The sequence below is a fragment of the Clytia hemisphaerica genome, unplaced genomic scaffold (assembly GCF_902728285.1).
Source record: "Clytia hemisphaerica strain Z4C2 unplaced genomic scaffold, Clytia hemisphaerica genome assembly, whole genome shotgun sequence".
Lineage (NCBI taxonomy): Eukaryota > Metazoa > Cnidaria > Hydrozoa > Leptothecata > Clytiidae > Clytia > Clytia hemisphaerica.
In genome coordinates, this window is record NW_027104377.1 from 701842 (window position 1) to 763201 (window position 61360).

At 35.3% G+C, this 61360-nt stretch overlaps 6 protein-coding genes across 6 annotated transcripts; 2 read left to right on the forward strand and 4 right to left on the reverse strand.

Annotated features, from left to right (window-relative positions):
- Positions 1 to 1104: 1104 nt before the first annotated feature.
- LOC136818900 (phospholipase DDHD1-like) lies at positions 1105 to 34410 on the reverse strand. The gene is made up of 13 exons (XM_067075139.1): positions 34117 to 34410; positions 33842 to 33981; positions 32879 to 33003; positions 32292 to 32343; positions 18709 to 18822; positions 16191 to 16332; positions 15702 to 15814; positions 15060 to 15166; positions 13610 to 13824; positions 12882 to 13092; positions 12316 to 12462; positions 2530 to 2785; positions 1105 to 2189 (listed from the first exon to the last, which is right to left on the reverse strand). Exons 1-13 carry the CDS (start codon positions 34329 to 34331, stop codon positions 1996 to 1998), a joined length of 2031 nt encoding a protein of 676 aa, XP_066931240.1. The 5' UTR covers positions 34332 to 34410; the 3' UTR covers positions 1105 to 1995.
- LOC136818899 (extracellular calcium-sensing receptor-like) lies at positions 19498 to 22521 on the forward strand. The gene has a single exon (XM_067075138.1). It carries the CDS (start codon positions 19551 to 19553, stop codon positions 22197 to 22199), a length of 2649 nt encoding a protein of 882 aa, XP_066931239.1. The 5' UTR covers positions 19498 to 19550; the 3' UTR covers positions 22200 to 22521.
- Positions 34411 to 34671: 261 nt separating the features above from the next.
- LOC136818877 (ATP synthase F(0) complex subunit B1, mitochondrial-like) lies at positions 34672 to 35491 on the reverse strand. Its single transcript, XM_067075105.1, has one exon. It carries the CDS (start codon positions 35449 to 35451, stop codon positions 34747 to 34749), a length of 705 nt encoding a protein of 234 aa, XP_066931206.1. The 5' UTR covers positions 35452 to 35491; the 3' UTR covers positions 34672 to 34746.
- Positions 35492 to 39756: 4265 nt separating this feature from the next.
- Positions 39757 to 42536, reverse strand: LOC136818908 (uncharacterized). The gene is made up of 4 exons (XM_067075148.1): positions 41624 to 42536; positions 40637 to 41340; positions 40172 to 40360; positions 39757 to 39813 (listed from the first exon to the last, which is right to left on the reverse strand). Exons 1-4 carry the CDS (start codon positions 42534 to 42536, stop codon positions 39757 to 39759), a joined length of 1863 nt encoding a protein of 620 aa, XP_066931249.1.
- Positions 42537 to 46715: 4179 nt separating this feature from the next.
- Positions 46716 to 55940, forward strand: LOC136818920 (follicle-stimulating hormone receptor-like). Its single transcript, XM_067075163.1, has 10 exons — positions 46716 to 47236; positions 48886 to 48957; positions 49341 to 49415; positions 50251 to 50337; positions 50605 to 50673; positions 52501 to 52572; positions 52735 to 52806; positions 52963 to 53034; positions 53278 to 53739; positions 54209 to 55940. The coding sequence occupies exons 1-10, from the start codon at positions 47025 to 47027 to the stop codon at positions 55773 to 55775; spliced, it is 2760 nt and encodes a 919-aa protein (XP_066931264.1). The 5' UTR covers positions 46716 to 47024; the 3' UTR covers positions 55776 to 55940.
- A 1124-nt stretch (positions 55941 to 57064) lies between these two features.
- On the reverse strand, positions 57065 to 58433 carry LOC136818909 (tol-Pal system protein TolA-like). Its single transcript, XM_067075150.1, has one exon. The coding sequence runs from the start codon at positions 58431 to 58433 to the stop codon at positions 57243 to 57245; it is 1191 nt and encodes a 396-aa protein (XP_066931251.1). The 3' UTR covers positions 57065 to 57242.
- Between the last annotated feature and the right edge of the window lie 2927 nt (positions 58434 to 61360).

Consider the following 61360-nt stretch of genomic DNA (forward strand, 5'->3'; position numbering starts at 1 on the left):
GGGTTTCGAATTAAATTTTTGCTTAGCTTTAGCTTTGATCCTATGTAAATTTGCACGAAAAATATCAAGTTAACAGAACGAAAATTGGCCGTGTATCAAGCAATTTTAGCTCAATTTTCCATTTTGACAGACTTTATGGGTCATTATGAAAACAAAAAACATTAAAATAAAAAGTCAATCGTTTAATCATATTTTTTTTATTGAATTTAAAATAGAAAAACATCTTTTGAATGAACACCTGGCTTCAAAGAGAAGAAAGGAAATCTATCAACCTTTTATAAGGCATTTCCCCTTATCGCTCCTTTTATTTACTTGATTTTTTCTCTCGCGCCAGATTTAATTCGAAACCCGTGTATTATGCTACATCGCTGAGGAGCGAAATACCCGGGGGGGGGGGCAGCTGGGCAAAAGGACCAACGGGTATGTGCGGGTCCTAAGAAGGATACCTTTTCCAATATGTTTAAAATGCACTGTAAGGGTCGGAAAAACTAGAGATGCACTGTAAGGGTAGAAATTTCAGAAAATTCTTGAAAATTCTAGATATTTTGACCAAAAATACTAGAATTTTGACCATTTTTTGCACGAAAGGGATCGAAAATTTGTAGGGAAATGCTTTCTAAGGGTATGATTTTCACTGATTTTTGCTGCACTGTTAGGGTGCAATTTTAAAAGCCAATTTTTGGCCCGCACATACCGTCAGTTCGCAAACCCAGTGCCCCCCCCCCCCGGGGGCGAAATACGACCCGTGAAGACGAATCACAACTTTATACAGCATAATAGAAGGAAGACTTGGTCGAGGGAAAAGTGACCACCCAAATAACAGAGCAGTACACACCCGAACAACAATTTTTATACTTGAGGAACTACAGAAAAAATATTCGAAATTTACAATAGAAATTATGTTTTTCGTTAACAGGAGGCTGCAAACATTTTTTGGCCAATAAAAAACGGGTAAGTAATGAGCATCCTGCTTGTTTGATTGGTCACCTTATGGACCAACTCACCATGGTTTAGACAAGAATACTTTAAAAGCTAAAGCTTTAGCTTTTAAAGTATTCTTGGTTTAGAGAATTTGTACCAAAAAGAAAATTTGACTGTCTATGATTGAAAAATGAATAGTTACCATGATAAATTTTTTTCTCATAAAATTCATACTGTACACATAAATTTATAACTTCTCAAACATACGAAAAAAACTGAACAAATTTACGTAGATGCGTTATAAAAATCTAATTTTTAGTTCCATTAAATTAATTAACATCAGCGCTTTGAATTTCTAGCAAGGTAAAACATGCGCAAAATAAATAATTCCCAAATAAAGAATTAATTAATCAATTAATAAGATTAACTGCTGTACATAGGTACATGTCATACGAAAACAAGAATTCTGGATTCCTTGAAAGCGCAAAATTAGGGCTCAAAATGGCTATACATATGTTATTGTATCCTTGAATTAGAGCCAAGTTTGAAGATATGTTATGTGATTGTTGGACTTTACGGCTGAGTGCTTACTGGAAAACGTAGGGTTGTCCCAAATTTATTCATCGCTTATTTTGGACATTAAATTTACGAAATACAAAAATTTCGCCTTGAAAAAGGCTGAGAACAAAAGGTGAAAAATGTTCAACGTTTAAAAATTTAAATAGTTGAACGATCACTCTATAAAGCTACCATGTGAAGACGGTTACGTACCCAGTTTTGTCGTAAAAATCTTAATCTAAATTACAAGAGAAGAATAGACGATATCGCGTTTAGATAAATGCAATGCATTCTGGTTTCTCGGGGACTCTCAAAGGAATTATAATGTTCGATTATATAATGATCTGGAATAGATTATAATTTCCTTGAGGGTCCCCGAGAAACCAGAATGCATTGCATTTATCTAAACGCGATATCGTCTATTCCCGACAGACATCTGTCGCCCAATAAAAATGTCCTTCTCTTTATATTAACGATTGATAAATTAAACCTTTTATCGATCTACCGACTCCGCACTCAGTCGAGGTCAGTTGAGCTGACAATGGTTGGCAGACTGTTACTGGTCGATGATTGGTTCTCCATACCGTACACGTGGTATAATACGAATTTCGCCAGATCGAGGCTATGCCAATATGCCTGGTGAGAAGTGATAGCAGAGAAATATTCGACCATCGATTGCTCTAACACGTAATCTAGTCGATTGTCCAGAACTGGAAGAAACAAGAAGATAAAAATGAGATTGATTGTGAAATGGAATAACTATTCTTTTGGCAGAAAATTACAACTAGCGAAAAAATTGCTTATTGACGAAATGTTTTACCAAAGGAGATAATATATGCCATAATAAGACCTCTAGAAAAAGAAATGTGGCGAATCTGGTCTCTTTAAATAACACATAAAACAGATATAAACAGAAAAGCAAAAATGTTGTTTGTGGGTTCCGTTGAGTTTGGGGGCCTTAACTTAATTAAGTTTTTTAATAAAATCCTAATCAAACCTTTCGTTAAAGTAAATAAACAGGAATCTCAATATGTTGAAAAAAGTCCAAACCTTTCTTGTCTTTTAAGACTTCTTCAGTTTTTTCGACTTCATGTTTAGGTAATTCTACAACTTCAGACTCATCCTTTTTATATTCGATGACGTCAGCTTTACTAGTGCTCGTTTTACTAGCGAAGAAACCTCTCAGCCAGCTCCCCGTTGATTTGGTAGTGGAAGGTGTTTCGTTGTCTTTACAACCCACTTGCGATACCCGAACAGGCGGCACTTCCGAATAATAATCGTAAATCAGCGGCTCCAATCGATAAGCCTGGAAAAAGGAAATATTTTGGAGACAGTATGTATAATGCAGAAAGGAGCTTTCTTCCCTCCAGCTTCTATCAAGTTGGGGTAAAAAACCAATCTAAAGAGTTAATCATTTTCCGATTCTTCATTGACGCAAAAACATCAGGTGAAATCGAGAATAAGTGCTCACTTATTCTGTTTAAGAATAAAAAAATCGCGCCTTTTTTTGGGTATTTACGCATAAATGACGATTAGATGACGTTTTGAAAGCTAATTTAATAGTTATTAGTATTTATGGTAATGTTTTGCTTCTGTCAGCTTAAGACGGAAGCTTGGGTTTCGAGGAGAGGCCCATTCAACCGAATTAATTCTCTTGAACATGTAAACCTTGCACAAAGAACCATTTTATGCCTGATGTAGGCAATCACAAATGCACACATTGTGAAAAACGACTTTCAATCGATAATGATAAAGGAACACTTTGCATTGGCGTCATTTAGGTGTACACCACTATTATACTGACCGCTTTTTTATGGTTACTTTCATCATCGTTCCTTTTCAAAAACCAATCGAGAGAGAAATCTCACAATACATCACACTTCTGGTCAATACCGTGGTAATCATGCTTCTGCTTTACGGTCAGAAGGCTTACCGGATATTCTTCCATCTGGGACAAAACACACAAGCCTATTTCCGTAATCAAATTTTGAGGGGTATGCGACATACAGTTAATCATAGGATTGAAATGAAGCTATCTTAATTATGTTATGAGATTTAATTGTATTTTATCGATTTACCTGCTTAATAAAAACAGGGTCTGATAAAATGAATATAGAATGTTAAATAAAAGTGAAAAGCATAAACATAGAAAAAATTTTAGCTTGAGAAAACGGAGACCTGTTGTATATTTTTTGGAAAGAGCTTTCCAAAAATATATAACAGGTCTCCGTTTTCTCAGGCTAAAATTTTCATTAATTTTTCACCCTATAATTTTTGCCTGAGACCGTCGTATTTGTCCGAAAATCACACCAAAGTGTCCGAAAAAAAAATGGCACCCAAGTTAGTTTGATTCCCCTACCCCTTAGCTTTCCAAAAATGTATAACAAGTGCTTTGACTAAAAAAATTGAGCGATTTTACAAATTTCCCCCTACTAATTGTCATGGTTAGTCGCTAGTTTGTATTTTCTTCACTGCATATAACTTCACTATATTTCATCGATGGCGTAGGTTCCAAAGAAATCCTTCAACAGGATCTTTAAAAGTAACTCCTAAAATTTCGGATAAAAGTGTCATTCTTTTGAGAAAAACACAGTTTCCAGCAAATGTAATTAGTAACAAGTGATACTTTTATGGACCTACCTGGTTATGCATTTAACACATATATAATTGATATCTACATAAGCGTGACCATTAAACAATCATTCAGAACACAAATAGTGACGATCTATTAAAATTAGTCGTTTGTTTCTTATAAAAAAACACGTTTAGAAACCAAAATTTCATGCTCTTGAAATATTCTTTCATATTCAAGACTTCGAGAGCAAAAAAACATGTCTCATAAAAAAATTCAGTAATTTTAAGAACATTGATGTATGCTTATTAATAGTGATTCTCATAAATAAATATGCGTTTTTTGAGCTGAAAAATTCTTTTTTTACAAAAATCTGCTTGGGCCAACTTTTACCTACTTTCATGCAAAAAGTCAGAAAATAACAAGTCCAAAAAACCCTTTTTTTAGCCGTTTTTAGGTGAAATTTACACCAAAATTTTTTTTCCAAAAATCGAGCTCCGTCACATTCGAGGGTTTATAGTTATGCATCTTTGTGAAAAAATCATAAAGAATAAAAGAGCCAATCTCGAGAAAAGCTAATACCTAAGTAATTGATAGTGTGCTTATAAAAAAATATCGAATTTACACAGTTTTTCTATAAAAACAAGCCAAGCAACCAAACTTTCATGTCTAAACACATATATTCTTTAAAAGTAAGCCCTAATGAGCAAAAAAAACATCTATCTCATAAAAAAAATTGAGTAATTTGACTAAGAACATTGATGTATGCTTATTAATAGTGATTCTTATAGATAAACATGCGTCTTTTGAGCCAACAAATTTTTTTTGCAAAAATCTGCTTGAACCATCTTTTACCTATGATGGTACCTTACTTTCCTGCAAAAAATCAGAAAAAAGTCCAAAAAACCCATTTCTTAGCCGTTTTTGGCCCAAATTTGCCAAAAAATTTTTTTTTTTTTGAAAATCGGGCTCCGTCACATTCGAGGGTTTATAGTTATGCATCTTTGCGCAAAAAGTCAGAAAAAACTAACGAGCCAATCATGAGGAAAGCTAATAACGAACGAACGAACGACGGACGAACGGACAAAGGTTAATTTATTACGATTATCGTAGCGTAGTTCACTCTGTGCGCATTGTCTGTTTGATAAAAGTTTTCCCGTACGGAGACCTCTGTGATGAAGTATAATTTTGAAATAAAATGGCCGCCAAAGTACGACAATTGTAAACAAAGGGATGGGGTCCATTGAGGGTCACTTTCTAAGCATGTTTTGGCTGCTTTTTTTATGTTTTTGAGCCAAACTAAAAGCTGAAAAGTAACGAAGACATGTTCAAAATTGTCTAACAGAAAGTTTTTTCCAATTACCCTATTTATCCATGTAGTCCGCCAAAGAAAAATACAAACATTTTAATTACAAAAGTTATGCCAACAAAACAAACTTTACTGCCACTTTACATAGATCGACTGCTGTAAAAGTAATACTGAATTTGAACATAAAAACATGCAGAGATACTCTGAGTATATTCTTTTGCAAAGAACTGAAGTTAAAACCACTTTAAAAACAAGATTCCAATCAAACAACTTCTCTCTCATGTTCGTGAACTCAAAGATCCAAAATGTAAACAAAAAACATTCGATTTGTGCAAAAAGAGTTATTTTGCAATAGAATGCAATTATTAAAAAATAAAGAAGTCAGTTTTGTTATCAAGTGTTATGAAAACACTTCTTTTCGACAAACTTCTATACTTTCTGACAACTCTGACGGCCATTTTGTCTTATCGCCTCCGATTTCTCGCCAAACTCCAACAGCACTCCATCGTAGCGGTTGGTTTGAAAAATCTCAAACCAGAAAAGACAATGACAACAGACCCTCTACAGCAATGAATTTTGAAATTAGCCGTAGATATTGGGTTTGTGTACAGACAACGCTCAACATTGCTCTTAACTTTTTCTAATTATTTAGCACTTTTTGAGCCTCTTTATTCTTATGAAAAATTTCCAATAAAAAAAGTGTATTTCCCTTATTTTTCCATTTTGCCAGATAAACAACCAAAACTGGGGGATAAAGACAGAAGGTTAAGTCGTTAAAACACAATTCTTCATTCCCACGTCAACTCTTTTAATTATCTTTCAGTAAAAAGCTTTCAGAAAGGATTATATGGACTTACCTAAGGAGACCTAAAAGTTATATATAGATTACAACATTCAACATAGAGACATTAGTTTAGCTTTGAAAAAAAAAAATGCAAGAGATCGGTAGCAATTTTCTATTGCAAGCGCCGAATCGGAAAGTGGAATATTATTCTTATTGGAGAATTTCTAAGGTACTAGACAATCTTTTTTACTATTACTATTATTTTTTTATTTATTAATTGTATTTCAGGCACTTCCATATATCTCAATGGCTGTTCGTCCTATTCATAAGTAAACTAAATAAATAAATAAATTACTATGTAAAAAAAAAAATATTATATAATTTTTAATTTGCAAAAAATATACGTTCGACCAAGATCATCGATTGAAGCTTAGATAAATTGGTACAACTGTCCTATCTGGGCAAGTTGAATACAGAGCTATATATCTCTTCAGTGAGGCCTATTCACTTCTAAAAGATATAAGTCTGCAGGCCAAGGCTTGAAAACTTGGAGAAATTCTAAAATGGTGGAGACTATGGGGCGACTTGCCTTGCCAATAAACAGTTTTTCAGATACATTACATACATAATTAGAATCAATCTCTTCAAAATTACGTGCTGGTCTACCAGCAGCTCTCAGATGGAAGCCCTTTAGGTATGATGGGAAATCCTCCAGATGAATCGACTTGTGGGCAAGTTTTAAGAGTTCGAATTCAACCCGTTGTTGCATTGGTAACCAGCCAAGGTTTATTACGTCCTCAGTTGTTGAGTAATTTAGCGTTACAAAGGATGCAATTCGACATAGAAGCCTATCAAGCTTTTTGAATTGATATTGCAGAAGGTTCCAGAATAACGAGCAACAATAGTTGATCCTGAGTAACAATAGTGCGTCTGCGAGTTGCTTACGTAAGCGATACGATGCAGCGCGACGAAGGTATCGAAGAACATATAGCTTTGACAAATTTTGTTAACATGAGCCTCCCAGTTCAAATTTTCGTCGAACTGAACACCAAGCAGTTTATACACGATAACTCTTTCGATCAATTGGTTTGTGTGATGGATATGGAAAGTCGGATGGGTCGGGTTAGCGAGATCGTGCAGCTTTCCCATTCTAGAAGTCGATAAGAGCATGATCTTTGTCTTCTTGTTGTTGAACGCAATATTGTTTTCGGTCGACCAATCTTTGAGTTGATCTAGGCGTTGTTTCATTCTGATTTTGATTGCGTCTGGTAAGTTTTTAGGTCTACAATGCTCGTAATTTGTAGTATCGTCAGCATATTGGTTAGTACTACCACCTTGGACGTTGTCTAGTAAGTCCACGGTGTATAGATTAAACAAGATCAGTCCGAGGATGGAGCCTTGTGGGACACCAAACTGAACATTGCCTTGTTTAGACTGCTTGTCGTCGACCTGAATAAATTACTTGCGATCGCTGAGGTATGATAACATGAGCAACGCAGCCTTGTCGGAGAAGCCGATTTTCCGTAGTTTGGTTATAAGTGTCTTATAATCAACCGTGGCGAAGGCTTTCGAATAATCGAGAAATACTGCAAGTGTGATTTCCCCTTTGTTCATTGCACCAACGATATCATCTCGAATTTTCATAAGCAACATTTCGATCGAGTGACGTTTGCGAAAGCCAGATTGGGTTTGCTTATATATCTGATGTTGGTCGATGCAGTATACGATTTGTTTTGCCATTAAACGTTCAAAGAGTTGGAGAGTATGGGTAGCACGGTAACAGGTCTGAATTGATCTGGAGTGGTGGATTGTTCTGTTTTCGGAATAGGTGTTACTTTGCCGATTTTCCACTGTTGATGAAAGGTGTTTTCGGCGATACCTGTGTTGATTATATGCGTGAGTGGAGAAGCGAGATGATCAGCAATAGGTTTGACGAGTAAAACTAGAAGATTGTCGTACCCAGAAGAGCAGTCAGTTCGGAGTTTCTTGATTTCTTTGACTACTTGTTCATATGTGACGGGTTGGAATTTGAATTCATGCTCAACATCTGTAAATTATACAAATTATACTCCCGCCTAAAAGTTTCAATTTTAAGTCTAACAAAAGAAGCAGTTTTTTCTGTTAACCAAATACAAATGACTGTATTCTAATTAAATTCTGTGAAACTCACCCTAGAGGGTATTCTTACGATACGGCCAATTTTCACCTTGATATTCTTTCTTAGGAGAATCTTATTAAAAAAAGCGTGTAGTTAACCTCATCCCCACTTGAGGGAAAAGTTTCTACCAGCGCACTAGGACAGGAGTTCTTCTTCCAACGTAATCATAGTTAAATTGTTAAGTTAAGTTCGCACTCTAAACCAAAAATGTCACTTTTAAATTCAAAATCAAAATCCAAAAATTACCTTTTATTTTCCCCAAGGTGTTTCCTGATCAAACAATATTTTTGCTAACAACACTTTGTTTATCTAGATTTGAAAACAACTTGGAGATGGAACCAGTGAAGATCTTATGTATGGTTTACTTCATATGTTGTGCTGTCGGGACAACAGGCAATGTAGTAACAATCTACTGCATTGTCAAAGAGATGAGTTTCACACCAATCATCATGGTCGCTGATCAATTCTTATTATCACTTGCTATTGCAGATTTGTTGGTATCGCTTGTAGGTCAGCCTACTACGGCTGTTTATATGATTGTTAACGCTGATGGATACCTAAAAATATTCAGATTCGTGATCGGAACTTTAAGCGGGTTTTCGCTTAGTAGTCTTTGCTTGGTAACTGCAGAAAGATTGGTGAAGATTATCATCCCGAATAAACACAGATCATGGTTCAGGGAGGAAAGGATCAAACCCATTGTAGCTTTCTCCTGGTTAATTCAAATTCTCATACAAACGACATCGTTTTACAGCTCACATATTTTCCTCAGCTTCACGGTCATCAACAGTTTAGGAACCTTGGTATGTTTGGTTGCTAGCTATGTGATTATCTTTCGACAGCATAGAAAGTCCAGGAAAGATTTGTTACATTTTCTAGACAAGAGAGACAAAGAAGATGTGAATCAACCGTCCACAAGTAACAACTATGCCATTCAAAAGATCAGGGGAGAAAAAAAACTGTTAAAACGCGTATTGCTTCTCCTTACAGTCCATTTCCTCATATTCGGCTCAATACCAGTTTTAACACTCAAGTCTATGAAAGAAACTATAGAATATGCAACGTTAAACGATCTCATAGTGGCACTAGTGTTTTCCCTTAATTCAACCGCAAACCCACTGTTGTATGTAATCAGGGATAAAAAGTTCAGACGAAGAGCTCCTCAACTTTTCAAAAAATCACCGGAAATAAATAAAGCAAGGAATGGCAGCGAAAAGAAAAGATGTACAAGTAATGAAGTCATACCTCTCCAAAATACACCGAATGATACGCCGAATAATTATGCAAATAATGTCAAGCCAAAAATATCCCGAATAGTTTTGCCTCTACCGAAAAGAACGTCAAACGATAACACAATCAATATTGAGGAAAAAAGATCCCCAAACAAAATTATGTCTATAAAAAACACACCGAAGGAAAAAAATTGTTAAAGTGGAGGAAAAAGAATCACAAAAAAGTAAAATCGTGCCAATTCAAAATACATCGACTGATAACACAGGTTACAAGGAGCGAAAAAGACTCCGAAAAAAAGTCTTTCCTCTACAAACTCTCCTTGAAGAAGATGTCGTAGACATTTGTAGTTTTAGTCCGGGAGCCAAACCTGAAAAATGGCATTTTGCTTAACCCAAGATTCTACAGGATAAACATTTTTGGAATCCTCAACTATCCTAGTTTAAGAAATGGTCGGTCCCCAAAGCTAACTCCTGGTCAATTTTTCATATTGAGCCCGAGTTTAGGGGTACTTTTTACCCTTTGTAAGAATTTGTTAAGGGAAATATTTTCCATGTATGATATAATTTGCTATATGTCATGAATGAATTGACCAATTGCTTTGAAACTTTGCCAAAAGTTTCAAGATAGATTGGTGATCATCATTGGCAAAAAATTTTTGCGAAAAATTATTTTTGGGGGTTTACCTGGGGCAAAATAGGGAAAATTTGGGTATTTTCACTGAATTTTGACACTTTATAAGACTGGGACCTACCAAAACAACTTTTAATGAGGCACAAACTTTGTGTTATGATAAAATTTGATGCGATACACCCGAAAAATTTCTTGTCAACTGTATTTAGTTTCATTTTTGACGTTTCAGGGGGTGAAAATGCCCATTTTATTGAATTTTTACATAATTTGAGCAATTTTCGCTGCTTATCTTGCCTAAAATATCTTCGAAAATAGTTTTAACTTGATCTTTGTGTAATATACTCTGGAAAATTACAATTCTGACTTGAAACTATCACATTCAGAGTGCAACTGGACAAACCAGGTTGTAAAATTGTCCGTTTTAGTGGATATTTATTGATTTTTGGGCCCATTTGACCCATAAAAAAGTATTAAGGTGTACGAAACTTGATTTCTAACTACTGGAGACATTGATACTTTCTGATAGATAATAGAGGAAAGCAATCTGTGGTTTTCATTATCTGGCATCAGGGATACAGGTGTCAAATCAGGGGGTAAATATGCCAATATCTAGTTCGCAGTTGCCTGAGTTTGGATGTTTTTCTTGAGAAGTTTCCTCAAAAACCTAAATTTTTAGGATGGAAACCAGCTCTAACAAACTTTAAATTACCATTCCATCATTTCTTAGTCCGTTTAAAGACAACTACACAACATTTTCATGCTTTTAACTGAAGTTACGGCTGCATAGTTACAGTGATTTAGCGTTTTGTATTCCCAAATTACGTTTTATATGGCATTTTTAATTTCTCTAGGGAAATTAGGTTTTGTTTTGTTTTGTTTTTAACTGTAATTTTGTACATAGAAATCAGTTCAACACTGAGAGACGCGAGTGAGTGTCTTGTGTGTGAGAGGTGCGTTCTACTAAAATTTAATTTATTGTGCGTTGTCGTCTTATTTCGGTTCTTCATGGTTTTGTAGCATTTTAGATTTGTTTCAGTTCAAGAATGGTGTTTGCCTTTTACATTTTCAGTTGTCTGTTTTCTGTTTGGTTCCCTTAAGTTAGGTTCCTTTTTATCCATTAAAGCTGAGATATTTCGACCAGTCAAATTATTCAAAACATCTTCGTCCCCCACTCACAGAATCCCTTTTTATACAAAACAGGTTCATAGCTATCGCGGGGAGGGAGGGAGGGAGAAGCAAAGTGAAAATACCTCACAGGATCGCAATCACTAAATTTTTGAAATCTGAGAGCATTGACTTTTGATCATTTCCCGCTACTGTATAATAGGTGGACTTTAGAAAAAAATTTTGTTTCGACTGAGAGGGTCTACATTTTGTCTGAAGGGTCCTATTGCGTGAAACTGTTATCTGAAAGGGTCCATACTTTTTCAAATTCAACGACACGCTCCCATTAGCTGCAAAGGTCAATACTCCCCCTTGGTATGGCAATATGCTGATTCATTAGCATTCAATTATCATCACCTTCGTATATATTGATTGGGAAACTTTTAAACAGTGATTTAACAATAGAAAGATAACACGCACGAGGATAGTAAGTATTCCTTATTCACTTATCCTTCACTCATCATTTCCCTTCATATTTTGTTACAAGTATTTCGATGTTCCTGAATCCTTGTGATTTTTAATGGTTGTCATTATTTTCTTCCTTATCGACTTGATGAAAGATATTTTAAATTCAACCTTTAGTTGAAGCATCCTTACAGCTCAAGACAACAAAACAATGCTGTCAAATTCGGCAATTTTGCTGTTGTCGTATTCGAAAGCGCAGTAAAATTAATTTTACATTTCAAAATGAGATGTCAGATGTAGGAAACCTTCCTCTCTATCGTTGTCACTTTCAACGATTCGTTGTCCATCTTAAAATAAAAGAAGAAAACGCCGAAGAATTTTCTTCGTTTTTCTCTACTTTCTTGGAAAACTTGAAAAACTAAGTTAGTGGAAAATATATAAGCGCATTTAAATATCTTTCCAACGACACCAAACGTTTTATTATACGACAACTGGTTGAAAAGTGCACACCTTTTTGACACAGACTTTAATATGGGTGAACAACACCGGAAGAGACCAGCTGAAGAACGAAATAAACTTACGACAGGGTCTGTAGGGTCATAAATGTTGAATGTGCGCTTGCAAACAGAAGTGGGCATAATATGTTGTTCGATATCATCACGTGGTCTGATGCCCCTCATCACTAAGAATACACCAAGTGGTGACCCTATGTTGAACACGTTTTCAACCTAATATGGAGAAGTAATAATCACTTAACTTACATTCATTTTTCTAAAAGCCTTGTAAATTTTCCTACAAATCTACTGCAAATTCAAAACTTCAAATTACGATTGATTGTTGGTCTAAAAACTGTTTCAAACGAGTTTAAGACAGATATATTAAAAATTGTCGTTGAAAGCTCATGGCCCAAGCTTTCTTTGTGGCCTGTTGACGGAGTGCAGGAAAATGGTCTTTTTCTGTATATAGGTTAATTAAAAGTCTAATTTGTTCGTAATACGGAGAGATATCCATTGTATAGGGAGTTTAACGTGGGTTTCATATCTGAATAATAAAAGTTCGAACAAGCGAAAGACCACTGATAAATTTTTCCAAGAGTCACCCGTTAGTATCATAAAAAAGTCTAGAGGAAAACATACGATAAAATTACCTTGAATTCAAGTGAATAACAATCATTATTTTGCTTCCGGCACACGTCACCGGCAGCTTGTAGCGGTGGCCCTCCGGTCTTCATCTCAATTTTGGCCATCTTCATTCGAAGTTCGTGAAGTTGAGCATGCAATTCATCTTCAGAACACAAGGATATGGAGCTCGGTGCTTTCTGCTTTTCACGACCCCATCCCCAAAGCCATGAAACTGCCCTGAATTAAAACAAGCATATTATTAAGTTAAATCATGGAATTATTATCCACAACTGACTGGTTTTTTCCGATTTCTCATTTTCTAGCCTTGTCCGCAGTAATGACGTTATTGTTCACCCTCCTTCCACGCACCATCAAAATGATTCTTCATAGCATCTTATTTGCATTTTTCATCAAAATACACATCAAATACATCATCAAATACATCAGTTCTCCTCTGAGATTCAAATTACTAATTATACAACGTTATGAGGTTTGTAATTGCGAGAAAGATGCAAAAACATGCTATGTATAAGAAATTGAATATTGACACCAGAAATTTTCACTCTTCAACTGGAAAAACCATCACGTGCCACCAAAAGATTTTCATACCACAGTGGAGATATCCACCGTTTAATTCAATGTTTATCCAGAGTCAAATTCACTGTTGTGATTGCCGGAAAACCCTTTTTCTTTACATTCCTCTCAAATTCATAAATAAAGGAGACCCAAGCCATGAAAGTGTTATAAGAAATACCTTTCGTGGCTGTGAGAAGCAACATTGGTGTCAGCTATCTTCTTCTTTTCTTTCATAAGGTACGAATTCCACAGCGTCAAGACATCATGAATGATCACACTACCCAGTGAATGCGCAATAATTGACACTTTGCCGTTCCGCTCCTCAAATGACGGATTTCGCTCAATGAATTTCAAATAAACTGCGTTCATCTCACGGCGCAATGCTTGGATGATCTGCGAAAAAGTTCAAAAGTAAAAATTCATTTAATTACACCAAAGCACCTATTAAACCATCAAACCTTAGATTAACCCATAGTTTACCAGGTAGCATTGACGTCAAATCTCTGAAGTCATTGCATTGATATTCTCATTCCATCCAGGTAAACTTGGCTAAAGCCCTTTGCGACGTTTAGAGCTTATATAGGTGTATACTATATAAATATATATTGCGAGCAGCTTGGTATGACATTTTCAAAACTTTCAATGTTTTTGGCCTTCAAATATAGAGGATTTTTAAGTTTTTGTGGACGTGCAATGTATTTTTCATTGATTTCCGATACTTATTTGATTAACGGTAGGATGAATTTCCTTTTGTACTTTTCTATGGCATTTTGCAGTTGCAGCGTTTTAGTAAGGTGGAAAGAATGGTGTAATAAAATTTTTGAAGATTAAAAGCAATGATGTAATGAGCGGAGTCAAAACAAGACAAGCACATGCTATTAGTAACGGTGCTTTTCAAAGTTTACAGGAAGCTTTCAAAATTTTACAAAAATAATAATATATTCATAGTTTTCAAGATTCATTTTACAGGGGTTCAAGGTTTTCAGGTGCAAATACATAAACTCACTAATGAGTGATCCACCAGGGCGTGAAAAGTACATTTCACACCTTCGCCCACCTAGCAGAATCTCCTACACGTTCAAAGGCTTGAAATATACTTTTCAAACCCACGCGGTCGACTTGTTGTTATTTTACTCTTTTTGTAATTCCCCTTTTCCTAACGTTTTGAGATTTTTCTTTCGGGTCACACGCTTATTTTGTTATAAGAATACACTTTTTATAAGAATGTCCATGATGAACATGGCAAAAAATTAAGAATAATGCTAAGAATATCACCATCATGGAATTTGGCTACTCAAGCTAAGAATGCCATTTTTAGAGCATTTTCAATTCTGAATTGCCAATTACCCTCAAGTAAGGCCCACTACTTCACAAAAATGCCATTTTATGCTTGAGAGGTATGTACTAAATGTTAAATTTAGTCCGAATTAGGATCCTAACCTAAGAATGCTGTAAGAATATTTTACGATGATTTTCCCAAAAAAGTTAAGAACTCATATCAATGATATTATAAAAAAAAGCGTGTAGTTTCCTTATGGACTAATGTTCAACCATAGCGACCGTGTCTAAACAAAATATCTTCAAAAGTCTATTGACGAAATACAGAAAGAATATACTATCTTGATTACCTCTTCACGATAAAAAGGACTTGTGTAATAAAAGACATCTAAAGTTGTGTCGTTGATGACCTTTCGTAAACTTCCCAGATTTGAGGGTGTGATCTTTCCGATGATTCCTAAAATTAAAGGAGTTCAACCGAGAGTTTGTTAACGAGTTGTGTTTCGAATCATGTGTCACGTAAATCGATACCAGACATGGGTACAGAGAATTAGTAATGTTGAGCTTTTAAATAAAGCTTGTTTGAATTCGATTGATAGCTGTCTCTGTCAACGTCAAATGGCATGGACTGGCCATGTAATTCTAATTTCTAATGCCCTGGTTTCGTTTACCAAGAAAAATGATTTCTTGCTGGGTCCGCTCGAAGCGCCCTAAAAGAGGCTCCTCGCTATACGTTTGGTCGGTCTTTGTTTAAAACTTTCAAAAAATGTAACGTTGATAAGTCATGTTGGCATGTTCTTGTTTCTGATAGAATTCAATGTCAAAAGATCTCAATAATAATTTGAATTTATAGCTACACTTTATTTCTTCTAGGATTTTCTTATATATGACAACTTTCTGATAATTCTTTAGGAGTTTGCGCTTTGATTCTCTTGATTTTTTCTTCGGTTCTTCTTCTCTTCATAAAAAAAAAAACTAAAAATAAAAAAAACCTTCGTCCAGTTTCAATTTTGTTCGCCATTCGATTGGGAAAAATTCAATTCGTCCTTCACTCGTGTATTCCTTGAAGTATCGTCTTTCAGCCTTCTCCGCCGAACTTGAAAACCTGAACAAAAAATCAGCTAAGTTATCAAAGTCATAAATTTACTCTAATATTTTGACTCTAAAAAGCGGGAGCAAATCGACTTCCTTAAGCTGGAATATATTATATAAACATGATGAAACCTTGCTCGTTTACCCATTCCGAAAACTTTCAAATTAGACCACCGATTGATAGAAATTCTTATGAAACGACCACTCAGTAAAAGATCAAGTCAGAAAAAGGACTAAAAAGCTATCAAAATCATGTTTTCAAGTTTCCAAGTTGTTGCTATCTTTTTTCATCACCTTAAAAATAGCAAACTAATAAATTACGGTTTTCTAGTCCGTTTAATCAAAAATTCTAAAGCAACCACTTTGTTTTCAAAAGAATAAATTCTTACTTTTTGCGACTGTTGATGATTCCACCCTCTCCATGATAAAGTTGACCCATCCCATGAACGAGAAAGATGATATGCTCAATAGGAGCAAGATCATCATCCAGTTCACATTCCAACTCATAACCTCGATGAATTTCACTGGCACCTGTCAACGAAGTAAAAGCATTGATTTTGAGGCCGGCTTGAGTTTCTGTTATTACTTAGGCTAATAGTGATATGGGCAAAAACTTAGCTATCGTTGAAGAGGAGACTGGATACTGGAGTGTATTTTTGCCAAATTGCCGAATCTACATCAAACACTATGAATTCTCAATCGACATTTTCTGAGATTGGGGAGGAAGTTCCTTTCCACTTTTCCTTTTTCATGAAATTTCGTTGTCTGAAGAGGGATTGTAGAGAATTGAGGAAGAATTGATATAAAAGACATTCAAAAGAAATAAAAAAAATAAAAGGAGAATTTTTTGACATCTCTTTCGAGCAGTGTTGGAATTTCTACACGTCTTTTTTATAAGAGCATCCAAAAATTTTGAAGCCTTCGGATGTCCTTGGTGCTAAGTTTTTGAGTTTTAGGCCAAAAATTGCTCTTAAAGCAGTTCTTTTATCACCATTTTTAAGTAGTTTTCTAACCTTCTAAGAAAGCGGATGTTTTAGTCCTCAAAGCCTTAAAATGTTCTGATTGTTCTTAATATTTTGGCCATCGAGACTTTATCTTCTTATATAGTGTACTCTTATAAAAAATGTATTGAAATTTACATGTAAAAGATCATATGAATGGATATGGCAATTTTGTCTATCGATTATTTCATTCATCAGGACTCAATGTAATTCGACTTCTTCAATCATGAATTTAAATTGTGTAACTTTAAAGGAAACAACAAGATATTTATATCAGGAAATCGGTCAATAATTTATCATTGTTTGACGTTATCAAAAATCAAGAATGGAAAAGTTATTTTCATCTTATCAGTACCCAACAGTGTTTTAAACTACAGTCGCAGGGTACTAACCGGGTGGTGTCTAATTTGGAAGTTCAAAAAAATGAGTACTCCGAGTACCGACGGTACTAATTTAGGGTTGGGTACATCTCCCATTTTAAGCTAGTACCTGATACGAAATGAAGGGTGGGGTGGGTATTATTTTAATTGTTCGTTTAGTACCCAGGTCCTGAATATGGCACATTTGTTTAAGTTTTTTTGTCTTAAACTTTCAGAATTTTGATGAGAAAAGATTTCCTTGTTATGGCTTATGGTATGTCTGCTTGCAGCTGCTTGTGTTACTGAATTGAAAAGTTTCCTTTTTCCAATTCAAGGTATTCCCTACATTTTATACTTATATAGGGAAGTTTGGAGGTCGTTGGCTCCAATAGTTTTTGACAAAATTATAATTATAATTTGAAGAAATTAGCAATCTATTTAAGAAAATAATTAATAATGAAATCCATCTGTCCAAACCCATAAGCCTTCATGATATTCTTCTATTTTTCATGAACTTGATTTATTTTAAATTCCTCTGATAGATCATATATTTTCATTGCAGCTAGTATTTTAACTTACTTTTACCGAAGAATTTCCTGGTTTTAACTATTTTAGCATATTTTAGTGGAAAAAGTTGTGTTTAATTTAAAGAACTTTTAAGATGATCTGAATTAAAAACAGAGTATTACAAGTCATTGTTACAACAAAAAGTTGCTTTTGAAAAAGTAGGACCGTGATTGGTAAGTTTTAAGGGTGGTGTCTCCTATTTTCCTTGATAATTTAAAAGCCGGTACCGGGTTCTCCTTTTCCTCATGAAAAAGGTTAGTACCCGGTACTTAAAAGGGGGTGGTGGTATCTAAGACAATTTTTCCTAAAATTCAGGTTAGTACCCTGCGACTGTACCACCCCTTGTTTGAAAAGTAACATTACAATAAATACAGATTTTGTCAAAACATAGGGAGTAATCAGGAAGTGTTTCTTTCTCTGAGACGGGTACCGTTTGGGGAAAGGAGGGACTTGAAAGGTAATCATTTAAAGGTATCTCATTTGACAGGAGACAAATTAAGACATCTTTTAAAAGTACTGTGATAGGGTAAGGTTACAGCCAGGTGAGAAAATATGGAAAGAATTTTAGGAAAAGATTATTCAAATGGTTCAAGGTTTGGTGACGGATACGCAAACAAATGAATTGAGAGTAATCAGGATTTCGTTCTAATACCCCACTTCCCGCTGGTCAGACAGGGTCAGAGCAAAATCTTTTACTTTCATAGTAGGAGTCTGTAAGTCCCGACCACTGGGTACTTTTTGTTGATAATTGTTTATCATTTAACGATGTACTTAATTGAGTTTCGTCAGAACAAATTAAACGCCTACTTGTACACAACGCCAATCATAACATTTCCTCATGAAAGATAACTTAATATGTAGACGGGAAAATCCTGTATAGCGTGGGAGGGAATTCATATTTTCAAGTAAAAAATCTAAATTCTCATTTCCTTCTCCCAACCAACCAAACAGGGTAACATTCAGTGAATAACTAGACATACCACTCAATCCAATCTTTTGAGCAAGCCTTGAGCCAGTTGATTCACTGATGATGTAGATTTCTGATATATCATGCCATTCCACTCGATTTACTCCAATTTTAATACTGTGAATTGCTGCAAAAAGAAAGGAAGAAAAGTGTATATTAAGCAAATACTCCTAAGAGAAATATGGTAAATGTAAAACGAGGGTCGACCCGAATTTGATCGGGCAAAAATCTTGCAAATCATTCTGAATGAAATACAGATTTTTCAAATCGAGAACTAGAGCTGGAAGAAGTATCCCTTTTGCACTTTTCGTTTACGTGCCTGTTGTTAGTAGGGGCTAATCGAGGTCAAATATATAAGCAATCAGCTTGAATCAGATCACGAGCTTTAAGATTGATAATTTACTGATTGTCAAAATCAGCAGATGAATTTCCGCAGTAAGTTATATTTAAAAGCATGTCTATTCGTAATTAGATATCAAACTAATTAGACTAGTATTATCTTTTGGAGTATGGTGGAGGACATGCATGACGAGGAATAACCTTGTTTCGACAGAACACTTGCGGTTTCCGTTAAAGAAAAAGTTGTGTTAAATAGAGGAGAAGGCATTACTCTAGTTTGTTTGTTTGTTTGTGGTCTCTTCAAAAAGACGTTATTCACCAAGTTTCATGATTCATTCAATACTTCGCCTTTGATAAACTTGCAATGTCATGGTCAGGTCATGACAACATTTTTTACTCAAATAAATGCGCGTGAAGTCTTCAAAGTTTTGCTTGTTTTTCTTAAATCAAAACAGTGAAAGGGTGTTTGAATTTAATCTATGTGTGTATCTGTTTTTCATTTCATATTTAGAAAACATGAAAATAAACAGATTAACCAAACTCCTTGTAGGGCTCGTATCATCACTGGTTGGCTTCGGTGAAACACAACACTTATGCCGACCCAAAGATCTACCTTATCTATACCAGCAGATAACCACACCTTATATTGAAGATGTCAGTAGACCTATGTACCGTTTGCTTGCATTTGCACCAGCTAAAGTCACCAGCTCCTACAACAGAAGTGGCTTCGTATGGATTGAAGTTATGAAATATGCTTTCAAAAAACTGCTAGAAGCTCTACATAGAGAGGGGATTAATTTGAACTTACAGTTAAAAATTTACGATAGCTGCGACCAAATCGATATAGCAACTTTGGAATTATTAGAGATTTTGTTAGGACAGAAGGATGATAATGTTATCGGTATCATTGGACCAGCAAGCTCGACCATGACTGATCATTTTTTGAAATTTCTCTCATTTGAGATATATCCGATCATCAGTTATTCAGCCACAAGTGTCAGATTCAAAAACAGGGATCAATATCCAGGCTTCTTAAGAACAATACCACCAGACAACTTCCAAGCCAGACTTATCGTGGATATAGTAGAAAAATACAAATGGAGTTACATTTCCATTGTAGCTGAAGACAATGAGTATGGGAGAATGGGTCTAAGTGAACTGAAAAAGCTTTTCACCGATCACAACTCAACATGTATTGCTGTGGAGTTGATATTCAAAAGAAATGATACTGCAAACATACAAGGCGCTATTGATTCAATAGCAGCAGACAAGCAAGCGAAGGTTGTTATCATTTGGGCATCTGGCCCTGCAACCATTAATTTTCTGAAGGAAGCAGAAAGACGCAGAATTCATGAAAAGACGTTTATTCTCGGCGAATCGACAAATGTTAGCCCTAGAATTTTGAAGGATTTTTCACCGGATTTAATACAAGGTGTCCTCAGTATTGTTCCGTACAGTGGAATTTATAAAGATTTTGAGATGGAATTTGGAAAAATGAAATACAAGAAGTATAACCATGAGAATTTGTGGCTGAAATTTTTCTTTGAGAAATACACCGATCAAAGGAAACTGAACTCTAGTAAGATCTCCGACTATTGGAAGTTATTACCACAAACAAAGAACGGGAACGTCTTCAATGAAGTAGCTGCTTACATCCAATCCATTAAAGACTTTATACTAAAGAGTGGAAAATGCACGACCAATGATACATCGAAATGCCTCCAATATATCGTTCAAAATAGGGAAGCATTCTGCGTTGACTACCTCAAAAGAGTCGTCTTCACGAATCTGATCGGTGAGAAAGCTAGGTTTAATATTGATGGAGATATAAACGACTCCCAATACCACGTCGCCTCTGTGCAACAGAATAATGAGAATTTGACTTGGGTGACCGTGGCTAATTGGAACACCAAAGATGGACTTGTTCTAACCAAGAATTTCGAATGGTCAGGGGATCAAAAAGAAACACCAATATCAAATTGTGGTACTGACTGTAGACCAGGATTTACATATCAGAGTAGAACAAGACATTGTTGCTGGAATTGTATACCATGTACAGGAAACAAATTTAAGCCAAATATTGGTAACGAAAAATGCAGAGAATGCCCGAAGAAAACTTACGTAAACAAAGACCATACTGGATGTAAACCACTGACCCGAATCATGATCGAATTCGATAGCACTGCTGGTAGAGTGATCGTTTTATTTGCAAGTTTGAATATCTCTTTAGCTGTCATTATCATGGCTGTTTTCATTTCGTTTAGAAAAACACCTGTTGTGTTGTCATCTCAAATCACCATCTCTTTCATACAACTGACTTTCCTAATGGCGTTGAATATACCGACTTTTCTTATTTTCGGACAAATTTCGAACGAGAAATGCATAACTTCAGGCATTTTTATGCCCCTTTGCTTCGTTATGGCAATCACACCTACGTTAATCAAAACACAACGTTTGGTCAAAGTATTCAACTCTAAAACACCACAAAGCTTAAAACATGACAATAAAAACGATTTCTTAAAATTGACAAGTTTAGCAGCTGTTCAAGGGATAATTGTAGTTCTGTTCATCATTTTCAAAGGCACCGACCTGAAATCGAGAATTGTGAATCTTAAAAATTTTGAAGAAAGCTACAGTTGTGATGTAAGGGTTCTAATCTACATTGAGATTGCTTTAGCGTTCCTAATCTTCATCACAGTCAGTATCGCATCGTTTAAAGCACGCGAAATACCGACAAATTACAACGAAACTAGAGTTATTGCTTATGGGACATTTTTATGCACAGTCATCATAATTTCCCTGATATTTTTAAGTAAAAGTATAAGAAACGATATTAATCGAACAGTGGGTATCACCTTTACTTTTCTACTACTTGACTTTGTTCTTCTTGCATTCATGTACTGCCCGAAAATGTGGATCATTTTGTTTAGACCTCAACTAAACACACATCAACATTTCGCTTCGCAAAGAATCAAATCACTGGGAAAGCAATTTGAAATGATACTCCAAAGACAGCATGGAGATAATGATTCAGCTACATCGACACCGATTTGTGTTTGTAGAGCAGGAAAGATCAATTATATTGACATCAAATGTGAAGCATCGCCGATAACTGGCGGTAAAAGAGATAGTCACTGCGGGATTTCGATCGATTCAACAACATAGTGTTTGAAAGCGTGTACATATGTTTCAAGTGAACATTATTTTTAAAACATTTTTATTACTTTGAGTGAAAAGAACTAACGAAATCAATTTAAGTCGACATTGTAAATGATCCTAGGAAAGACGATAAGAAATGACGATCTTTTTTTTGGCCTTTCATAATAAACATAAGAACAAATCCCTTCTTAAGAACCTCAAAAGCAAGCTGTCTGGTTTGGCAAACGAGAAGATGTGTATGGATATTTCCAAAACGGTTTTGTGTTGATCTCTCTTGCAGATATTCAGTCGAACTTAATGCATGAACTTCTAAATAATGCATGAACTAAGAGGGCAGAAATCTCTGATTAGCGGTTAAAAATATTTAACTCGATTCTCCCTACATATAATTTTTTTTATAACCGTTAAGAGTCTATATGTATCAAAATTTCGCCCCCTAATTTTCTGATAATAAAGTTCAATGTTTTTCTGAAAGATCAAAAATACAATATTACGTGTTTCCAAAGCAAATTCGTAAGTTATAAAATATTGTACTTCACAAAAGCTTTTTTTAAGAAATATTGGATTTGTCTCTCCGAAACCAGGATCTCGAACGAAGTCACCTTTTCATCTCAGATTTTCTTTTTATTATAGCTTTGCATTTGTTAAAAATACTAGTACTAGATTACACAGTGTCCTCCTGGTTCAGTTCCCCAAGGAAGATATTATTGCCAGGTTTTGGCCCATGAAAATTAAAAAAAAAATCCTGTTTCAAAATTTCAAATTTTAGATTTCAAAGCGCTTTCATAGTATATCATATTTAATTTTTAACCTTGTATTAGTTTTATGACTAAATATATGGTCTAAGACTAAATAAATGTGGTCCATTTGTGTAAATAGAATAAAAAACAAAAGTTTAGGAAAAAGATCTTTCCCCCAATAAAGCCCCATTAGCAGAAAGTGGGGAGGAAAATATGGATTAGTTGTAATTACGTGTGATCAGTATTTTTATGGGAAAATTGTAAAAAAATGAAACAAGAATTTTTACATTTTAAAGAAAAATTCAATTGGCGTCCATCCTCTAAAATAATGAAACTTTTTGCATTTCTCGGCATAAATCCGAGAAAAAGTGCGAAAAAGTTGTTCATATATATGGAGGAAAATGTCTCCACTAAAATGAATGACTTTCCAGATGGAAAGTTCAATGACAACAATATTAGAAAAATGTGTCTCTTTTTGTTAAATTACTTCCTTTGGATAATATTCCGCTTGAGATAACCTTTTCAACAAGTTCAAATTCGAATTAATCAACATATTGGACCTTGTTTGTCATATCGAGAGAAAACTTTAGTGTATCTTATGAATTAAAGATTCCCGAGAGATAAAAAAAATTATCATTATACAAGGAAAATTCAAATTGTACGGCAATTAAAATAAGTTAATTTGTATTTCCTATGGAAAATCCAATGGCTGTTGTAAAACAATTTTCAAGTGACAAGAATAAACCACTATGCATTTTTCAAAGAAATATATTATTCTGAAAATTTGATGTAATTTGATAAAAGTGAAGTATAATGTGTTTTGAAAGAAAAACCAAAAGGCTTTTACATAGCAAAAGTATTTTGATAGGAAATTTCACCGCATTATTAACATTAAGGAAAATCCCAACAGGGTTGTCATTGACACAAGAATTAAACACAGAAATTGCATAGAAAATGAAACACTCTGTATTTACAAAGGAAAATTTAATAAATATCTCTATCAAAATGATTATTTTGTATTTCTCAAGGACAACCCAATAAAATTTAACAACATTGAAGCAGTATGTAGTGTCAGAAGGGGATACAAAGTATACTTGATTATATGCAAGTGTATTCTTATAGGTAATTTAAATCAGTCTACATGCCAATTTATAATCTGTATTTCTCAAGGAAAATTCCATTATCACTGTTATTGAATAAGAATAAAGTAATTATTAGTTTCATAGAAAATTAAAGCCATAAACAATTTTCATGTCATAAGAAAATTCAATAAAATGTCTTAATCAATAGGTTTTAGGCGGTCATCGAAAAATTGTTCTATTCGCGTCATCCGCCCGCATCAAATCTTCCGCTGATTTTCCGGTGCGGAGATATGGAAAAAAATCTGGGAAAAACAATTTGTTCTTTTAAAGTATAGCTTTTTTCTCAATTGCTCTGACGACCATCGAAAAATTGTTTTGCTCGCGTTACCACCCGCCTCTGAGTTACTGGCGTGTCCGCGCCCGTCCGCCCGCATGCATTTTTAACACCCGTTGCGACGCGAACAGAGCATTTTTTCGATGACCGCCTTACGTCGTATTTCTCCAGGAAAATCTTATATAATTTAAAAAATTGAAACAGTGTGTACTTCCAGGAGATCTGATTCAGATCCCATACTAAAAGGAGATTACTCACATTGCGGCTGTTATTCAACAAAAGTGAGGTTTTGCATTTTCCACAAGAAAACCAAATGGTTGTCACATAAAAAGATTTAAATATTATGTAAGAAACTTCATCTACCAAAAAGATATAATTTTGATTTTCATGGAAAACTTTGCCTGTTTTGTCCTAAAAATGACGCACTGTGTATTTTCATAGGGAAGTCTTCCTGCTTACATCTCATTAGGACTATCATTGGATCAGAACAAAGCAGTTCACGATTTCATGGAAAAAAAGTTAAGCATATTTTTATAGAAAATTATTTCTTTAATAAGTATCAACTAAAGTCCAATATAATTTAACAAAATTGAAGCAATGTCTTTTCAGTGGAACATCCAATCAACATCTTCTACCAAACGGAGATTATTCGTATTTCTGAAGGAAGATTTGGCTGCTATTCAACAAAAGTTAAGTATATGTATTTCCAAAGGAAAATACCATGGCTGACCCATAAAGAACTGGAGGTATCTTTTATTTTAAGGAACTTCAATTGGTGTCTCATCCAAGATGATATAGTTTGTACATTTCATGGAATAGCCAAGGGCTGTTTTAAACAAAAATTGAAGCATTGCGTATTTTCTTAGGAAGGCCGAGTCAGCCTCCCTTTATTTTATATTTCCCAAAGAAAACTCCATTATGGAACAAAACACTACAATAAATGTATTTCTCAAGGAAAATCCAATAAAAAACTTATCTAAATTGAAGTATGTCTTTTCAGTGGGAGGTCAAACCTCCAAATAGGAGAAAAATTTAGAGAATATTTGTATTTCTAAAGGAAAATTTGATTCAACATTAGTAAATGAGAACGAAAGTTAATTCATACAAAAATTGAGCTAATAAATATTTTCATGGAAAATCCAAATTACAGCTGTCGCTGAATGAGATCAAATCACCACATAATTTGATAGAAAAATTGACTAATACGTATTTTCCAAGGAAAATTCAATGGCTGCTGTCACATGAAAAGATTGAATTATCATGGAGTCTTAATTGGAAACTTAATTTGTTCCTGGATCAATAAGATATATTCCTACTTTTCATTGAAAATCCAATAACAGCTGTTGCTGCATGAGAACAAAGCACTACATAATTTCTTAGAAAAATTGAACTATACATTTTTTTGTAGGAAAATTCAAATGTCCCTTAACGAAATTATTCATTGCGTATTTAAAAAGGAAAATCAAATGCCTGCTCTCACGTCACATTAAAAGGTTGAAGTATGATATGTCTTAATTGGAAAATTCAAATGGTGTACATTTCCAATAAGATATATCTAGTTCTTACATAGATAATCAAAGCATGACTGTTTCTGAATAAGACAAAGGACTACATAATTACAAGGAAGAATTGACCTAATGCGTATTTTAATAGGAAAATTTAAATTTCCCTAACAAAATTATTTATTGTGTATTTCTCAAAGGAAATCCAATGCCTACCGCCACATAAAAATAATAATTAAGTATCATGAGTACCGTCATTAAAAACTACGATTGGTGTCTCTATTCAAGATGATATATTTTGTATTTTCATAGAAAATCTATGTATGGCTTTTGCTGAATAAGAATGAAGCACTACATAATTCTTTAGAAAAATTGAAGTGATACATACTTTTATAGGAAAGTTTTATTGTCCCGTAATTTATTGCGTATTTCCCAAGGAAAATTTTAAAATGGCTGCTGTCACATGAAAAGATTGAACTAATATGTGTCTTAATTGGAAACTTAATTTGGTGTGCCTTGATCAATAATGATGTATTTCTACATTTCATTGAAAATCCAATTACAGCTGCTGCTGTATGAGAACAAAGCACTACATAATTTCTTAGAAAAATTGAACTATACATTCTTTTGTATGAAAATTCTAATGTCCCTCAACAAAATTATTCATTGCGTATTTACCAAGGAAAATCAAATGCCTGCTTTCACATTTAAAGGTTAAAATATGATATTTAGAAACATCAAATGATGTCCATTTCCAATAAGATATATTGAGTACTTACATAGAAAATCCAAGTATGACTCTTTCTGAATAAGAACAAAGGACTACATAATTACAAGGAAGAATTGAACTAATGCGTATTTTAAAGGAAAATTCAAATTTCCCTAACAAAATTATTCATTGCGTATTTCCTAAGGAAAATCAAATGCCTGCTATCACATTAAAAGATTGAAGTATCATGTGTCTTAAAAATAATTAGAAACTTCATACGATGTCTCTTTCCAAGATGATATATTTGGTACTTTGGTACTTAATACCCATGTATGACTTTTGCTGAATAAGAATGAACATTTCTACTTTTTATTGAAAATCCAATTACAGCCCTCGCTGAATGAGAACAGAGCACTACATAATTTCATAGAAAAATTAAACTATACTATACTATACTATAATTTTTGTAGGAAAATTCAAATGCCCCTCGACAAAATCATTTATTGCGTATTTACCAAGGAAAATCAAATGCCTGCTTTCACATTTAAAGGTTAAAATATCATATTTAGAAACATCAAATGATGTCCATTTCCAATAAGATATATTGAGTACTTACATAGAAAATCCAAGTATGACTCTTTCTGAATAAGAACAAAGGACTACATAATTACAAGGAAGAATTGAACTAATGCGTATTTTAAAGGAAAATTCAAATTTCCCTAACAAAATTATTCATTGCGTATTTCCTAAGGAAAATCAAATGCTTGCTATCACATTAAAAGATTGAAGTATCATGTGTCTTAAAAATAATTAGAAACTTCATACGATGTCTCTTTCCAAGATGATATATTTGGTACTTTGGTACTTTAATACCCATGTATGACTTTTGCTGAATAAGAATGAACATTTCTACTTTTTATTGAAAATCCAATTACAGCCCTCGCTGAATGAGAACAGAGCACTACATAATTTCATAGAAAAATTAAACTATACTATACTATACTATAATACACAAAAAGATAGAAGTATCAAGTGTTTTAGTAGGAAACTTCAATTGGTTTCCCTACCAAAAATTATATAATTCATACTTTCCACTGAATATCCAATGGCTGTTCTATAACAAACACTGAAGTGTTGTGTATTTTTGTTGGAAAGTTCAATCAGTCTCCCGCATTGTATTATTTCGTATTTCTCAAGGAGAATCCAATACAATAAATCCAATATAATAATTAAGTGAAAATGATGTAGTATGTCTTTTCATCAGGAGATCCAACCAACATCTGCCAAAAGGAGAAAGTCTGTATTACTAAGGGAAGATTTGATTTGATGTTATTCAATAAAAGTGGAATAGCTGTAATGAGAACAAAGCACTACATAATTTCATAGATATATTGAACTAATCTGAAATAATACGTATTTTCATAGGAAAATCCAAAGTCCCTCAACAAAATTTTTATTGTGTATTTCCCATGGAAAATCAAATGCCTGCTATTATCACATAAATGATTGAAGCATCATGTGCCTTAATTAGAAACTTCAAATGGTGTCTCTTTCCAAGATGATATATTTGGTGTTTTCATGGAAAATCCAATGATAGCTCTTGCTGAATAAAAACAAAGCACTGCATAATTTCATAGAAAAATTGAAGTAATAGGTACTTTCATAGGAAAGTTTAAATGTCCCTAACAAAATAATTTATTGCGTATTTCCCAAGGAAAATTCAATGGCTGCTGTCAAAGATTGAAGTTTCATGTTTTTTAATTGGGAATTCAAATTAGTGTGCCTGGATCAAAATGATATATTTTTACTTTTCATGGAAATCTAATGATTGTCATAACAAAGATTGAAGCACTGTGTATTCTTTACAGGAAAGTTCAATTCAAATCTATATGAAAATGTTTTGTTTCAAATTTATTCAAAGAAAATCCAATGGCTGAAATTCCTAATCCAATTTATTTTTGCGCAGAGACTGGTTCACAATACTGATTGTTGTCTGCAGGACTACCGTCTTAGTGCTGTTTTCAAGAAATTAATCCTCTGATTAAGCGAAGTATACTTCTGGAATCCAAATGGTTAAAAAGCAGACTAAGCGAGCAAAACTTCTGACTTCATATCTTTTTTGTCCTCTTTACCTATAGTTCCCATCAAAAAAATATCCAAGAAATTACAAGATGCGCAAAAATTAAAGTGTGCACAAATATCCTATTTTATGAGATTCATGGAAATTAAAGGTGCAAAAATTAGAGGTGAGCAAAAATTAATTGAGTTAAAGTATAACAAACAAGCAACATGCTGAATGGACCTACCTAATGATTAACATCAGATGAAAATAAGAAAAAAGTGACAATAATTGTACAAAAATTCAGAATGGAAAAATAAAGCTTGTGTGTTGAATAATGTAAAATGGTAAAAAGGAATTTCCCCAAATACGAAAATCACTTGAACCATTCAGGCCCAAAAAACCTTTTAAGCTGTTTTTTGCCCAAATTTGCCCAAAATAATTTTCCTTAAAAATCTGGCTTCGTCACATTTTGGGCATTGCCATTTTGCATCATTGTGCAAAAAATCTGAAAAAAATGAACGGACGAACGAACGGACATGGGTTAATTTATAGGACCTCCACCGGGGCACCTGGAGGTAGGTCCAAAAATGAAGCACTGTCTATACTCATTGAAGAATTTAAATAGTGTCTCTCTAACAATATAATATATTTTTTATTTCTTAAGGAACTTGCAGTATTTCAATAAAGAATGAAGTATACATACTGTTTATTTCACAAGATAAGTTCAGTTGGATGTAATTTATGAAAAAAAGAAGTATCATATTTGAATTCTATATTGATTTGAATACAGAATAAATTTATTCAAATTAATTTTAATTGGTTTTTGGAAGGAGCATTTCGGGAACCTTTTTTTTCTTTATTCAAGTATAAGGGTGTACCGAAAAAAACCTGTGACAGACCACTTATGCGTAAAAAACAATCCATGTACAAGACAAGTATCTTCTTAAATGCAACAGTAATTAAAACTTAATCATTCAAAATCACAACAATGGAACAATGAAAACAAAACACAAAAACCTATAAACTTTGATTGACAAATTGCCTTAAGGTGGTAGTCTACTGAGAAATGGAAAAAGTCATTTTTTTACTTTTTTTGTAATAACTTTTGAAATATTTAAGATATCTCAATGAAACTTTCCACAATGGTAGTAAAACTATTAACAATGCAAAATATGAAAAAAAAATTCTAAAAATAGCACAGACGGGGGTGATACCGACCAGGGGGTTACGTACTATAGTTTTCTCCATACAGGTTTTTAAAGACTTCTAAAACGTTTTAGCAAAAGATTTTTGGTATGGTGGTTGGTATTCATCAAAGGCAGAGGATGAGTGAAAAAAAAATTCATAATTATTTTCCAGGGGGTCTGGAACCTAAAAAACGTGGTAAATGGTACAAGAAACAACCCCTGAAAATTTCATGGAGCTAGCACTTTTCAATCCTGAGAAAAACCTGCATAGGCGTTAGCAAACCCCCGGAAACGCGTTTTGAGAAAATCAAGGAAAAAAACAAAAGTCTGCAAAAATGGGTATTATTTTAAGCTGGAAAGCTATTTTCAAAAAATTTCTTCACTGAATACTCATCCAACCAGTCAGGTTTCAAAAGTTAAAGTAAAACATTTCACAAAAATTGATAAAATATCCAAAAATCAACAAAAACATGTTGCGCTAAAGTCATGTATACATAGCAAAGTTTGCGGTAATCTTGTGCAATAACATCAAATTTGGGTGAAAACAGCCACATAAGTGTGTCAAAATGTTCATTGAAAGTCCAGCATGACTCTCTGTAGGCATGAAAACTTTTTGTGTGCATATTTTTATTCACATAGACTAGATGACAATGAGCAATGAGCTGGCTTGACCGAAGGAAGGCTGTTATGAGTGGCGGGTGTCAGATGAGAATGTGCGTCTCCAGAAGTTAGGTCAAGTTCATTATAATGCACATTTCCATCTCTGTTACATCATGTTGTGCTTGGAAATATCTCAGTTACATTTAAATCCACTACAAAACATTATGTGAGCCACCAAAAACACACCGCCTATGCTCAAAACAAAATGGCGGCAACTTAAATGTTTTTCGTAGAAATCCAGCAACATAACCAATGTAAAGCAACTTTATAGCTCTGTAGGGTCTATTCTTCATTTAAACAAATCATTTCCATCAAAGAAATTAAGTTTTGATTTAAAACTTGCCAAGAAATCTGCAGAATCATGCTTACAGCTTGCTTTTCAGCTTGTTTTGATGTGTTACACTACTGAACCTACCATCTTTAATTTTAAGGATGATGTAATGCCACGGAAAATAATATTTTGACGCTCGAAAAGGGCGTAAAAAGAGCTTTCTTTTCACATTGCTATGTTCCGACCGAGATTGAAGAAATAAGTCCTTAGCAACGGGATTTTTTCCGTTGCTAGGGCGATTTTTCAAGCACCCAGCAGGACAAAAATGCTCACTGCGACCTGAAAAATAAAGATATCTCTCTGAAATTTCCAGGAGATGTTCAGAAAGACCTAAGGATCTCAAAACACCCAAAAACCAAAATTCGACAATTTTTTCGATGATTTTCCATTTCTCAGTAGACTACCACCTTAATGAAACAGGGGAATAACCCAAAAATAATTTTCCTAAAAGTCCTTTTTAGAGAAATTTTGTGATATGCTAAAAAAATTTATTTTAATTTTGAAGATTGTGTTTACTTGAGGGAGTATTAATTGAAAATGTACCCTCAAAAGTGGAGGGGTGTTTATTCAAAATAATACAGAAACAGTGTCAAAGTTGTTTGTATCTTGAATATACAATACTTTGACAGGTGCAGGACTACATCAGGTCCCTTACTCCAATGGCTTTCACATAGCAAAAAAAGTGTCTTTATACCAAGGAAAAATGGTATCTCTCCTAAAATCTGCCAGAATAAGATATTTTCAACTTCCCAAAGAAAATCAAGAGGCTGCCATATAACCCAGGGCTGCCATAAACCCAGGGCTAAAAATGGGTATCAGTCATCAGTCATGTCCAACTGAAAAAGCCATTTTGACCGACTGAAAATCTTTGTGTTGGTCATGATGTCCCAATGAAAATAGAATAAAACCATTAACTTGAAATCTTTTTACGCCCCTGTCTCTTAGTCCATTCTTTTACTACCCTCTTCCTTTGTGACTTGCATCCTTCGTAACTTCAAAAAAAATTCAAAGATCACTTTTATATTGACTGGCTTTCTTCGTAAATTCCAAAGGGTGTTTCAAAGATCACTTTTATCAACTCGCTTACATTATAACTTTCAAGAGTGTTTCTAAGATCAATTTTATTGGTTCGCTTTCTTCGTGACTTTCAAGGGTGTGCCTAAGTTCCCTTTTTTATCAACACTCTCCCCAGAAGTTTCAACAGTGCTTCTAAGATCAATTTTTATCGACTTGCTTTCTTCCTAACTTTAAGGAGCCAATAAGGACTTATGTATTCTTCTAAATGGTGTTTATGGAAATTTTAATAAAGAGAAAACATATCCGAGGAGAAGTGACACTGCTGTTTTTTTCTATTATGTTAACGAAATTTACCTGGATGCCCCCTAATACTTTTGCAGGTTAAGGAAATTGATAGAAAATCAATGCAAAACTTCTTTAACAATACCTACAAAGAGATGATAATTGGCAAAGATGAATCATCATTTGACTTACAATTACTGTGAGCAGGTGAAGCAGTTTGAGATACAAGTGGACTTCCCAGACCCTGATTGAAATAAATATAAAAAATATATTCAAAATTATTTCTTTCAAGGTAACTTTCCTGTAGAAATGAAACTACCTGAATACAAAATTGCATTAAAACGAGGACAATTTTCCTTAAAAATATCAGACCTTTAAATTCAGGCTATGATATAGTGGAGTTTTTGCTGACATCAGCAATTACATCAATTTTCTGCATTTTTCAAACAACATTCCGCAATAACTTTTTTTGGCTTTCATATGGGTTGTGATGTTTTTCTAAACGAGCATGAAAAATGCTTCCCAACGGTATGTAATATGACATACTTTTGAGAAAAAAAATTCAACCTGTTCTGGTCTGTAAAATACATAAACAGGTGCCAATTTTTTGGGTCTGAGATTTAAATCCATTTTTGACCTCTAAACTACAATTGTGCAAAATCTCATGCTTGTACGCCTTTGTGCACGTGTAATTTCTACACAATTAGACCATACTAATATGGTTCTTAATGAAATCAAATTTTTAAACCAATAATAGTAATGTTATAAAAAGTCCCTACCAAAGAGCGAACCACTTGAATATGAGCCTCCTCTATGAGATGTGATTCTTTTTCTGACAAGGGTTCCCAATTTCCTGACATGGCACCTTTGAACCAAGTCCCTCTCATTATTGGAACTGCATTCTCTAAAAATATGAAATTAGGATGAAATTACCAATGACTTTCATCGATATTTTGCATTGATTCTTTGTCACAGCAGGATAATTACTTTAATGGGATAAACTTTTGCGGGGATTAATTTTCGGATTAAATTAAGTCCCAATGGAAAGTTGGAAGGGCCTCAACTGCGAAATATTTCTAAACAAAACTATGTCAAACAAATACTTTTTGAATGGTTACTGGCATCAAAGAAGCGCATTTCAACAACCAAAATGCATGATTTGACAGTATAAGTCACAAAATTGAGAAAATATTGCCACCCAATAGTGCCACCTGCGAAATTAAGTCCCCACAAAAGTTTATCCCATTAAATTAGTAGAGGGTGAAACCATTTTCACCAAGGCTACAGTTGAACTCTATGAAGATTAATATTGTGTGTTCAACAAACAAAACTTTTTTTTGAATATAACCATTCTTCTCTGTTTCCTCTAAAGATGATCAAATCTTTCATTTGAAAAGTGCATCACATGACTCTCCAAAGAAAAGACTATCTTCAATAATAAGCGTAAGAAAAGCTATACAATTCCTTTTCAGGAAGTAAAATATGCACACGATTCACAATTTTATCAGGACAGACCAATTTGATTACATGATTTGTAAGCTTAAAACCAATCAACTGTATGGTCCATGATGTAATGTCAGAAGACATTGCAGTGGTGCATATCATGAATTTATAAATGTTTCTGAAATTTTTTGAGAATGCTATGTTGAGCTGAATTAAGTGTCAAAATAAATAAAAAATCTGACCTCAAAATTGAGTAGCTTGGGCTAAATACAACAAAAAATAGCTCTTTATCAGCTTACCCTTCCAATATATTGGTCTGCATTCTCGTCCAAGGATGTCTATTTCATAAAGTGAACCTTTTACTGTTGGGAAGCTTATTGATTCAGGATCAACATTAGACGGTATACAGAGAGGTGATTGCAACTCGTGGGGAAGACACCTAGAAAATGGGTAGAAATGGTTTTGGTTATCCAACTATTTTGTATGAGCAGAAAAAACTATTAGTCAAAAGGAAGTGCCAAAGCAAAAGAAGGCTTTTAAATGAAAAACAATTTTATCCATTTAAGGAAATTACCTAAAAACATCTTCTATTTTCAAAGAGTCAGCGCCATTGAATGGTATCCATTTCTTGTCTTCTTGGAAAAACCACCGTACTTTTGATGCAGGTAGTGCTTTCAAATGTTCTAGATGGTGTTTGACTGATAATGGTGGTGTTTCAGGTTGGTAGTTTAGATTTGGAGCAGGAGGCCTTTTAGGAGGTGTCTGCTGTCCAGACGTGTTCTCAGCCATTTATGCAGCACACATCAACATCAGTGAATTTCATTTAATTTCATTTTTCTTGAAAGGTATATTTCATAGGTTACATAAAATAAAATATGAAAAAATTTATTGTAATCTCATTGCAACTTCAAAGATAATTTCAGTTTGAACAGCTTGTAATCTTAAAAATCCAAAAAAACTTTGTGATTTTGAAAGCAGACCCAATATCGTAATAATTCATAGAAGGAACTTCACAACATTAAAATAATCAATGACTGTAGAGTTTCATTGATAACTTTTTACTTATCCAAACTATAACAAAAGATTAAACAAGAAGAAATTGGGATTATGAATTTTAAGTAATATGTCATAAATTATGTTTGTGTTGGTGTTTATCATTTTATTCCTTCAAAAATTACAGAGTTTGAACATAATTTAACAGTTTTTATGCAGCTTTTGTTGTAGCAGCAAGAGCATTTAAATCGTTGATGCACTGAGCAATAGCATCAGTTTCATGTTTAGCAGTGATGCTGTTGACGACATGGCTTTCAACCCAGGATGAAATGTGGTCTTCTTCAATATTTTGTTCCAAGTTCTGTAGGTCAACTTGGTAATCCAATCTCTTTTGAACTTCACTTTCTACTTCTTCTAATCTTCTACGGTATTCAATTTCCAAGCGCATTTCATTATTTTCTTTCATGACATCAAAATACTCCTTCCTGTCAACAAGAGCAGCTTCGCCTTCTTTGGCAGCCTCAATTGCATTTTCCAGAGAGGAGAGTTGGGCGATTCTTCCTTTATTCATTTTGTCAAGGATAGCATTTCTTCTTTCGTCAAGCATTTTGCCAACGACTGGGCCAGCGGCTTTGGCAAGTTGGTATCCAGTTCCACCCATGGCAAAGATAAGTAAGACTTCATCATTAATGATGAAGATTTCCTTTGATAAAAGGTAAGCAGCTAAACCAACAGTGAACATTGTAGCACCAGATTCTCCAGCTTTGTCCTTGTACATTTGCCATGCTGGCCAAGCAGTTTTGTGCCATGCATATTTGTTATCGTCTTTTGTCGACACTGAAAAACACCTTTGGCTCGCTACAGCGGCACAGGGTTTGACAACTTGTCTTGAGATTGATGACAGACGAGAAAGCATTTTTTAGTGATTGCTGAAATGATAAGTGTGTAATTTAGAAAGTACAGAATCTTGACCAAATAGTATCGGAGAAAAAAAGACCATGAATGACAAGATTTTCGGAAAACATGTTTATAAAATAAAATTACATTTTGCTGCTATTGAGGCAAAAAGTCCAATCTAAAAATTGTGTCTGAAAAGACTAAGACTTTTTCTACTTTGCAAATTTTTTCTCTAAAAGAAAAGGGTCGGTCGATAGAGGATAGGTTGATTTTTTTGAGCACTTTCGGAAAGTAACTTTTTTATTCGATTGAGCATAACTTTTGATCTAATGAATCAAATTTAATAAATGAATGACCCATCAAAGTTTAAGTTTATCTTTCTTCTTTCCAATGAAACAAGAATGGTTCTTTTAAAATTTTTAGATTTCGAGAAAATTAGTTTCAAAGAGAGAAACTTTCTGTGGCGCACCCGGTACATTTTGGAAGAAATTAATAAAAATAAATAAAAAAGGAAGCGATAAACTGAAGAACGAAGTCTAAGATCAGGTGCGGTACCTCATGGCTCCGAATGGGGTTATAGGTCCCCCCCAACAAATTTAGGTCCCCCCTAAGTTTTAGGTCCCCTCACTTTTCAGTAAAGTTCAGGTCCCAGTTGGAATCTAAAGGTTCAGGTCCCTGCAAAAAGTACTTTCAAGGTTCAGGTCCCAGCAAAGAAAAATAATTCAGCACCAAATTATTTTGATTTCAATATGTTATATTTTTAAATATTTCTTAAAAGAAATCTAAAGAAAAATTATATATATTTTTAAGAACATATAAGAAGGTTCTGATTGAGAAAACATATGCACCCTTTAGTTCTTAAATTGCCCTCTGAAATGTGCCAAGAGGCCTAACTTTTTCCATAATAGAAGGGTATTGTCTAGTTGTGGAATCAGTTACAATTTCTTAATTATTGTAATTAGCCCCCAGAACTTTAGTGCAGCCCTTCAGGTCCCCCCACTTTTTTAGGCCCCCCCCCTGAGTTTAAAGTATGAGACAGCTCCCACCCACTTGTAGAGCGATTTTAGATTTACACCCCCACCAAATAAGTGGGGGGGGGGCGGAGCCATATATTACCTTGAGTAAGCATCTCATTCCACTCTAGAAACACTCATCAGCTTAACAAGAAGAAATAAATCAAAACATAGGTAAGTCTGACCATACAGTTAAGTACAGCAGAAAAGTAAAGGTTGAAAAGTTGGCCAAGAAAGTAAAAAATCTCAATTTTCATAAAAATCAACTTAAGACCTGGCCCATTTTATACTAAGGAAGCAAAATCCTTTGTTTAAGAAAATGAAAATCTAATCCAGCATGGGAGTTTTTTGAACAAATTTAAAAAGGTCCAGCCAAATTGTTTTTTTGGTTTTAGTCACCCAACCAACCCTGAGAAGGTGGAGTAAAAAGTTTCATAATGTACATGTGATATTTCTAGAAATATTATAGAACTTTATTTCAAGTCAGAGATCCAGCCCAACTAAGAGGCTATTTGGGCTCTTGTCTTATAGTGTGTTTTTTACTATTTCTTTCCTTTTGGGACTTAATCGGGTTTATAGGAGGTATATTGAGAGAAAAGATCTATCTTTTAATTGATTTGTTTTATTACATAGCTCCGACTGGGGTTCTAGGTCCCCCGCCAAATTTTTTAGGTCCCAGTATAGGGGAAAAATTTTATTGCATTCACAAAGCTCTTTTTACATGTGTGTGCACTTTTAGAGAATGCAATAGAATTTCTTCATTTTTGCATTTTAACCCTTTTAGTGCCACGGTCATTTTTTTGCTAAGTTTTTTAAAGAAAATCGCTAGTTCAAACTTTAAAGGCTTATATCTCCAGATCTAGAAGGAGTTAGAAGCTCGTTTATAGACCGTTAGATAGCTTAGAGTCTCCTCTTTCTTTTAGGCGCGTGGTAAAACTTCAAACTAATTAGCTGGAGGACAGAATCAAGTTTCTCAGGGCCAAATTTGGCTTCGCCCTCCTACATAACATAGCCCATGTCTGATATATACGACATTGACACTTAAAGGGTTCACACTTTGCATGAAAACATAAAGGTTTAGAGAAACTAAAAACCAACAGTTTAAAGAAAAATATGGTGTCAGGAAAATTGCCCCCGAGAAAACTGCCCCCCGGAAAACTGCCCCCCGGAAAATTGCCCCCCGGAAAATTGCCCCCTAGGAAAATTGCCCCCTAGGAAAATTGCCCCCCAGAAAATTGCCCCCTAGGAAAATTGCCCCCCGGAAAATTGCCCCCTATTTTTCCATTTTTCGAAACTAAATCTAACTCAATTTTCAACATTTGGGAGATTTTGGATTACGCAATTTTACTCCGCGTCTTAACGGATTAAGAGATCTAGAATATTTTGGGGGCTATATTTTGGTCCAACGGTTGCAGGTTGCAGCCGTAATTTTCATTAAGTTGACGCTTTTTATAAGGAATAATGTGGTTTAACCATGGAATACAGAGAAAGCGTTTTCTCTGTTTAGCGATAGTCAATTTCAATGTGTTTTATACTGTATTTCTTTCGCTATTCAAGTATTTTCTTTATGGTTTTACAAAATTTCTTGGTCATATGGAATGGATAACTTCATTCTTACTATATTCCTCACGCTGACCATTGATCTGCTTTGCATGTTTTAGTTTTTAGTTTTTTCTTAAAGAAAAAAGTCGCCTCAAAAACGACTTTTACAAGTTTTGTATGAGGTGGAGAAAGATAGTCGAGTAATAAAGTCACTTTCAAAAAAATCTTTCCCCATTTCTTAACCCTAAGCGCCCTATCCGTGCTATCTTAAGCTAAGGGAACTAATTTTTACTAAGTCGCCAAAATAAGTTCCCACCAAAATTAAAATTTCAGTTTTCTTGGCTAAATAACCCCTGAAATTCAACAAAGTTGCTCAAAATAAGATGAAATAGAACAGATTTGCGCTGTCATTCGCTAAAATTAATTCCAACCACAGTTAAAAAATTAATTACAGTATTCCCCAAAAAAAGTTCCCACCAAAATAATCTATTTTTCGAAAATTTTCTACCCAGGACATTGTTGATCCAACCCCTCCTCCGCTTATCAATTTTTCGGAATCTGAAACTTCTTTTTTGTACGGATTATGCTGTTTTAGCCTTTTTTCCAATCCACCCCCGCTGACCCCCGTTTACTAGGTACCCTAAGAGTAATTCAAAACTACTTAATTTTACAGCTACAATGGCCATTTGAAGTTTCATTGGATTTTATAAAAAAGTGGAAAAAAAGATGGCGGGGGGGGGGGCAATTTTCTGGGGGGCAATTTTCTGGGGGCAGTTTTCCTAGGGGGCAATTTTCCGGGGGGCAATTTTCCGGGGGCAGTTTTCCGGGGGGCAATTTTCTCGGGGGCAATTTTCCTAGAACCAAAAATATTTAGGAAGTGTTATTTAGCCCCCAGAATTACATAAACTAATGCAGGTCCCCCAGGGTCCCCTCCCCAAGATAGAGCTCCCCCCGCCTGTCAGGAAAAACAAGCAGCTCCCACTTCTTATATGGCAAATTTTTGGTGTAGCTCCCCCCGCTCAGGCGGGGGGGGGGGGGTGCGAGCCATGTTTAACACAGCTGTTACCTAGGGACAAGATAATTCATCCTGTTTGTACTGGCTGAGGGAAAGTAATGTATGCTGGAGTTATTTGTTATTCAATTGACCGTTGCCTTCTCCTCAACAACTTTATATGCATTAATGGGTTCTAGTTCTAGTTCTAGTTCTAGTTCTAGTTCTAGTTTTATATTTGCATAAGACAAAAAATGCCTAATCTCGCAAATTCTACGTAAAAATACAAAAATGAAAAGGTTTAATAGCTAAGATAAAGATATAAAAATATAGAATAAATAGGTAATTTATACAATTTTAAATTAGATTTATTAGATTAAAATTCAGAAAAAATTTAAAAAGTTCAAAAATATTACAGTAATAAAAAGTGTGTTAAAAATAGTACACTAATAGGGGACGCACAATTTGCAGGGTCACGTGAGAAAGGTGTTTAAGCTGAAGGAGAGCACATACTAGAATCGAGGTGAACAAGAGTCAAGCTGGTCGCTAGAGGATTTATAATGTAGCAAAAAACATAAGTATGAGCATAGACTCAGTGGAAAAACGGGCGCAGATTTAAGTGTACACTAGAATATTAAGCTATGATCAATAGAAGTTTTGAATTCTTTTTCAGTTTTCAAATTTGCAGTACTAATTGGTAATTTGTTCCATATTTTGATGGTAGATGGAAAGAATGAGTTTGAATAGCATTTAATCCTGCCCTGAATGGGCTGATATTTCACATTTGTACAACGTTGTCTAGCTGGGTGGATGCTGCTGTCAACGAATTTGTTTCCTGACAAAATATCAAATAGCATTTTCAATTTCGATTTGGATCTCCTTGTTTCTAGTGTTTCAAGTTTAAGTGATTTTCTTAGATCGTTTGGGCTGACTTCTGAACTCCATTCCCTACAGATCCAGCGGATAGATTTTCTCTGAGTCATTTCGATTTTCTGGGTAAGGGATTGGTTATCAGTTGGATCCCATACAGTGTTTGCATATTCCACCGTTGGTCTGATAAAAGTTTTATAACACTTCAGACGTGTTTCTTTGTCTGCCATTGATAGGTTCCTCTGAAAGAATATTCGGGTGTTATTTGCTTTGGAAGTGGCAAGATCGATGTGATTCTTCCAAGAGAGATTATTCGAGATTACGACACCGAGATATTTAGCTTTGTTAACAGTTTTGAGCTGTTGACCATGGATTTCATAGGTTTTATCATGAATTTTTCGTTTGTTGGTGACTCTGAGGTTAAAGCATTTGTCTGGGTGAAACTCCATGGACCATTTGTTTTCCCATTTTACCAATTCGTCTAGGTCTTTTTGAAGCTTTTCGCAGTCTTCCTGTGTGTGTATTGAGCGGTAAAGATATGCATCATCGGCAAACAGCGCAATTTTCGATTTTACTTCAAGTGGCATGTCATTTATATAGATTAAGAATAGCAGCGGCCCGAGGGTAGTTCCTTGGGGGACACCTGAAATGACGTTTGAGTTTTTGGAGGATTTCCCACGAACAACAACACATTGGGTGCGATGAGATAGAAAGTCTGTAACCCAAGTCAGGACGTTGCCGTATACTCCATAATGTTTAAGTTTAATAATTAGTTTACGATGGCATACCTTATCGAAGGCTTTACTGAAGTCAAGTAAAATACTGTCAACTTGTTCTTTGTTGTTGATAGCTCTAGCAAGGGTATCAATGGTTTGAAGCAATTGGGTCTCGCACGATCTTTTCTTGCGAAAGCCATGTTGAGTATCTGTAAGACAGCTGTTCTCCTCGAGGTGGTTGATGATGTGGCTATGAACGATGTGTTCTAGAACTTTGCAGGTGACAGACGTCAAGCTAATCGGTCGATAATTTTCTGCTTTGGACCTATTTTTGTTTCCTCCTTTGAAGATTGGACTGACTACGGCATGTTTCCAATCAGTGGGTATTTTCCCTTGCTTTAATGATGCATTGAATAATAGGGTGAGACCGTCAGCAACTTGGTCAGCTGATTCCTTTAGAATACGAGCTCCGATTCCGTCAGGACCACTAGCTTTAAAGGGATTCAATTCTTTAAGTAGTTTTGCGACTCCGTTTTTGGTAATAATGATGTCATTGATTATTTTTCCTTTAGGGCCTAACGGTGTTGGGGTTGTACCATCATCTTCTGTGAAGACACTTGTGAATTGGTTATTTAGAATCTCTGCTAGTTCCTCCTCTTTGGTGTGGATTTCGTTGTTTTCACCCAAGAGAGGTGATAAACCACAAATGTCTGTTCTTTTGGATTTCACAAATGAGAAGAATTTCTTGCTATTTTTCTTATCATTGCAGATGTTTTCTTTGATGTAGGTGTTGTAAACGTTTTGGCAGGTCTTTCTTGCAAATTTGGTATCTTTTCCAGTCTCGATCAAGTTTAGTTCTTTTGTATACTCGGTATCTTCTTGACTTTTTTCGAACTGCCTTTCTGCATACTACGTTAAACCAGGGTTGATTGAAACGCTGAGATGTGGTCTTTGTTGGTACATGTTTGTCCTGCGCATTCGAGATAATTTGCTTGAACGTTTCCCAACATTTATCGATGTCTGTTTCTGTAGTGTTTGTTGTGCAGAAGTTTTGCATACCTTCACTCATATCCTTTTGAAGGCCTTCTATGTTTGCTCGATGCCAAACATAGATCTTGCGTTGGATAGGTTTCGATTTTTGGGGATGGCAGAAAACATCAGCAAAAACGGCTGTCTCATGGTCACCAAATCCTTCATACGGCTCACATTTGTTGGTAAGACCAGGTCGGTTTGTTAGAATTAGGTCAAGTGTGGCTTTTTTCCGAGTTGTGAAGTCAACAAGCTGATTGAGGTTTAGAACATCGAAGGCTTCAAGGAAATCTTCGTTTAATTGTTTTGTGTATTGGCTTCTGACAATAGTGTTAGATTCCCAGTCTATGTCTGGAAGGTTGAAGTCTCCACAAATCCAGTGCGAGCTCAGTTTAAACTTTTTCACAGTGTTAGAAATATCTTTAATTAACTGAGTGTTGTAAGAAGCATCACTTGATGGGGGTCTGTAGCAAGCTGTGAGAATTACTGGCTTCTCATAGGATTCTATTTTAATTGATACAAGTTCAGATTTTTGCTGCGGAAGTTCTTGAACTAGGAGGTCATCTCTGTGGATGAAGATTACTCCTCCTTTTCCATCTATGCGATCCTTTCGAATGGCGAGGTAATGCTTTGGAAGGAATTGAGAGTTGCTAATGTTACAAGACAAGTGGGTTTCAGAGCCAATGAGAACGTCTATGTCGTTTTTATGTAAATAGTTTCCAAGCAGAAGTTTTTTGTTCCAGATACTTTGGAAATTGCACACAACGACACGTAGATGGTTGACTTTCTTTTTCTCGGGTGTGATATCGTTTGTAGAGGTTGAGCTGCAGGACGAGATCGATGTATCGAATAAACTATATGAGATGTCTGCTAAAGCACAACCTGGACAAAGCCATTCGAAATTCTCCTCTTGGATGTGGCATTGATAGATTTGATCATCCATGTTGGTACATTTAAGGTGAAACCACTGGTTACAGAGGTCACAAGCGATAGAAGCACCAGAAGAAACTGCCTTTTGACATTCACCACAGGGATATTTCAACTTCTGTGATGGGCCAGGGTTGAGTTCGACATTACCGCTAATGATTAATAGCATCTGCTGTAATATGGCACTTGTTTTCGTCTTGCATGGGTCATTGTTCTAATGCTAGAGTTTTTTCCATCGTTTTGTAACGTCAACTTGGGACTATCTGAAAAAACACAGTGCTGCAAATAACGGCCGGTGACCAGTAAATACCGGTCATTCTGTACTTTTTGCTGGCCATTCTGAAGATCAGTTTTTCATTTTGTTCTGTTAAAATTTGAAGACTAGAGGCTTAAATAAATACTTTAGTTTAGCCAATTTAAAGGTAATTTCAGACAAAATTTTCTAAGGGGGGTTCCGTCAGACCCCCACCTCTGCTCAAATCATTCTTGTTACGCTCGAAAAATTACCTGCCAAATGAAATTTCCTTCTTTGCATATTACCATTTCACAGAACCTCCAAGGTCATTTGATTTGATTTGAATGTCAAATTATAAAATAGACAATTTCTCTTTCAAACTGAGTAGGCTTTTAAATTGAAATATGAAAAGAATTCTGTAGTGAACACGCACACACAAGTGTCTGCACTGTCTGCAATACAGATATCTATAAAAATCCATAAATCTAGCATTGTATTTTCAGATCTGTTACTTTTACGTGGGGGTGGTTTCTATCCACTAAATAAAATTAAGCGATGTAAGTCGCCTTCCAGTTTCAATACTATAGCTATTTTCTCCACTTACATCAACTAAATCATAGAAACCAGACTCTTCCGGCTTCCACCACCATTTCACCAAACCTCTAAAGTCATTTGATTTGCGTAATAAAAAATACACGATTTCTCTTTCGCACCGAGTAGGCTTTTAAATTGAAATGTAAAAAAAAATCTGTTTTGAGGAACACCTGCAAGTGTGGAACGAACGAAGGAACGAACAAAGAAGACCAAATTAGTGGCAAAACGATGGAGCGTTTGACGTCACTTGCACGGCAAGTTACACACTCGCTATTTGTTAATCCCATTGGGCGATAGGCAGCGGGCGTTCTCTAATTCTCCATTCGGCGCCCGATCATTTTGGATGAAAACTAAAGTTAAAAAAGGGCGCGCTATCAGTGAAAGTTATCGTGCCATGTTATGACAGAAAGTATGATTGATAAACTTGGGAGTTATCAAAACAAATTTGGTGTCAAAGAGATTTAACAAGGTGAAAATACAGGCCAGATATCAACAAGTCCCATGTTGCGACCACTCATCCCAAGTTGGAGCAATTGACGGTAGCCAAAACTGGTACCCTGAGATCGGGTAACTTGCATCCAAAACCTCAATTTTTTTTGAAATTCCTTGAGCAATCGCGCGAACCTGGAATCCAACCACAAACCTGCACAAACATAAAGAAATAGCCGGAAGCCCAGACCCACGAAGGTATGCTTAGAGATTAAGGCCTTTGCGGCGTGTGCTTAAAGGAATACAGCCTCGGTCCTGTCTTTGAAGTGGATGTAGGTGGATGTTGTTTATAGAAGAAAAGGAGGTAAAGGAAATTGATTTTTCCAACTCAAAATGAAGCACTTTTTCTCAATTATTTAGAGTTGGTGTCTTAGCCTTACAGTCGAGGATTATGCCCTAAATAAGAGAATACCCAAGTTAGAGGATTACCTTATTTAGGAGATTTTCAGTCTCTTATTTAAGAGAACGTACTACCTAAACTAGGAGAATTCTGTACGTTTCACAAATTTACTTCAGAGCAGACTATTTGCGCAATATGAAAATAAGATAACGTGAAAGATCACGTTTCCGTGATTCCAATGACCCAAATACCAAAATAAATTACCTTTTCATTCTTTTTCGAACTTCGAAAAACCATAAATAGCCTCATTTGCATGTGTTGACGTAATTTTTTAAAATAATGAAGAAACACCCTCAACCTTCAAAGCGCGTTTTTTCTCAAACCCCCCTTATTTAGGAGAGACAAGAGCGACTCACTTTCTGTTTGACCCGCGTTTTGACCGAGCTTAAACGCGTTTCTTAAATATGGCCCGATCTATATTATTACTTTTCACAAAATTCTCATGATGTAGATCGGCCTTTAGATTGATAGACCCTAACCATCCTAGGTCCACAAAACAAAAGCAGAACTCAACCAAATTTTGCTAGAAAGGAGAAAAAAACGTGCTGAGTCGATCTATGAAGTTCAAAACTTGCGCAAAATGATGAGAAGGCCAAAAATTAACGAAGAAAGAAAAGTCTCCTAGTTAAGAGAAAGAAATCTCCTACTTAAGAGACCTTCTCTTAAATAGAGTATATCTCTTATTTAGGGCATAATCCTCGACTGCCTTAGGACACAAACAACTATCAATTGGGCACAGATGTTACGCGAGGTAATCGTCACAAGCCAAAATCCATGTTCAACAGATTTTGAAAACGAAAGTGTAAAGAATAAACATTGCCGTAAACGCGTTTAAAACGCGGGTAAAAAGTCCTGGGCCAAGTCCCGCGTTTGCTCATTTAGCCAATCAGATCACACAATCTAGCCGGTTTCCAACTCCCGCTACAAAATCACATTGTAAATATCGAAATAAAACCGGGGGTTTAAATATTTACTAAAGGCTTATTTCGCTGAAAGAAAATAACTTTAATGAAACAAATTTTGGTTAAAGATCTTTGTTATTATATATAAAACCTGAATCTAAATGGTTTTGAGAAGTAAAAGATTGTACGACTTCAAAATAGACAAAGATCGTTTATGACCCCCGTCTCAGATGAGGTTTTCAGGCTTTATATAAAGATAGAGAACTAAAACAAGCTTGACCCACTAAACTATATATTCAGCACCAGACTCTCTGACATTCTGAGAAATTATTTGCCTGGGAAGAGCAGCAGATTTCAGCGAAATGCTGCTTTTTGCTCTAAAAGTGTATGGTGGAAATGGTGCTTGTTTTCAAACTTAAACATCAATTCATTTGACATATTTTGTTTATTTGGATTATTGAAAGGTTAAAGGTTTGTTTTATTTTTATTTTTTGATGATAGCTTCACTCAATCACTTATATACAATGAGCCTTTGAAATTTGTTTATTTTGGTATTCTGATTGCTCTCGCATGATGCCGCCATTATGGAATTTTTTTTTTGCGTTTGCTAAATGCGATTTTGTGAGACTTTGCATTACCAACTTTTGCTTATGGCAAACACCTGTGTGGGCCTGGCCCTATATTATTGCTTCCAAAAAAAAAAAATATTATGTCTTTCGCCTTTACGAAGAAGCCATCACTGCTTACGGTTGCTTTATATAAGTTTCCATTTCAACACTAAGTAAGACCCACTTTACTAGCCACTAACGGAAAAAAGACCAGGACTTTTTTGGTAGTTGAAAAATATTAATGAGCTACAAAAACTGAGAAAGTTAGGCAGTTTTGTGAGTAAAGACAAGATTTTCTGTACCTTTAGAAACAAACCCTTTCCAATCTCATGCCAGTTATCCCGGGAAAAATAGTCGAAAGATTCCGGAAAAGTGACAATAATATCATCTTTTAGTGCGGAAATGAATGGGGGGAAACTTATAAAAACGACGACTTTGGAAAGTTGCGACAGCAACTTTACAAAAATTCAAACACTGACACTGAAGAATGAAGTCTAGAATAACAAAAATTGTCCAATGTGGAACATAATAAGAAGGGTTCAAAGTTTTATATGGGAAAATTCGATATTCAGTTTGGTTTTATCTACAAACAAAAATGTCCTCTAAAATGTTTAGGGATGGCTCAAAAACAAACTACAAACATGTCTAGACGATCAGAAAACATCAAACTAGATAGAACAAAAAGTTACTTAGATTTCAATTAAAAAGATAACAAACTTTTCAGGGATTTATTTAGGCTTGGTGCACCACCAAAAATCGACCATGATTTAGATTTGCACATCGTCCAATGTTCACGCTGTTGTTTTGGCCTCGCTTTCAAAGTGAAGTTGACCCCCGTCATTCTTGATGTTTTTGGATAAACGGAGGGCAAAGATCTGTATAAAACCGGGGGTAGTATCGATTTGCTGGAAGATCAACGCAGCGAACGGCAAATTTTATTCTTTTGCCGCGACCGAGAAAAGCAAGAGGAGCCGATGAGAGAAAAAGTACATAGCAGTGTGATAATGTTTTTGATTGATGTTTGAATTCACATCGTACGCTCTAACATACTGTATGTCAAGAGAGCACACACATATGAGCTTTTTTCCGACCCGAAGCACTTTTTAGTAATCGATCAAATGGGTTCCGATGCAGACGTACTCAATCACCGGAAGACGTGATTTACTTTTTATGCTAAACTTGAAACTCTCCTTGATTGGTTAGCAATCGATTCACGGACGAAATTTCACGATATTTGATTGGGATTTGTTGTTGTTATTGACAATATCATCTTAAAATGGGAAGAACTGGTTCATATTTGTTACAGCTTATTTTTGTTTTCAACTATTTTTGGTGGCAAACAGCCCACGGATTTACAGCAGAACCGTCAGTTACAATTGCTTTGTTTTCTGGGCGGACTTTATATAAAAAGATCGATGAAAATCGAACCAAAATCTTCCCTGATTGTGAAGATATTTTTGAGGTTGATGGAAGAAGTATTCGAACATTGTAAGTATACGATTTTATAATACAATTACTGTTTATAGATGAGGAGAGGAGCGAAAGCAGCGGCGAATTTTTTATACACGCACAACGAATGAAAAAGCAATCATTTTTAAGTTTTATAAGCTGTCAGCTTTATGCTTAACTTCTTTGTGCACGTCATCAGAGAAAAATACTATTCAAACTACTTCAAAAATGATAAGGACTTAAAACTTCTGTTATCATTATAACCATTGAAAATTATTCTTAAAACATCATAGAAGGGTTCGCCCGTGGTTCTTGTGTTTAAACATTTTCGATATTTCTCTTGAGAAACTTCGGACAAAGCTTTTATTTATCCAAGGTTATCTCTTTGGGCTATTTGGGACGTATTTAAAAATTATTCATTTTTCCCATATTTAATCAAAATATTTTTGTATATATCATAAATAGAAATTTGATTAACTTTGAAACCCCCAACTGACCATTTTTCCATTTTTCACAAATGAATTATTCAAAGAAAGATAATCTTTGTTTCTAGTTTGAATGGGATTCAAAGGCTGTTCACCACATGATAAGGAGTCAAATTTTATTTCAATTTCAAAAAAAGAATTTCTCGATTATCATTCCATCCTTGTTTTGAAACACGGGAAACATAAATGTTATGACAAGCAGACATTCTCGTATGTTCTCAAAGAATGTTTCTAAAAACGACAATACTCTTACAAAAACAAAAACACGCGCAAGACAATCTATTTTTGATTTAAATATATGTCCCTACGATGGTTAAAAAACGACTGTTTTAACTGTGATGCGTTCTCTGCATCAAAAAGTGAAGGGGCTTTACTAGCAGTTCTATGCAAAAAAAGACAAAACAAACATAGCTCTTCTCTATACTACGACTGCGTGAATTAGACAAGCTCAATCGATTAGCAGGAAAATAACAGCTAATTATGAAAAAGTCAAGTAAATCTTGTCCAACCATTTATCCCCTTCGTTAGCAACTACATAGTGATGAAATTTCATTAATGAATCTATGGTGGAAATTTTTGTCGCGCTTCTTAAACCGTGGGAAAACATAAGTTTAGATTGTGATTAAGTGTAAAATCAAAAGTTTTACTAAAACTGATGAAATATTTGATTCAACTCCGAGAATTTGTTTCTATAGGATTTGCTTTTCATCGCAACTTGAAATATATTTTTGGTTTTCTTACAAAAAAATCAACAAATTAGAAATCGATGACTTTATTTTTAAAGACTTGTCGACGTTTGAGGCCAAACCGAAATATAGTGAGAAAACCACGACATTTTTCTTGCCTTGCTGAAAAAAGGAATCAACTTGAATCAACTTTCAAGATATTATAAACTGAACAAATATGGTCGAAGAGTGAAATAAATGTTACTGTAAATATTTGGACAGGAACTTCAAAGTTTTTACGTACAGTATATTACTACTGCATTTTAAAGACAAAAACACTGTATTTTGAACTTTTACGCAGCTGAAAAATTCAAGTTTCCTCTTTGCTGGCAAGACCCAAGATGGCGAACCGTCTTGCAAACAAATTAGTTATTCCCATTTTTATCATTTTTCGATCAACAAAACAGCACATATTTAACTGTTTTTGTAAGATTTTCCCCAAAAATGTTCTCGCCATATTTCCATTATTCTTTTTCAGGCAGATCAACAAGCTTCATTTCGAAAAAATCGATCAAACATTATTAAAGAAACTTCCAAATCTGAAATCCTTGTAAGAGAAAAACATCACCTATCTGTTTTCATTCTTTTTAAAGGCCTCTAAAGCTGTCATCGTGGCCACCGTTAATCTTATTTCTAAGTCTTTTCGAGAGAAATGTATTAAAATTTTACCCAAAAGTCTCAACTCTCCATCCATGATTAGCAGGTCCGAGTGCATTCCTATGCATTATGTACATGCGATTTTGGCCTTAAAATGATCACTCACTTTATTTTGGTTACATTTTCTTTCATTATGAAATTGAGACAAATCCCTACGTCTAGCAGGTCTGAGCTTCTCATATCACAATTTTTTTTCATTATTTCATTATTGTGATTTTAGACGCATTCGTACGCATCAAAAAGGTCTCATGAACTTGGTCTCATTTTTTTCTGTAGAGAAATTGAAAGAAATGGAGAGCTGGAAATCTTACATAAAAATACTTTCATTTATAACACGAAGCTTCATCATTTGTAAGTATGATACCCTTATCAGTTTATTCTGCAAAACAACCCCTGTTATAACCATCTCCTGCTTTTCCATGGGGAATCTATAAATTTTTCACCCGTGCAAATTTAACAAAAGTTTCAGCTCTGATAAGATAAATTTTATTCTGATCTATTTCTTTTTGCAAAATTTTCAAACTATCATCATAATTAATCCAACCCCTAATCATTTAGTATTTGAAGGGACGAATTTAGGTAATAAAATTGATTCCTCAATCAACCCTCAACCCAGGTGAACAACATAGGCATTACTGTGTAAATTATGATATAATCTTGATTCAAAAGGTATCAATACTTTCATCGAAGTAAATCCCTTAAATCGTTTTCTCTCATCTCGATTAATATTTGATCAATGAACTTGATAAGGCAGGCAAATATTACGAATTAAGCGATAGTAGTCATTTTAAAAACACGTCAATCGATTTCTTGTGAAATTATCATCCTTGATCGAAATCATCAAATTCGTGAGACGCTAATAGATTTTTCAATTAAGCTAAGAGCGGTGATTTTTGTCAATTGTTCTGTCACTTACATGAAGTTTCATAGCCGAATTCTAACCTAGTCACGCAAACTAGGTACTTTTCCAAGTTCACACACGTACTCAGTCCCTGGTTTTTAGAAAGTGTCACGATTGTGCTATATCCATCAATATAAATCGAAAACTGGTAGTTTGTACAAAATAGATATCTAATTATTTTGGTCAAACCCTAACAGTAGGAACTGTATATTTAAGATATTTAGGTAAAATAAATTGCTTTAGATAAACTCCACTCTTAGAATATCTTTAAATTTTCTCAAATAGAGTTTTGAGAGGGAACGCTCGACTATCAAAATGCGAAGATGGAGCTTTCAATCAAATCTTCATGCAAAAAACAACACTTGGTGTCTTGTAAGTATCTAACCAAACGATATTCAATAAAAGAAAGCTACCCAGGTTATATAATTAACATTTAATAGTATTTCTTCAATATCTTCAATCAAAAAATTCAAGAAATGTGCAGATAATATTGATTTCTCCGTTTCATACACGAAATTGCTCCATGGAATTTGAGAAATGTTGACGGTAGATTTATCCAAATTTCCTGGCTTCCTGAGAAAATTCATCAATCACTTTATCTGCAAGCCAAATAATGTCAATCATTTCTTGTTTTTTCAGGGATTTGGAAAACAATGCATTTGAGCATGTTCCGAGGTTCCAAGAAGAACCACCTGGTCTTAAAACACTGTAAGTTAAGATCTGATCGTCCATTCGTCAGAAAGAGAAAGCGAAAGAGAAAGCCCCTTAATCGTTGGAACCCTGGACACGCCTTTCACTGATTGACTGTCTCTATATGGGTGTTATCTGTGCATGGGTCACGCAGCTCCCAACTCTCTACTCTTTCTCTATATTTACCAGTAATAAACATCGTGATATGACGTACTATGAATGGAATAACGGGTCAATCTTAAGCGTATCCCATTATTGAATTATGTAGGGGTGTTAAATAGACAGATAGAAGATTTTGCCGTGACCAATTTCCTAGCTGTTACTAGGGAAGTAATAATTTTCTTCTTAGGCCTCGCTAGTGAGTATGTTTTGAAGTAAATTTGATCTGGGAAAGAACACCTCATTTATCTTAGTCATCTCAAGCTGTCAAGTGAAATTGACACTTTTGTTTCACTGATTGATTTCTTAACAAAAAAAAGATGACTGTATTGCGAAGCAATGATAATTTTTTTTCCGAACGAGCTTTTGAGTCATATTTTCAAAACACACCCCTGTCCCAAACCTTATTAAGTTTTGAATACAATTGACGATATCGGCTTCACATGAAAACTCAGATTGTGCAGAAAAAAATTTACCGTGAACTTTTTTCTGCGCAAAGCATTGCATTGTGTGCAATATTCGGGGGTCAAATCTGTGTTTTCACGTTAAGCCGATATCGTATATTGAAAAGGCTGGATATTTGTCCAATTGAAAAAATGCTTCACATCAAGGTAATTGAAATTTACTATATTTTGGTGACATCTGAAAGAGAAAAATTGATTTTCCCTTGTCTAGGTACTTCCTAGAAGAAATGTACAATTAATAGCAGTAAGTTTAAAAAACAAAGAATGAAGCGAGTGCTTGTTATGATGAATAAAATACCTCCTATTAAGAAACTTTTTCTTTGGAGGATGAGCAGAAGCCTAATTTTTCCCAGAATTTAAGGCAGAGTGTTAAAAGCAAATGAGGCCCCCAGTGGTAACTCTGATTGAGATAGCACGCAAATTTTTTTCTTTAATCACGATCACGCAAATCAGCACAAAATTGGATAATCACGCAGCCCTTTAAAAACGTCTAAATCACGTATCACGGCTCAAAAACTTTTGAAATCACGATACAGTTTTGACCCCTGATCACGCAATCATGAAAAAAAATTCAAAATCACGTAATCACGTTACCTATTGTGTCATCACGCAAACCGCTTGGGGGACGTGCAAATCGTTGAAAGGACAGTTCAGTTGGCCAAAGATTTTACCGGACTGAGTACACTCATGTGTAGCCTATCCAAGTCAATCTTACCTATTTCCACTACTGACCAGGGAAATTATAGCACGATGTCTCTAACCTTATCTGATATTCCGATGGCGGATTGGCGGCCGCCCACGCTAAAGCTCTAAAGGGAGCGGGCCAATTTCCCATCGGAGAGGAATGATAGTCGGCCTTTGATGTGCCGCATCCTCAGTCGGGTTCAACAGCCCTTGCCCGTAAAGCTAAAAATATTTCGGTTGGAAACGAGGGCTGGGTTACAAGACCTCCCGCTGCAAAATTCTTGACGTGGTCTCGCAAAATTCCGTAATGTAAACCTTCCAGATGTTGAAAATTTTCCCGACCTTCAGAGCTTCAGCGTGTTGGATGAAAATTTCACAATCATGGTGCCAGATAATCTCTAATCCAGCTGGCACACAACGTTGTTTTAACGTTTATCCTACGTTCACAACGCCCATATAACGTTAGATGAACGTTGAAACAACGTTATGTGCCAGCTGGGAACCCTATTTAACCTTTCTTATCTTTCATTTTCTACAGGAAGATTAGCAGCAATCCCATCTATAATATAGAAAGTGATACATTCATCAATTTGACCTACGTTGAACACATGTGAGACTTCCACAGTTTTAAAATTTACAATATTTTATCAATGCGAAAAGGAAAACAGTAAAAATACCACTAAAAGTCTCATCAATTTCTTCTTACATTTGATATTGTCGAGCTAGTAATACCATACTGAAAATTGAATATTATTCTTGGTTTCCATCTTAGCTCAATGAAGAAAATGTTGATGATTCGAGTTCCAAACAATGTTTTTTCCAGATGCAGCAGACTTCACACTTTGTAAGTTATTTTGTAAGAATTTGTTCTCAGAATACATAATCAACTTTGTCAATAAAATAAGTTCAAAGCAACACTGAGATTCTCTTGGCAAGTTGAACAACATTTTATCTTGAATCCATGAAATTTCAGTCCACGTCTCTTGCTTCTTTTTCTTAGAGATCTATCAAACAATACAAAACTTGAAGTGCTGTCAAATGAAGCATTCGTAGGTGCTGATATCAGATTTCTGTAAGTACTACAAATCAAATCAATGCAAATCGCCAGGTAGCTGATATTCCATGCTCTCTCAACTTATTTTAAATATGTTGTTGGCATCATAAAACATGGCATCAACGATGAATGCTTCTTTTTTCACTAAGTCAAACCGTTTTGGAAATCTTCGTCAAAGACTTGCTTATAAATGACCTTACAGTAGCCTGTTTTTGTTGCTTTGTCGACGTTCATGTATATGCTGCGTTTTTATTCTTTTAGAGATATAAGTGATTCAAAGATCAGCTACCTACCTCATCTTGGCCTTGAGAAACTAGTCGACCTCAAAATCGCAATCACGCCTAACCTGTGGGAAATTTCAAATAATATTGTTGCAATACCATCGTTAAGAAAAGTACGAGTAGCAAGTAACCAAAGATGGCTTTGTTGTGCTTTCAGCATGAAAAGAACAGCAATGAAAGTTCCTGTGTCGAGTAAACCCTTGAATGAATCTCTGCTTTGTCCAACTGGAATCCCTAGAACCACTTCTATCAGATTGTCTTCAACTAGAGCATCTACTGATGATCCTTTTGGAGGATTTGGTGACTCTGGTAGGCTTGAAACAACCAAAGACCCTTTCGAAGATTTTCTCGGCGGCTTTGGTAAAAAACGAAAAAGAAGAGGGTTTGGCCTCGGATCGTTTGTCCCTGGGAACGGCTCCGTTAAACCGACAGGAAATACAAAGTAAGCGTTTACAAATGATTGTCTTCCGGTAATGTGATAACTAGAATACCTCTTAGCCTTTGATGATATTATAACTTCTCATCAGTATTGTCCTAAATATTAGACTGACTTATTAGACTATTAGACGTCAAATACGGTAATTAGCAAAGAAAAACATTCTTCGTTGTTGAATATAAAATGACTCTAGGGTAAATTTACCATATTCGCGGAATAAGTTAAATTCAAGTTAATTTGAATCAAGTAGCCAATGTGAACCAATTTGAAAAATGTAAAATTACAGCAAATTCTCTCTAGTTCGAATCTCTATTATTTGAATCTTTCTATAATTCGAACTAAAATATTAGTCTCCTCAGTTGGAAAGTGGTTCAAATTACTCTCTGTAAATTCAAATCTTTCTTTAATTCGAATAACATTCTTGGTCCCTTGAAAATCGATTAAGAAAGAGTCAACTGTATACTTCTCATTTTAGACCTGGAATCGAATTCACTGACAACTTTCTCCCAAATACACCAGTCATACATACTCGAGGTGTCATCTGTAACCCAAACATCACTGGATCAACATACGCCGAAGAAATTCTTGAACCAGTCGAATGTACTCCTGAACCAGACGCACTTCAACCATGCGATGATATCATGGGAAACGTGTTCTTAACTAGTATCTCTTGGCTTTTTTCTATCGTTGCTTTACTGGGAAACGCAATGGTTTTCTGTGTGCTGATTCTAAGTCGTCGGGGAGTTTCAGTCACCAAATTCCTACTCATCAATCTATCATTTGCTGATTTATGTTTAGCATTGTATTTGTTCATCCTTGTATCAGCATCGACGCATACGCACGGTAATTATTATAATTATGTCAAGGAGTGGCAATTCAGTGGCGGCTGCTCCATTGCTGGATCCCTGGCAATTTTCTCCAGTCAGCTATCAATGCTCGTTTTAGTCGTCATCACAATTGAGAGATACTTTGCCATCGTACACGCAATGCATTTTCATCGTCGCGTTACAATGCATCACGCAACAATCGGGATGGTCGCCGCATGGTTTATTTCATTATTTATGGCGATCTTACCCTTAGCAGGTGTCAATAGTTATACAGAAGTTGCAATTTGTTTACCGTTTCGTACAGAAACGAATACAGATATGGCTTATATAGGTATCGTGTTGATACTAAATCTAACGTTTTTTATATTTGTGTTAGTGTCATATTTAAGAATGTTCTTAGTGGTTCGAAGTCCTCATCTAGAAGGTGGCGGTGGTGGTCAACAGAGAAATGATTCTGAGGTGGCTAAACGAATGGCTCTTCTCGTTTTTACAGACTTCTTTTGCTGGGGACCGATCGCTTTCGTTGGTCTTTGGTCAGTGTTTGGTGATACTGACACTTTAGGAATGACAGTCAAGAATTCTAAGTTTTTACTCGTCATATTCTTCCCCATAAACGCTTTATGTAATCCGTTTTTATATGCCGTATCGACGAATTCCTTCAAAAGAGACTTTTACGATTTGTTGATTCGATGTGGACTATGTCAAGATTGTATTGCACGTATTAATGAAGGAGCCTATACGAACAGTATGAGTCAGAAACATAGCATGAGGTCAGATACACTCACTAGCTCCATAGGGCGCCACGCCAGTTCAGTTCTAAAATCACCCGCTGAAAAAAGTGGACTATTAAGCAAAGTTTTGGCAAAGCGAGTCAAAATGGACCATCAAAACAATAAATATGTACCAAACACACCAGATATGAGTATACCAGGGACACCAATGACAGACAATGTATTTGAGACACCAGCTAAGAATTATACGGAGAATCCTTTCTTCAAAACAGTACTCAGTATAAGAACTAATGAAGGGGAAGAGGAGAGTGAAAGAGATTCGTTACTTTTAACAGAATCTTTACCCTCTGTTGATACCAATGAAAACGAAAAAGTGAAAAGTAATGGTGATCTAGAGAAGAAAGATACACGAAGAACTGCTGGCTTTTCTCAATATGATCTTACACCAGAGACTATACGAGCTGCTGAAACTAGTTGTGTTTAGTTCAGCTCAATATCTTCCTTATATCGAGGATATACCTTAAAAGATTGTCAAATAGACGAAAAATGATATGCCCTTACCGTCTCTTTGATTCAGTAATGGAAAGAATGTATATATGAAATTAGATGGATATATAGAATATTTATTGAAAATAAAGTAAAAACTCCAGGTCGTTGGAAAGATATTTTGGGCATATCTAGGCCTAGAATAACGGAAGGTACGCGTATGCGTTGGTCTTTGAAACTCCACCGAATTTTACGTGTAAAGAATTCTAGTCTCAATGTAATAATGACTTTATAATTGGGAGTCAATCTTGGGTCAGCACACACACTTTTTCTTTCCAATATTTAAAGATTTTCCACTGAGATAGGTGTCACTGTCAATGAAACCTAATAATCCGGTTTATCATCATTTTATAGCCTACTCCTATTAAAAACTTTAATTCAGAATGCTAGTCTTTGGGTCTCAACCTTCCTTAATATTTCCCCGGGGGGGAGGTACTACCCTTGTCGACCGACGGGGGTGCTCCGCTGAGGTTCGAAAAATGGACCCTACGTGGGACTCGAAATTTGCGAAAAAAGTGACCCTGAATGGGACTGAAATTCCAAAATTTTCCCAAATTTTCTACTTTTTCCCCAAATTTTCCAAAAATAGGCACCCTACGAGGGACGGATTTTTCTATTTTGGTGTTTTTGCGACCCTACCTGGGACTACCTGGTGGAGGTTAAAAAAGGTACCCTGACCAGCGGAGCATCCCCGTAGCCCATCTTGCCCTAGTACCCCCCCGGGAATATTTCTGGCTTTCAAGGGTCCATTTCAAGTCCTTTCAAGGATGCTAAAAGTCGCATCAACCCGAAAATTCTAATACAACTTCTCGGACATGGTAAGATTCGGTCGCTGAGGGAGATCCACAAAAATTATAAACAATTACCTTTCATAATAAATATTTCGTTTTTCTTTATTGGTTGGTATATAAGTAAATGGTTACAAAAATTCTAAACACGGGAATGTTTGAAACAGTAAATGACAATTGACAGAAGAAAAATTGAAATATATTATTGAAGCATTAAATTTTCGAAACGAAAACTTTATCGGAAAATCCATGATTAAATAATTTTCGAAAGATTTTATGTTTTATAATTGAAATATAAAAAAATTATACAAAAAACAAATTTTGCAATGGAAGATTCTTGGTTATTTACGACATTGGCTTAAACATTTCCGGTGTGTAGCATTTCTTGAAAAATGTAAAAAATTTTCAATTTTTTTTCAAACTTGCATTTAGTAGCTTGTCTCTTGAGATTTAGACAATGATTTTGGTACCCTTAGAACGGCAGTTTTATATTCTTTCAAAAACATACAGTTTATATCCTTTTAAATCAAGTGCGGTCATGATTTATAGTCTTAAGTCTGGAACTCGGTATATAGGATAATTCTGAACGCATATACACGTTACTCGTGTTTGAAGGGTTAAAGAATGTCCGGAATATTTGCTTCTTCAGCATTATCATCAATAAGTTTTGGTTTTTCAATAACCACTGGATCCACGACCACTGGGTCAATAATTGGGTCTGGTACTGGATCAATGATCAGTTCTGATGGTAGTGAACCAATGATTTCATCTGATGGTATTTGATCAATGGTCAGTTCTGGTTCTGGACCAACTGGGTTAGCAATTTGGTTTGGTACTGGATCAATGATCAGATCTAATCGTAGCGGACCCTCGATTAAACCTGACGGTACTGGATCAACTAGCAGTTCAGGTACTGGATCAACTATCAGTTCACGTACTGGATTAACTATCAGTTCAGGTACTGGATTAACTATCAGTTCAGGTACTGGATCAACTATCAGTTCAGGTACTGGATCAACTATCAGGTTAGGTACAGGATTAACTTTCAGCTCAGGTACTGGATTAACTATCAGTTCAGGTAAAGGATCAACTATCAGTTCAGGTACTGGATCAATAATCAGTACTGGTTTTGGTTTGATAGCTGGTAGTGTAATAACACCACCTCGGGCTGCTCTCCTTTGTGCTCTGGCAGCAGCGGTTGCTTGTCTTTTAGCCTTGGTAGTTTGACGTTTGCCTTTCTTTACTGCCTTTGCAGCAGCTTTAGCTGCTCTTGCGGCAGCTCTGGCTTCTTTTTTGGCTTTTCGCTCAGGCATCTTTTCCTGTCTTTGTTTTCTTTTAGCTTGCCTCTCAGGACGTTTTGCCATTTTGCTTGCTTTTCGTTCCTCCATCATTTTACGAATTCCAGCCCTCATTTCACCTTTGACTTCCTGTCTAGCCGTTCTTGCTTCTGCACGTGCTGCTCTATGTCCTTGCATTCCTTCAGCTCTGCTTTCTCTGATTTCTTCTCTTGCAGCTTTGGCTTCTCCTCTGATTTGTTTGACAACAGTTCTTACTTCAGGAGATTTTTTTTCTCCTTCAGCTTTTGCTTCTGTAATGGCGCCTTTCTTTCCTTTATTGATTTCTTTATTTGCACCTCTAAATCCTGATCGAATTGCCTGTCTGTCAGATCGTTCTTGAGCTCTGTCTTCTCTGAATCCCTTTTTGGCAGTTTTTAGTTCTTTTCTTGCACCTTTAGCTCCTCTGAGCATCGGCTCAGCACAAACATAAGCCGAAAAGGTGATTAATAGCAGAATAGTTGATGTCTTCATAGCTGAAAGTTGTTCTTGTTGATCAAAGTTGTTTATGTATGATTATTAGCTACTTGTCTCCCATATTTGTACTCAACTTGTTAATCCTTGCGGAAGTTTAGATTCCCTTTCATCTTCATTCTTCAATAAGACTTATTGTGCTCCCGTTTTTCCTTTTTCTTACACGCGTCCTGATTACTTGTAATGGCAGATGGTATCTAATTAGAGGCGGACATCTAATTAGAGGTGATAATTGAATCAAAGACACAAAAATAGGTCAGACATAAATGACAGACAATGTATTTGAGAAACCAGCTAAGAATTATACGGAGAATCCTTTCTTCAAAACAGTACCCAGTATAAAGACTACTGAAGGGGAAGAGGCAAGTGAAAGAGATTCGTTACTTTTAACAGAATCTTTACCCTCTGTTGATACCAATAAAAACTCTCAAAAAGTAGAAGCTGAAAATACCGCGTTACTTCGAATAAATGCCCTTCGAATAAACGCCCCTCCATACAAGAAAAATCTTCAATAATCACCTCTTCGAATAAATGCCTCCCCTAAGGACTAGGGGATAAATGCCTCCCCTAAGGACTAGGGGGCATCTATTGAAGCAGGTAGCTGTAAGGAAGAATCAGTTGAAGGGGAACTTAGTCAAAACATCTGTTGATAATTGTATAATTCTTTTAGTACTGTATTGTAGCTAATTTTGACCCATTTTTACATCTCTAAAATTACATATTTTAACTGAAAGAAAACCAAAAGACAAATACTCACATTCACTTTATTAGTACTAGTAATAACATAGTTTAGAGGGTGATTTGGGATTAATAACCCCTCGTTTCATTGAAAACACTTCAAAATAGCCCTACCCGAGAATACCATGTTATTCCACGTTAATTATATGGTCAAAAAAAGAATTGAAGAACACTCAATCGCTATTCTTTTCTAAACTTATAAAAACATTCGAAACTATAAAAAACATTCGACTGACACTCTTATTTTGATTGGCTTAAAAATTTCGTACGATATTTTATTAACCAATCAAAATATCGTACGATACTTTTATTTCAACCAATAGAAATTTTTGTTTACATCAGGGCGATTACAAAAAAGCGGGGCTATTACGGATTTATCGCCCCGCTCGTCCTTTACAAATCTAAGCTAAATGTAATCAACCATATAATTAACTCTTTAAGTGCCACGGTCATTTTTTTCTAAGTTTTTTAAAGAAAATCGCTAGTTCAAACTTTAAAGGCTCATATCTCCGGATCTAGAAGGAGTTAGAAGCTCGTTTATAGTCTGTCGGATAGCTTAAAGTCTCCTCTTTCTTTTAGGCGCCTTCGGCGCCACCCAATTTTGGAAGGGCGGGTTGGACGGCTAAGGGGGGGGGGTAGGTGAGGGAAATTAAAGCAGTCTGCTGCGCAGACCTGACTGAATGATAGAAAGGTGCCGAGTGGTAAAACTTCAAACTAATTCGCTGGAGTACAAAATCAAGTAAATGAGGGCCAAATTTGGAGGTTCTTGGATCAATTGTTGACCAAAAATGATCAAAAACGGTCAAAATCTTAAAAAAGTGGATTTTTGTGAAATGTTTTAATTTTTTTAATTTTTAGCTTAAAAACTTGCTGAAAAGACTCACTTTTGCTTGGCCATGAAGCCCAATCCGATTTCTACGAGTTAGACCAAAAATGATGATTTGTAACTCAAACTGGGCATTACAGGAGGGCGAAGCCAATGTCTGATATATACGACATTGGCACTTAAAGGGTTAAAGTGACCTTGGTTAAAAAACTATTTGATAAACGCCGCCTTCTTTTAAACGCGAAGGGCGTTCGAATAAACGCTCGAATAAATATTTGGAAAATAAATTTTGTAAATGAAATGAGAATAGTTTTTGAAAAAGCAAATTCAAATGCAAAATAGAAGTTTATTTTTTATTAATCAAGACTAGTACTCAAATAAACGTAGATGGGTACGGGTAAATGTTGCTCTCAAGAGTGCAATTGATCTTTCCATAAAGGGTTATAAAATATATAAAGTCTAGTTTCGATTCTTTCATAGCATAAACAGCCGAACCCCTTTTTTTTTCTTAAAACCTTCAGCTGAAGCATAACAATCCTGGAGTCTCAAACTTCTCTCAAACTTCGGGCTTCCCTAAAAAGGGGCCCCCAGCAGTTTGCGTGAATTCGTGAATGGATCTTTTCGGTTGCGTGAATGCGTAAAAATTGAAATAAAATGCGTAACGTAAATGCAAGAATTCGAAAAACTTGCGTGAACGTGAAAATCAACTTTTTGATAGACCTTTTCATAAATTACGTCATGAACATCACTTGCCTCGTTTTGAAATTATTAACAAGGGGATTAACACCCAGCTGATTTAATCAAAACTACTACTACTACTCATTCGACTAGCAAACTAGTCTGTTAATTAATCATGTCAGAGGGCGAGAACATAAAGGCGGCGGGCGTTTGCTAGAATAGGAGCTGCGTAGGAGAACGAGCAAAACTTGGTGAGAGGCTGCTGATTAACAGCTTTCAGCCCTTGCCGCAGACAAAATTTCTTCCTACGCTTACCTAACTCCTACGCTTACCTTTCCCGCTTGATACCGTTCCAGCCCGACTGGGGTGCCAGTCTAAGAAATCATTTAAAGTCTCAAGGGACATAGTTACCATAGTAATAGTTTGAATACGAGGCAAGTGATGTTCGTGACGTAAATTATGAAAAGGTCTATTGCGTGATAGCAAGCATCTCACGAAAAACCGGGATATATTTTTTTGAATTTTCTCTTTATCTGCTGATTATGTGCAAAATTCCCGATTTTCAAATGTAATGACTTTTCCCGTAAAGATTTTCCGTTCCTAAAAAAAATGCGTGATTGCGTGAATCGAGGATCCACACTGTAGTAGCCTCTTAAAGGTTCCATTACAACCCTTCAAATAGACA

Coding starts and splice junctions, on each gene's coding strand:
- LOC136818899 (XM_067075138.1), top strand. CDS start 19,551: ATGAAAATAAACAGATTAACCAAACTCCTTGTAGGGCTCGTATCATCA.
- LOC136818900 (XM_067075139.1), bottom strand. CDS start 34,331: ATGGCTGAGAACACGTCTGGACAGCAGACACCTCCTAAAAGGCCTCCT. Junction 32,344..32,878: donor TTCAAGTGGTTCGCTCTTTG/GTAGGGACTTTT, acceptor TATTTCAATCAG/GGTCTGGGAAGTCCACTTGT. Junction 2,190..2,529: donor AGTCTTAAAAGACAAGAAAG/GTTTGGACTTTT, acceptor TGTTTCTTCCAG/TTCTGGACAATCGACTAGAT.
- LOC136818877 (XM_067075105.1), bottom strand. CDS start 35,451: ATGCTTTCTCGTCTGTCATCAATCTCAAGACAAGTTGTCAAACCCTGT.
- LOC136818908 (XM_067075148.1), bottom strand. CDS start 42,536: ATGGATGATCAAATCTATCAATGCCACATCCAAGAGGAGAATTTCGAA. Junction 41,341..41,623: donor TCAAAAGGATATGAGTGAAG/GTATGCAAAACT, acceptor CCTACATCAAAG/AAAACATCTGCAATGATAAG. Junction 40,361..40,636: donor TCAGTAAAGCCTTCGATAAG/GTATGCCATCGT, acceptor ATACACACACAG/GAAGACTGCGAAAAGCTTCA.
- LOC136818920 (XM_067075163.1), top strand. CDS start 47,025: ATGGGAAGAACTGGTTCATATTTGTTACAGCTTATTTTTGTTTTCAAC. Junction 49,416..50,250: donor AACACGAAGCTTCATCATTT/GTAAGTATGATA, acceptor TTTCTCAAATAG/AGTTTTGAGAGGGAACGCTC. Junction 50,338..50,604: donor AAAACAACACTTGGTGTCTT/GTAAGTATCTAA, acceptor TTGTTTTTTCAG/GGATTTGGAAAACAATGCAT.
- LOC136818909 (XM_067075150.1), bottom strand. CDS start 58,433: ATGAAGACATCAACTATTCTGCTATTAATCACCTTTTCGGCTTATGTT.